Raw genomic sequence first — 72,089 nt, forward strand, 5'->3', positions numbered from 1 at the left:
TTTCATTCACTCTTCATCACGTTTCTGTGATGGAAAATCTAGGTAGCCCCATTTTTGCAGATGAGCAAACAGAGTCTCAAGGAATTACTTCTACTGCTCAAGATGGAGTAGAGGAAGAATCTAGCCTACAGCTCAAATTTTATGACTCTAAGCCACATATACTGAGCCAACTAGAGAGAAATGATGATTATAACTAGAAAAGCCATTTTTTCCAGCTCTAAAGCCTAATATTATCTACACATGATTTTCTGAAGTCTGCACTTACAGTTCAAAGAGACACTGATTTAGTTTTTACCAAAATATGCCATCTGTATCTTTGAAATCTCTTATAACCCTGTTGCCTATTGAGAAGCTAAGATCCGAATAAATGCTTTCATTTGGATTTCAAATGCCTTTATCTTCATGGTGCAGACACTTTATAGACAGCTGATAAATAAAATAGAAGGTGCCTCACACAAGCTAAAAATATACCCGCTTTTTCTTCTTTTATCTATTCTTAGTAATTCTGGAAGGACTTGGCTGGGAAGAATTTGTCAAGATGAGAGACATACAATTCCCAAATGCCATTAAACCTTTTTACAGGAATAAAGTGCAGCTTCAAAGGGATAAGATTAGACCCCAATAGCTGCCCAGCTCCCGAAGTGAAGCAGAAATGATATTAACATGAAATGGTATTAGGATGAAAAGTCACAAGAGCTATCTGCCATAAAATAACCAAAAAGAATTCATTTCTTTTCACTATTTTTTAATAGTTAGCAAGCTGGGCATGTGCCGGGATAAAGAACTCATATGAGAGGTTTCTGACTTACCTGCACAGAAAAGGAGCAAAATCGCAGAACCAAGAAATTCCATGGATATTGTCTCCTGAGTACATAGTTACAAGCCACAAAGAATTTAAACCTCCTTAAACCTGGGCCTATCCTAGGAACTTGGGAGGAAAGAGGTATCTGGAAGTTCTCATGTCCAGACTTTTCCAGAAGTTAAAATACCAGACCTTTTTGCTTTTCCAACACTCTTCAAAGAAGAGAATTCCCTAACGATTCCACACAATTACCCTAGCCAACTGGTAAGGACACGTCTTTAGTGGAAGCATGCCAGACTAGAGGAATGTCCCCCACTTTTGTTAGGTGGGATCTGATGGGTATGAAGAAAGTCTCCCCGGGGAGAATGGTATCTATGCTCTAATTCTTTAAAAATACATTCGTGTTAGCTTGGGGAGATAGAGGGAAGAGAGTAAAAGGAACTGCCTCACTGAGGCCTTAGCACATGAGACAGCACGGTGTGTTCGGAGTTCTGCGAGACATCATGGAAGGCTGGCTGGTTTAAAGACTTTTCCGTGTCAGGCCAAGGATCTAGGATGCTGTTCTCTAGAATAACAGCAATCAGAATCTTGGAGTGAAAACAAACTTCTGAGATTAAGAGCAATTTTTGAGGCCACTTATATAAGAGTAGTGGTAATATTATTATCAGTTAATTTAAAATACTTGAAATGACAAGCTAATAGAAAGTCAGGAATCTTTTTAAGTCAAATCTGTGTTCTGCTTTTAAAACTTGAGCATTTGAATTAATACATGGAAACGCAAGGTGTTAATCAATGGATAGTGACGGGAGCACATAGTCTTGACAAACTCTACTCCTGGGTCTGGAGCCTTGGGGAGGCTGAAGAGCATGAAAAGCCATTGAAAGGTTTTGAACAGAGGAATTAACATGATCAGATAAATCAGAAGAGGAGTGACCTGATCAGATAAGCCACATTCTCCCTTGTCGTTAAAGCTGTTAGAGATTTTCTGTGTTAGTCCGCCTAAGAGAATTTGCATTTAGGGAGGACACTTAAATGAGGGACAACGCTTAACAAAATGGGATAAATTACAAATGGTAGTCGAGAAATTTAGCGTGACAGCTTTGCCGGTTCTTCCAATCCCAGTGAAGAATGAAACCATGCACATTAGTTGCTAGAATACTATATAGGATAGAAGACCGTTCTGGTCCATAGATCTTTGCTTATTACCTGGTACATCAGGGAATGGGGCCATGTAGACGATAGAGGGATGACCAGATTTCAGAAAATAAGATTATCAAAGACAGACCTCTCTTCCTCAACCAAAACTGTCTTCCCCTCAACCAAAACACCCTTTCCCTCCAGCTGACTTCGGGAAGATTTTGAGAAATAAGGGATGTGTATCATCGTATTGGATTTATTCACATTACCATCAAGTAACTGATAACTTTCTAACAGGATATTTTACTTTTTTTTTAAGATTTTTATTTATTTATTTGACAGAGATAGAGACAGCCAGCGAGACAGGGAACACAAGCAGGGGGAGTGGGAGAGGAAGAAGCAGGCTCATAGCGGAGGAGCCTGATGTGGGGCTCGATCCCAGAATGCCGGGATCACGCCCTGAGCCGAAGGCAGACGCCCAACCGCTGTGCCACCCAGGCGCCCCAGATTTTTTACTTTTAAAAGAGCATTTTGTCAATCCAAAAGGACATTCGATTGAGAAAATTCTTATAGGGCTAGAGGAGAGGCATACATTTTTGAGAAGCACAGCTTTTCTGGGCCAGCTCTACCGTACCATTTCTCTGGTATCTTAAGTTTCTTTGATACCAACTTTGAGAACACTCGTGATTATAGATCTGTGAGTGAGGCATACCATGAATTTTGTTCCATAGGAAAAATTCCCCAGGTTGGGAATCAGCTCATCTGTGAGAAGGATGCCATTTATCTACATCTGTGACTTTGGACAAATCGTTTCACCTCAATGGGTCTCAGTTTCCTCATCTTTAAAATGAAGATTGGGAAGAATAATTTCTTAGGATGGCAGGGGGATATTTTGTGTGTGACAGCTGGACTGATCACCCAGGGCAACCCGGCTCATCTCCCCGGCTGGACAAGAGGGTACTCTCTCTGGTCTCAAGGATTGTCCCCCAGCTGCTGGCATCTCAGCTGAAGAAAATCTTCTCAGAGAGAGCAAGACTACACTCTCATCCTGCATGTAAGATAGCATTTGTTGTGTCTGTTCCAGGGCTGACATTGTCTGAATCTGGATTCTTCCTTTATCACTTCTCTGCTCATTGTCAGTACAATTGTTGGAGAAACTCAAGGAGATATGAAAGTTATGGCTTTAGTTGCTAAATGAAAAAGCAGTCAAAATGTTTAAAAAATAAAAATATAAAGCAGTCAAAATAAATATTCAGTTAAAAGAAATAAAGGAACATCAATGTCCATTTACCCTTACTCACTAAAGCCTCTGGGCTCCAATTCCTCCTTAGGTCTTCTGCTTCCCAAGAACTCTGTTTAGAAGCACAGAGGCCTTGGGCATTTGGCAGGACAGTCTGAGGCAGCTGCCCGTGTCCCGTGTCCCATATCCCGGGCAGCTCCTTCCAGTGGCAGTCACAAGGCACCATTCAAGACATAACTAAGCCTTCCAAATTCACCTGTAGAAAGGCATGCCTACCCTGGTCTGCCTGCCTCAAGTTCAGCCTTGTCCCATGGTGAAAGTCCCTTGGAAACAGAACAAAGAGACCTGGCAGTCTGGCCATGAGCCCTTGGCTGCCCAAGATTGAGCAATGATTGCCTCCTCATAGGTGTTGCTTTATAATAAAATTTTCATCCACTTTAACAAGTGAAAACATCGAGAGGGTAGGATTTGACCAAAATGTAGAAAAGCATGGAAACTGGACCAGGAATTTTCCAGATGAGACTAATTCAAATGAAAAACACACTGAGGCATAGGGAAGCCATCTGAAGAGTTAAGGTATGTGGAAAGTGTTCTATGAGCAAAATGACTTTTCAAGATACTGCTGATTTAGAAAATGCGAAATTAGCAACAGGTGCTTTGGAGATCACATAGCTTGGAGAACTTGGCTTACATCACTGACGGATGATAGTGTGGACTCCCACTTGGGTAGTGTTGGTGTAGCTTGTTTTACTCAAGTTAGAAGGAGTAATCACAACGCTTTGAGGGATCACCTGTGGTTCCTTTGGTCTAGTGGAACAAACGGGAATCTGAGAGGCAGTCACTCTAACCTCTAAGTCTGCCACTAATTCATAGTGGTCTTTAGAACATTGCTTCTCCATGAGGAAGACAAAAGTACCAATGATCTTTGCTCTAGTAATACTTCTTGAATGGAAACTCTCAGAAACTCATCCAAGATAGTCCAAGATAGATGTAGATATAGATATAGATAGATATACAGGGGGTTTTTTGTTTTTGTTTTTGTTTTAGTAAGCTCCACACCCAGCATGGAGCCCAACGTGGAGCTCGACCACTCAACCCTGAGATCAAGACCTGAGCTGAGGTCAAGAATCGGAGGCTCAACTGACTGAGCCTCCCAGGCACCCCTCATCCAAGATAATTAAAGAGGAGAAGAGGTGGCATTGAAATGATTTGGGTCCATTGCATCTACATTAAACACAGTTAGGCTTCATAGGGACTTGGAATGAGATCTAAGAAACTGTCAGAGACCAGGATAGACATTCTCTTCAATTTCTCTCCCAATCCTTCTCTCCCCCCCCCATTTCTCATTATTGTCTCTCCCTGCAAATCTGCTCCCATGTATGCTTCTTTCTGTGCACAAATTTTCCCTATCCCCCAGTCCCAACCCCACTAGTTGGATAATTTCAGCCCATTACCTAAACTATCTGAACACCAAATCTAAGGTCATAGAATTGAGCCGCTTGCAAGGGCACCAGGATTTCAGCTCTTTCACCGCTGCAAGGAGAGAAAGGAGTGTCTATACTCACTGATTATTGGAGGATCCAAATGATGTAATGTGTTTAGTTTTAACAGTGAACAGCGAGGTCAATAAGTTGCCAACAAAAAGTAGTCAACAGAGTGTATGAGTCTGGGGTACTTTGTATCTCCCTTTCTGAGTTTTGCTGTCAGGCTATATTACAATTGATGCTTATTAGGATAAGGATTATCCCAATGGATCGAGGGCTCACCCGGTGTAAAGAGCATAGTGAGCAAAAAAGCGTATCTTAAGGCATAGTTTCATATCAAGCACGTTGGGAAGTCAAGAACGACTCACAGAGGTGGTTATACAGCTATATATTTAATAAAATATATATGATCATGGTTACAGATACATGTTTAGTGCTTTATTTATCACGAAGCTTGAGTCACATAGTACACAACATATTGACTACAACATCAGAAGACCAACACAATCGTTTCTAAATGAAAAACTTACGGGATAAATGCTGACGGATGGATTTTCATCCTTTCATTTCTACCACTGTCCCTGGGACGTGTCTCCTGAAGATGCGGGTTCCAGAATTTCAAAAAAAAATTTAGTTTTCCCAAGTCCTGATACTATATGACATACAAAGAACTTTTAGCAAACAATGATCCGGATTACTTCCCTCCATTGGAAAATTTCTCAGCATTTCCCACTGCTTTGCCTATGCCTTGGCTTATGCATTTTCTCAGACAGGAAGTTAACTGCGTTTAATGTATCTTATTACATAATTGTGATTAGATTCTGCTATTTTAAATGTTTCCTCTTGCAGGGGGAAGAGAGGAAGGGAGGTAGAGGGGTGGTTGGGGAGGGAAAATACCTCAGGTGAGAAAACAAGTAACTTGCAAGAGGCTTCTTAAACTGGATTTGAATAAACTTGATGTGTAGTTTCTCTACTGGAAAAATAAGATAAGAAGATTATTATTAAACTGTGAGGTGAGGATAATATTCCCAAGATTTTTTTTCCCTTCACTCTCTGCTCTGAGTTTCCATTCAAAGCTGCAAATGTCCTCAGCCAGAAGAGTTGATCTTTTCAGTTCCACGATGGTTCACTGATCCTGGGGAAAGCTTTTCCTTGGGTATCAGTTGCTCCAGTCTGCCACATGCCCTATTTGGACGAAAGTATGTTGAACCCAAGCAGCGGTTGCTAAATTATTACCTGAAGAGCCCCTTCCCAAGCAAGTGTTACGTACATACTTGTCTAATAGAATGGAGACCAGAAAACCAGAGAGGTCTAGTGACAAGCCAGTCGGGATACACTGAGATGCATGAAGACCTCAGGTCCAGAACCTGCATAGAGTTCCCTGGCTCTTGGGTTTAGACGTTTGGATGTTGGAAACGCAGTTCTCCACTCCCTGCTCCCCTGCACAGGCAGGCCAAGTGGGGAAAGCAGATCCTCTGTGTCCGTTCTTCCTTCTAATCAGGACTCTGTAGGATTTGAAAATGGAGTTCCTCGTCCAGCTGCCTTGTGAGCCAAGGAAATGCCTTGTTTGCAAATTGCAGTGATGACAGCCAGAAGTGGTTTGATTTTCAGTCAAGGGGAGCTGTTCTTAAATGTTTCCTAGTAAATGGATTGACTTCATAGGTTTGGGCACTCCCTTCTTCACTACTACCCTTCCCTCCTTTCACCCCTTTCCACACGCTTGATGTTATTGATATGAAAGCAAAGGGACTGAAAGGCCTCAGTTCTCCATCTCAGAAGGTCTGTCTGGGAGAAGAGCGTGTTCGTTTGTGTGTCGTTCACGTGAACAAGCACTGCTTTAGTAGGTAAACACAGCCTCTTAATTTCCTCTAGAACCAACAGTCTAACTCTTTACTCTGGTCCAATTTGGACCCTAAACGGGCGCCCACCCCAAACTGTATCAAACCCAGACAGAAAATCTTAGGTTGTGGGCCATTCCCTGGCCTCATCTTGGGTTTCTTTCAAGAGTGAGAAGTGTATACTCCTCTTCCCATTGGCCACAGTTTGGCTCCGCTACCTCTGTACTTCCCAGGTCACTTACACCTGTAGTTCCATTTCCACACGGGAGGAAAAGGAAAGCACCAAGCACCTCAGGACTCTTGCATTAAGTTTCTTGCTTTCCCAGCAATTTACTCAAGAGAAAGTGGGGAGGGAGGTGGGGAGGGAGAGGGAGTGATAAAGAGAGGTTACACATTTCTTTTTTTCCTGGAAAGACCATCCCAGTTTTTCTAATTTCCCAGAACTAAAAGAATGTTATTTTCTTTGTGTTACTGTGGAAACTTCCAGTAACACTGTTTTTTTTTTTTTTTTCTTTTTCCCAAGTTTAAAAACACTTCAAAAAGATTTGAAAGAACCTTTCTCAGGCAATTGTGATATGTGTGTTTTCTCGTTTTGGGTTGTGATACTTGTATTCCTTTTAGTTGTATCACTTCATGTGTTAGAAGAGTTTCTAATGTGTGTGTAAACTATAAATTTAAAATCATATATACAGATATATATATATTACATGCCATCGTTTGACTGGAAAGGATTCAATCTTTTTTTTCTTTCGCCGACTGCCCTCAGGGTGATGCTTTTCCTGCCTTTCACTTCCTGAGTTCAGCCTATGAGAAGGGGAAGACCCTCCTTACCCCCCACTCACAAGTCCTACCCACTGACATAGGGTGTGTAGTCCATTTGAGAATACCATTAATCTGGGTCTGTGTAACGTCAACCATCTGGGTGAGCTCCGTAATATCTAGTACATTCTTGGGCATTTTCAAACATTTGGCTCTTTGAAACCAAGTGAAAAAAAAAAGTTTTGAATTTTCAATTCAATTAACATTTTGCTTAAAAATGCTTTGGCATCCAAGAACAATAACTCACCTAGATCCTTGGGTTCTTAACATTTCTAGCTGCGTGAGAAAGTCAAGGGCTGGAGATTTGATACTGATTTGGGCAGTGTAGACGGATGCTGAGCAAGGTGGTGCCAGGAGGCTCTGCTCTGAGTTGTATCACTTCTCCACAAACGTATGTGGGGAGGGCTTCTCGATGCTCACTGGACTAGCTGTCGACTATGAAGTGAGCAATATTTCCAACGATGAATGGACTCTTACCACACTGACAACTGTTGGCGGTGGACCCACTCACTCCGACCCGCTCTCAGAATGTGAAATGGCAAGTATTCAGGAGGACATGCTGTCCTTCAAAAGAGCAAACACAGAGAAGAGGCAACCAACACCGCCAGCGTTCACCTGCAGACTGCAGTGACACGGCTGCTTCACTTTCAGAATTCTCAGGAAACAACAGAATACATGGGCCATAAACATGAAAAATTAGGAGTATGTGGAGGAGAAAGGAATGTGAAAGGAGGAAATGCAAGACTAAACAATATGATCTTCTCCTTCAACATTTCAGAATTTTATCCATCCCTTCACAGACACTTTCTTTCAAAATGAACTCAACGTCCTCATCTTGGCTAGCCTCGTACGTGGTTAGCTTGCTTCTCCTTATTACTAAATTATGTAAATCACTACTTAATCAAATCTACTAAAGAAAAAAAAAGAAATCTAGCAAGACTTTAATAATGAAAGACAATTAAAAGGTTAAACCTACTTAAAAAATCATGACTTGGCAGTCAGCTGCGTGCAAGGCACGTTGGGGCATAAATGTGCACTTTGAGGGTAAGTACGATCCACTAACACAGGGAGCAAAATAGGGAGGCAAGATGGGGTTGCTAAAAAAAAAAAAAAGTCACACTATTTTGCAAAATTCAGGGTCCTTTGCAACTCTGTCTTACTTAGAAAGCCTCTACATATAGTCAAATTAATTTTTCTAAAGATAATTTGGTATTTTGAAGATAATCGTCATTTCCTAAACAAACAGATGGCATCATAGGGTGATTAACCATTTTAGGCTTGACAGAATGTTTCCATTTTAGCGTATAGATCTCCTGATACTGAGGTAAGGGACATTGTGCTGGACAGCATCTGTTTTACTTGACATGATTGAAGTTGAAAATTTTGGAATTTTCTACTCACATGGATTTAAAATAATTTGAAAATTGAAACATTGGGCCTAAATACAAGAGGCATATATACATTTATTAAATACTCCGTTGCCAGGTCATTGATTTAATACAGAATATGGTAACTGGGTGGGGGGAATTATGAGAGAGGTATAAAGAAAGACTCAATATGGATTGTGTTCATATCCATTTTGTATAAACACAACACATTCATGTTTGTATCTCTTGTTAGTGATCTCCGGCCAACACAAAGACGCTCTAAAGGGAAAATTGGTATTTTAAATAATGTATTTGCTTAAAAAATCAAATAACGGCTGCCTCATAAAATCCGTTTCGCCTTTTACTAACCAAAGTCAGAAATACAGGGGTGATTGCCCCTGGGTCAGAATGAAAACAACAAATGAGATCAATTAATCTCACTTGAAATTGGTCTTTCTACCTCCACATTCTTTTCAGGCCAGTTTAGGCACAGATTCATTACCCAAACCAAATAGATCTACATTCAATGATATCATATTCTTGTCTTATATTTGCTTGCCTTCAGCAGAATTTTTCTCTGATTCTGTTTAGCTGTGACAAAAACACACGGAGTAGAACTTAATTAAGGTCGGGACAGGAAGAAGAACCCCGGGAAAGGAAGGCATTCAGACAACAGATAAACCACCAAACCAAAGTGCACAAAAAGAGTAAGCAACCCCCTTGGGATTTTCCCTGTTTGGGTGTCTTTGAACGAAGCTGCTACGGGAAGATACGCAGGTTGCTGGAAAATGCTAGGGTTATTAAGGAGGAAAGAGCTCACAGGGTGATTGCCATAGCCCAGCTGAATTACTACTTGACTAATTCCTGGTAAAACTCAGAGCGCACAAAGCGAGGCAGTGAATCCTTTTCCATCAGGGCATAGATTCTCTTCTGGGCCACATCAAAGCTGCTCAGGGAAGGTTCCACCAGGTTCTTCATGGTGATGTCCTTTGTGAAGTGATCGATATTCACCTGTGGGCCAGGAAGCAGGGTCAGGAGTCAGCACGGGTTGCGGGATTTGATGACGGGTGGGGAGGGAAGTGGAATTTGTCGCCCATAAAACACATGAGGGGCAGAGGGTCATAAAAAGTGAGACACATCATTTCTGTTTTATAGGTAATGGGGTAAGGCAAGGGACGCTCCAAGACACGCACGAGTCAGATTAAGATCCAAGCTGCGTTAGACACCTGCCAGGTGTCAGACCCTCCACCGACAGCTAGTACGTGCATACCGCATTGAACCATCACGAGATATATATATATAGATAGATAGATAGATATATCTACATCTATCTATCTATCTATCTATCTATCTATCTATCTATCTATCTCCAGTGGCTTTCTCAAGGTCACAGAGCTAAGATGTATAAATTGCATCCAAGACTCAGAATTTGAATCCAGGTGTCCTGATGCCCAATCCCTCAACCTTTCTTCCACAGCGTTTGGTTTCACGCCTGATGGAGACAGTGAAGAGGAGAGAGGAATCCTGCCCAGAACCCAGGACCTCGTGCATGCCTCTGGAGGAGCAAGGAAACTTGGTCTTTCCTGAAACAAACCAGGAAATGGTGCTTTTGACAGAATAGCAATAAGAATAGCAGCTACTGTTTATTGAGTGCTTCTTCTGTGCAGGCTCCTTGCTGGGAACGTTACTTTAACAGGCTCCATGCTGATGAACCCACTTAACCTCACACCTCTGAGGCAGAAACTGACATCTACGTCTTACAACTGAGGAGCAGAATGTTAAGTGATTTGCTCAAGGTCCGAAGTGGTAGAGAGGATTCAAAAGCTTAGCAATGTAGCTTTTAACCAGTAGACTGCAGTGTTGGAGGGCATCGTGGCTTGTAGGTCCTGAGTGCTGTGTCGACACATTGCACAATTTCTGGGGACACCATTCATTTTAGGGTCCATGTGAATGGTCCCCTAGAGTTCTGCAGTGTACAGCCTGCATGGACGTGCCTGAGTGTGATTTGAGGGAAATCACTGTTTATCATCTTGTGTGCTTTAAGGACCCTTATGCTATCTGGCTGTAAAACAGAAAGAAACCATCCAAATCGGCCTGTGGTTCTGCATTGGAACACTGGAGAACGTTACAGATCTCTCTTGGGCTGCTAGAGGTCCTCGGGGCTGAGAAAAACTAGCTGGGCTTAGAGGATGTTGGTGTGGCTGCAGGGAGCAGGAACAAAAGCCTGATGGGGGAGTGCCAGGCCAGAATAAGCTGGCAGGGGCACGAACTGTGCTCCAAGGTCCAGGATGGAGGAGTTGAGACTGGTGAGATTTCCACGGTGAGAGGGGCTGAAGCGCTTTCTGCAGGGGCGGGGAAGACGATACAGGGCAGCCTCAGAGCTGACGTCCAGGGCCTGCCTCTCATGTGAAGACTCCGAGCCCAATGAGGTCAAGTCACATGCCCACTAACGCTCAGGAGGGACAGGCCATGGTGTACACCTCTCTGTTCCCCGTCTGTTATTCTTTCGGCCACGCTGAAGCCATGCTTCTTCCTTCTCTTACGCTGAGTATATACTGAGCTAGGGAGGCAGTTCTACTCAGGATGGTTGAACACCAAAGAAGTATAAGGCTCTTTCCTGATCTTAATGTTTGAAAGAAGGGATGTCTTGGGCACCTCGGTGGCTTGGTTGGTTGGGCAACTGACTCTTGGTTTTGGCTCCGGTCATGATCTCAGGGTCGTGCAATCGAGCCCCATGTCAGGCTCCCCGCTCGGCGGGGAGTCTGCTTGAGGTCCACTCTCCATCTCCCTCTGCCTCTCCCCCTCCTCAAATAAATAAATGTCTTAAAAAAATTAAAAAGAAGAGATTAAATTAAAATTAATTAAATTAAAACTTAATTAATTAATTAATTAAAATGCTAACATGTTGTATCCAGCAACGAATAACTGCTATTTATCTATTACTTTGACGTGCATTGGCCTCCTCTAATGAATCATTCTGGTAAATATTCATCTGTTTGCTGAGCCAGGAAAATATTACTGCATTACTTTCAGATATGGTCAAACGACAATTTGCAGTGTATGACTTATCTGCATATTGAACTATGCGTGGCCATTTCTCTTTTCAAAATCTTAGTTCCAATTCTTACCACCGTGTTTCCCCACCAGCTGCTCCTGGGAAAAGTCTGAGGTGAATATTCAGAGAGACAAAATTGAGATTGTTACTTGCTGCGCAAGTGTGTCATGTGGGCCAATCGGCTACGCGTCAACAGGAACTGGTAAATTTTCCTTCAAAATACAAGACTTGGAGAATTTTTAAAGTCACAACAGCTGCAGTTTTAAACGTGTTCTCGGCACATCTGCATACATGTATGTGAGATGTTTCCAGCGAAGGGGGCCGAGGATGGGAGAACTTTAATCAGGGACCCGTCCGAAGTCACACGTGGAGGAAGGCCTGGGATCGGGATGTCTGTGTCCGTTCACCTGACTGCTTACGGTGCTCCAGGAGCACGGTTCCCATCCTCTCTGCTGCCCAGCTCAGAGAACGACGGCCACACTCACCCACCTACCCACAAGACCTACCTCTCTAGGAGCCTCTGTTTGGATGAATTCTTCATACATTTTCTTTGCCTTCTCAGCCATCTTGGCAGGGGACTTGATCTTCTTGTAGTCCTCACAGGCAAGCCAGAACTCAAGGTTTTCCTCACTGAATTCAGACTTCAGGAAACTTTTGAAGCTGGTAAGTCCATCTAGCGAGGGAAAGATTGGTTGGATGGATAAATACATACGTACTACATTTATACATACACGTATTATAAATTTATCTAACACGTATTACACATTTATTATACCTTTGCTTGCTTGTTAACGAACACTATGTCCTGTATAGCCTCGGGTCATTTATTACGTATTTCTGTCGCTTACGTAAAAACCTTACAAGTGTTAGCTCATTTACTCTCATTACAGACCCATGAGACAGGTGCTGTTAATGTCCTGTTCTACAAATGAAAGAAGAGAAGTCAAGTCACTTGCTCTTAGTTAACCAGCGGGTAAGGGGCAGCGCCGGGGTTCAAATCCACGCGGTCTGGATGTGGTGATGAAGGGTTACCCGTACACAGCATCAAGGAATCCTACGAGTGCGAATGCCATTCAGACACTTACCAATTACCAAAAAGAAAAAAATACATTTGAAACTTGGTTTGGCAGTGTAATACTGATGTTGATTATCACGTGCAAACGACTTACAGTCCTTTTTTTTTTTTCCTACGATGAGTTTTGAGTAGATATTATGCTCCAGGTACTCTGATAAGTCACTGTGGTAAGTAAAGTCATCATAGTTCCTGTCCTAATGGAGCTTATAGATTCTGGGAAAAGTTGAAAGAAAATGAAGAAACACAAACAACATTGACACAACAAAGGAAAAACCATATGAGAGATAGTCACAGAGTAACAGAAGGGTCTTAAGCTCATTTTAAGTTTAGGGAGGGCCCCATGAGAAAGGGACATTCAGTTTGAGATGCGAGGATGGGTGGGAAGGGACCCAATGAAGTTACCAAGCCCTGAGTAGTTTACTCTGCCCATCAATCATAGGTCAGCTTTTAAAACATACTGAATTTCATATAATTACAACTATTGTGATTGTGTTTTCAGTGTGCTGTAGACTTCATCTTACTTTAAAATATGTTTACATACATGTAATATATATATACATACATAAGCCCGTATAGAAATACGTCTACTAGGGGCTCTTGGGCCTGATCCCTGCGTTTCTTTTTCTTTCTTAACTTGCGCAGTGAGAGGTGAGTAGAAGGCAAGCTAAAGATTCAGGAAGGCACTAGAGAGGAATAAAGGAAAAATCACTCTGTATGTTCAATATTTTCCTCGTTTTTAAAACTAGGTATATATATTTTTTAAACCCAAAGTCCAACAAATGCATATCTATAGAGAGAACCCATGTTCACGTATTATCTAAGGAAAGTAGATTTCCAAAGGGAGGGGAGAAGAATTCCAGTTTTGCACAGACTGCCACAACCACTGGCCAGCTCTCCGTGCCACTTTGGCTCCCAGGGCAGAAGCAGGACGACTGTCACCAGTAAATACATCAGGGTCCAGTGTCATTGTAACTGGCTCCCATCAGGAGACACTCGTTCGCCATTCATTCTCCTTGGGGAACACATGCACAAACTGAACTCATTTCCTTTGACCTCATTTCCGTCTACTGGCCTTTCCCTCGACTATTTCTCTGTCCTGCTTCTTATAGACTCTCAGCTTCCACTCATTCATCCTCGCCGGACACACAGATTTCGTACAGCGTGTACATAGCGTGTGTGATGATTAAAACAGCATCTGTGGTTGTCTTTTTTTTTTTTTTCAATTTACCTTCAATACATTTTTATTGTCTCCATGCCCCTCACAGTCCCCCGCAACCACATTCCATTCCAAAGAAACAGAGTGGGTAAGTGATAATTAACTTAGATTACCGTCACCAGCAATTTCTGGCTCTACACAAAACACTTTGCATTTTAATCCCCACTTTTGGTAGTTCACCTAAAAAAATTTTTTTTTAATTGTTCAGCATCTAAAAATACATCTGGGGGCGATGAATGGTGGGCATGATAAACAATTTGCTCTAGAAACCTCGCTTACTATAAAACCGTTTGGTAACATGCGTCTGGATAAAATCAGGTGTCTTTTCCCTCTCTCCCTGCCCATATTTTTTTTACTAAGGATTTTACTATATTTTTGGCATCATTTGTTCTAATTTAGTGACACCGGAGTCAACATATATGCTAAAAGAAGGTCTAAATCTCTCTGTCATGGTTAAAGTTTTCATGGTTTCTAAAACAAAAGGTGTCAGATAGTCTTTGTTGAAATGGAAAGATTCCCAGGCACTTTTTGCTGCCTGGAAATGACAGCAGGAATGAAGTCTTAGGAGCGCCCACGCAAGACTGTGGAGGAAACTTTAACTTCGCAGAGTAAGTCTGTGGCTAATTTACTCTCATCCGGCCCATGTCCCCACAACCGATCAGGCACTCTGAATCACCCATTCCACATCTAAAGGTACAGATAAAATCCCAGTCCTCCCAAGTATTGTTATTTATGATCTGAGGACACATGCCAGGACTCCAGAACTATGTTAACGTTTACCAGGCCTCTGGGGGTGGGGGGTGCTTGGAAAATAACTTTCCAGTGAAGTAAGTCCATTTCCTGGGTACTGGCTTTATCACTCTCCTTGAATTCTACAATATTATTTCAAGGCTTTTTATCAATGCACTCACTTTGAACAGAGACTCATAAAATGGCTTTATACTCTATTGGTCTGGGAGATGCTTAAAGCTATTCTTTCTCTCCACTGGCTTTTGAGAATTCCCTGGATGGCCCCTTGGTAGGACCCTCAAGTCACTCTCCAGATACCTTCTCCTTCTTAGCCTCTGGGTTTCTACTGGTCTGTTCCCTAATACTCTCTGTTCAATTCCCATAACCCCTGAGGAAGTTCTCTTGGGTCAGAGCCAAATCGACTCCAGGAGGAATTGTCTATTCTGCAAAGTTCACACACATCTTCTCTGGCGCACACCCCTGCCAGACCACTCTGCACCCTAAGGGAGCCCCCAACACACATCCCCGTAAATCCCCGCATTCTTCCCCCCTGAGCCTGCACAGAGCCTCAGGATCCTTGTCAACACAGCTCTCCAGGTGTCCAGCAACTCAGGCAGCAGAGGAAGCCCACCTGACCTCTGGTCTTGTGGCAGTAGTCTGGGAGCTGACCCACATTACAGTCCCAGAGCCGGCCCCAATGAATGGTGTCTCTTTTGACATCCAAGCAAAATAGCGTAGCGGCCCTAGCAAAGAACAAAATAGCCGGCTATATTTTCCTTTGAAAATAGAAGGAGTGTTAGGCAGAGCCAAGGCAGTTTGGTATAATAAAAATATCGAAAACGAGATTAGAATAAATCTCTTTTCCTAGAGGAAAGACAGTGAAATTCAATGAACAGGCAGCTGGTAGGTGCCACTGCGTAGCTCGCTGGCTCAGAGCACGGGCTCTGGCGTCAAGGCTGCATGCGGGGGACCCTGCGCACCGCAGAACCACAGTAACTCGGGCAAGTTTGGCACGCTTTCCGAGCCTCTGCTGCCTCATCTATTGAGCGGATATACTCATGGAACCCACCTGATACGGTTGCTGTAAGGAGTCAGTAATTCGTGTAAAGCTCTTATATGGTGTCGAACAGGAGAGCCCGCTCAGTGAGTGCTGGCTTTCATCATTATTATTCACGCCCAATTTAAAATTAATCTCTAATCACCATCTAAAACCCAACTGAAATGTTGCCTCATATGGGAGATATACTACCCTGCACTTGCTCTCAAAGATTCTATCATGATGAGGGAAGAGCTCACTTTGTTCTTTGTTGAAACTGTCGCTTACCTGCTGCTCTTCTCCGAGAGTTTCATTTACTTTTGCCTCTCTTTCACATCCCTCCTTCTAGTCTAAATCTGTGCCTAACTTTTTTTTTTTACGAGAGAGAGAGAGAGAGAGAGAGCGAGCGTGAGTGGGTGGAGGGGGCCAATGGGAGGGGCAGAGGGGGAGAGAGAGACAGACTCTCAAGCAGGCTCCACACTCAGCACAGAGCCCAACACGAGGCTCGTGACCCTGAGATCATGACCTGAACTGAAATCAAGAGTTGGCCGCTTAACCAACTGAGTCACCCAGGCACCCCTATGCTTAACATTTAATAGATTTGTGTTGAACTAAATAAGACCCATTAAGGGAAGCATTTGCTTTCAAGTCACAGAACCAAAGAACAGAAACTTAGAAGAAAAATAAATTTTCTGCTACCACTCTAATGTTTTGTTTCCTAAGCAAGTTACCTAACCTCAGTTTGCTTTTCTGAAAAATAGAGATTGTTACTGTACCTAAGTCCTAGAATTATTACACTCATTAAATAAACCAAGATATGCAAAGTGCTTTGGACAGTGCCTGGTCCATGGTGAATAATACATGGAAGCTCTTGCTTATATCATTATCATTATTGCTTTAAAGAAATTTGTGGCTGCCAGGAAGACGAGGGCATAGATGAGCCAGGAAAGAGAAGGGAGAATAGTGGAATCCAAAGAGAGAGAAGCAGAAGGCGGAGGCAAAGATAGGAAAAAAGAGAGCAAGAGAGAGAGCAAGAGAGAGAAAGAGAGCAAGAGAAGGCTAGATCCAGGCTCTTCCATTCCCCATGGTAGGAGTCCAAATCTCAAGGGTATCTCAGGAAATATTCTGACCTTTTGGAGCTCCTGGGAAAAAAAGAATTCACATAAAATCTTTGCTACTATTAGATTGTGTTTCATTCCTCCTCTGCTTTTAAAGACAGTCACGTGGAGAAATTTAATGTCACTGTCTTACTTAAGCACCCAGGTGCAATCTGTTTTTGTGTTTAATGAACAACATATTGGTTATTTGTCCCATGGACCTAATGAAAACAGATGGCGTCACCTACAGAATTGAACACAAAACGTGTAAGAAATTGACGTACTTTCAAAACAGAGTCAAATACACTGGAGGATTAAAAATGATTTTTTAAAAGAGGAAAAGTAAGAGGAATCTTGTTAGCTGGAAAAGAAGATTGAGTAGCACGTTAATTATCTTATTTTTAAGAGGTTAGGTACCAACTGATTTCATTTCCACTCAAGAAAAATGTGGATTTAAGGAATACTTGGGAACTCTATCAATTGTGAGTCAATATCCTAGATTAGCGGAACAGAATGCCAAACGTTCTTTATAAATCAGCTTAGGTGCCACTTCTCAAGGTGAAATGGTTTCGCTTATCCAATCAAAAATGCAAGAAGAGATTGTGGCGTTTCAAATGAGTCAATTTCTCAAATGTATCTTTCTCTGTTACCTATTTGGCATCAATCACAGCTAAGGTTAGAGATTTCTGATTATAGATTATTAGTTTTAGTCAAATAAAAGCATCTCAGGAGAACCAAGTTGCTGAAGTTTGGCTGAAATTTATTCACGAGGCACAGTAGCTGGTGTTGGGAGAGTAGGTCAAACGTTGTTCTGAAGGTTGATGGGGCCAGTGTAGAATTATTTGGGCGTGACAATCTTTCCATTAGTCCTTCTCTAGGGATAGCTAGACAAAGAGAAGCAGAGAGCAAAGACAACATAGCAAGAGAGAGAGACAGAGCAAGAAGGGGAGTCATGGAGAAAAGCAGGGCAGAGGGGGAAATGGGAAAATAAACACAGAGATAGTAAGAGCAGAGAACTAGACTTGGAGAGAGAGAGGCTGTCTTATTTACTAATGGCCTTTCCTCCCTTAGGGCGTGGCTCTCCTTTGTTTCCGTGAGATCTCTCTACTCATACCAGAACCCCTCCTTTTCACTTGAGCTAGTTTGAATATAAAGATACCCTTTCAAAGGAAGAATTTTGACCTCAATGATTATCAAACGCATTTCCACTTATCACTTGGGGAAATCAATTGCCCGAGTTTTAAAAATGTTAATTACCCCTTCTGATTACCCCCCTTTCTTTATCCCTTTCTCTGCTTGACTTATTTCACTTAGCATTATCTCCTCCAGTGCCATCCATGTTGCAGCAAATGTTGAGAAATCGTTGTTTTTGATAGCTGAACAATATTCCATTGTATATATGGACCACAACTTCTTAATCCAGTCATCTGTTGAAGGGGATCTCGGCTCCTTCCACGATTTAGCTATTGTGGACAGAGCTGCTATGAACATTGGGGTGCATATAGCCCTTCTCTTCACTACGTCTGTATCATCAGAAGGCGGAATGAAGCATGAGAGACTATGGACTCTGAGAAACAAACTGCGGGCTTCAGAGGGGAGGGGGGTGGGGGAATGGGATAGGCTGGTGATGGGTAGTAAGGAGGGCACGTATTGCATGGTGCACTGGGTGTTATACGCAACTAACGAATCATGGAACTTTACATCAAAAACCAGGGATGTACTGTATGGTGACTAACATAATATAATAAAAAAATATTTAAAAAAACGTTAATTACTTAGGAGGATAATTATGTAGAATTTAAGATTATATGGGCACTCTCAATCTCTAAAACAAATAAATGAATCTTTTAAAAGATTATATGGACATACACACATATACACAGATACATACTATGTAACACATATATATGCATATGTAATTTTTAAATATATATAATTAAGTGAAATGTGAATATTATATATAGATATCTATGCAAACACACACCCGTGAATATATATTTTCCCCATTGACAAGTAGAAAATATTACTGTGAGAATCTCGGCCTCAAGGTCACACCATGGTAATTATCTATTTGCAACCTGAAAGACTTCAGTCTCTCCACAAATGCTAAGGTGTTAACACTGACTCTGGCTTAACTTTTACCCCTATCTTTCTTACACCAATAGCTCCCTGTCTCCTACAGTCCTGAAACATATAAACGTGTGGCCTGAAGGATTAGCATGACTGAAAAGGATTGTATATGGGCACACAAATATATACCCTTCTCCTTAATGGTTTTGCAAACATGAAAATAGTTCTGCTAATTCTCGGGGTTTCTTGATCATAGCAAGATATACCTGCACCCACGATACTGAGCATTCATAATGCATCAATATACCTTCCGTCGGATTGCAATTGGCCCCAAAACCATTGTGTGAGACAAGAAATAAGTCAATTGGGGGCGCCTGGGTGGCACAGCGGTTAAGCGTCTGCCTCTGGCTCAGGGTGTGATCGGGTGTTGTGGGATCGAGCCCCACATCAGGCTCTTCCGCTATGAGCCTGCTTCTTCCTCTCCCACTCCCCCTGCTTGTGTTCCCTCTCGCTGGCTGTCTCTATCTCTGTCGAATAAATAAATAAAATCTTAAAAAAAAAAAAGGAAAGAAGTCAATTGATAAACATATATATTTTTCTCTTGGTGGACCTCATGGGGTTTCTGGGTCCAGCATATTAATGAATGAATTCATTCATTCACCCACCCATTAAGTCAACAAGCATTTACTGAACACTTTATATGTGTCCGGGCAGGGTATTCTGTTTACCACAAGCAATACAAAGAGAATCAAAAGTGGATAAGATTAAGAAAGTTATGAAGTCGAGGTTTTGCTGTTCTGCCTCCAGATGTAAGATAATGATTCTATCTCAGGTAAACAGAAGCTTCCCTACCAAAAACAAGACATAAAAATAATTTCATTCACAATTCAACATATGTTCTTTGTTATCTACTCTGGGCCTATTGACCATGATGCTCCTGTGAGAAATATTTTTTTAAATCCTTATTTTTGCAAAGCGTCTAACAAAGTTTCATACGCCATTCTTGGGGTAAAGATGGAGAAATATGGGTTGGCTATCTTAAATTGAATCGTATTCTTTTTTTTTATTTTTATTTTTTTAAGATTTTTATTTATTTATGTGACAGAGAGACAGCCAGCGAGAGAGGGAACACAAGCAGGGGGAGTGGGAGAGGAAGAAGCAGGCTCCCAACGGAGAAGCCTGATGTGGGGTTCGATCCCAGAATGCTGGGGTCACGCCCTGAGCCAAAGGCAGACGCTTAACGACTGAGCCACCCAGGTGCCCCAAATTGAATCGTATTCTTAAAACAAACTATTCAACAAATTTATTCTCCCCATATTGTGTGCTTCTTATTGGGAGATTATTCAGATCAAAAGATTGAGACGTGGCTGTCACTGAGTTTATAATCTATCATAGGAGGGAGATGCCTATGAAAAAGTACACGGTAGCAAGTATTAAGCAGGAGAAAAGTCGTGCAGACAGATGCTCTGGCAGCTCAGAGGGAGATCATTCTGGATGGCCAAGAAAGACCAGGCCTTCAGTGTTTCGATTCCCTTTTATAGGAGAGGAAGAATTTCGACAGATAGAGATATGAATACAAAGTGTTCCAGCCAAAAGGATTGCATGCAGAAATTCCCGAGGGAGGAGAGAACACTTCAGTGTGACTGCAGACCAGCCATCGAGTTATCCTGGAGAATCTTGAACATTGGAAACTTGAACTTGAAACCGTAGGCCTTGGGAATCGGCAGGGATTTGCCTTAGGGGAAAGGCAAGTAGTGCTCAGGTGTATGGGGATTAGTCTGGAAACGGGCTCTTGCTGGCACTTCTGTCGTATCTTGAATGAAGATAGAAAGGCAAGCACCACAGGAGGAAACCAAGGCTGGGGGAGAGAACAATCCACGTCTGGCCACAAAAGCAGTGAAGAGCACTTGAACTGGGACATAGTCGCCAATGCGTGCTTCCTAATCCCGGGACCTGCACATCGCTCTGGCCAACCCTTGTCAAGCCGTTATGAGGCTAAGCTGGAAAAGGCAGAAAGGCAGTATCTCTCTTTTACTGTTGAAAACATTAAGCACACGGGTCAAGCCACATGAATAAGCAGGACAGACGGGAAAACAACGTGCAATCCCGAGTCCTCAGGACATTTTATTTTCACATTGTCTGTCTTCCAGTGCAAGTAGACCTTCCTCTTCTCATGGGCTGGATGACCACACTCCCTTGACATCCTTCCCTTGCTGAGACCACTTTGAAAAATGGAAGAAATGTCAGAATTGGAGAAGAAGGACACAGGCAATACAAAGGTGATTTTTTTTTTGGCCTCTGTCTCTGCCCTGACCTTTTATAAAAGACAATTCCAACTTACAGTTGTTCTGCAGAAGTTTATCCAGGGAGTCACGCCACTGCAGGGCCTCATCCAGCGAGGGTCTAAATCAAGCGTTCAGCGGGGAAGAAAAAGCAACAGTCATGAGAAGGGAATTAACCACATTCACTGACAATGTCTTGGAACCACTTTCCTTAGAAACAATACATCCAGTGACCCATTCTCAGGACAAGGGAGTTTGAGTTATTTTCTTTCTAACAATCAGGTTTGGTGGTCTGGGTTTCCTTTCCCATATCAATACGTATATTTTCTTTTTTTAAGATTTTATTTATTTATTTGAGAGAGCAAGAGAGCGAGAGCACAAGCAAGAGGAGCAGCAGAGGGAGAGGGAGAGGCAGGCTCCCCACTGAGCAGGGAGCCCGATGTGGGGCTCGATCCCAGGACCCTGGGATCATGACCTGAGCTGAAGTCAAATGTTTAACCAACTGAGCCACCCAAGTGCCCCGATATTGTGTATTTTCATGTCCTTTTGAACAATCTGTTTAGGTCTCTCTCTTTTTAGAAGTAAAGTCTATTTGCTGTGAAGCTGTGTCTTGACATTCTTATATACCCCATGACAGTATCTCCAATTGTGACCTTTTTTCCCCCAAATGTAACTGAATGAAATCCAGTCGCCCCGTTGTAGGGATAGAACTCACGTTCTCTGCCTCACCAGAGCTCCGCTCTACCCCTTTACCTGCCCAATTTAATCAGCAAAGGGCACTTGATTCCACATCCCCACCCCCCTGCCATCAGTAAGGCTGCTGGAGGATGGAATGTGGGAGGCTGCTCACGGTGGAAATGTGATCGTGGTGCGTCTCCATTTTTAAAAACCTGGGTGCCTTTTCCCTGCTCAGTGAGGATAGGATAATGATTTTTAAAAGATTTTCTCTTTCTGAGAAGAAAAGTGGCCATGCATCGTGAATGCGAATGTTGTACATCGATGTTCTAGATGCTGATTGAAAAGGAGACGGTAATAGCCAACACCTAACTCCCCTTAGGCTGTTTTTATTTCCACATTTATCTATGCAGAAACCCTGCAGTTCTGTCGTTCTAACCACCAATGCTTCTCTCACAGCGGGAGAGCGTCAGGGCAGCCGCTGTTGACTGGGGAAAATGGCTGACTGTGCTCTCCTGGGGCTCCCCTGCTCTAACCCTTGCTTTGTGATGTGGGTTCTTCCTCGTCAAATCACAAGAGACTAACAGGGCATGTATTGGAATAGTTAGGCCAATGAAGGTGTTATTCCTAAATTGGAGCTTCCTTAGCTCTTCGCCTCTTTTTTTAAATCTACTCTTCAGACAGTCCAGGGACGTTCCTGCTTCCGTGTGTGTGTGTGTGTGTGTGTGTGTGTGTGTGTGTGTGTGTGTGTGTTTTAATAATACCTCAGGTTTTAAGCATTCAGATTAGCAGCTGAGGTTGGTAAGACAATCGCCAATTCCACTTTTCACTGGGCTGTCCAGGCTTAGATAAGCGTCACTTTATTTATGTAAGGAGTCCAAGATGGCAGTAGCTTTTTATGGCTGAAGTGCTGTGACTACTGCCTTCACTTCCGTGTTCTTCACTGCAGAATATGTACAGATTTGGCGTCTTAATTGTTTGACTTTCCATAAAGCTTTACGTTTTTACTATTTGAAGATTAAACATGGTGGAAAAAACCTCACGTGGTTCCTGTTTTCCTGGCTAGAAACAGAGGGGTCAACGATCAAGAGCTCCACACCAATTCCTCGGAAATTTATTTTTAATCAGTGAACGACCTTCCCTCCCCTATTTTCTTCTGGTTCGTGTAAAGGAGCACAGGAAAGAGACATGACATGAAGTAGGGAATGCAAGTATTTTTCTGCCTCCTCTTATTTCTAAGCAGAAAAGGGCTCGTTTTCTAGAGGTCGTAACTCCTTTTGGCTCTTCATTATAACTCTCTTTCTATGTGTATATTATTTCCTACCTTCATTTCTAGCATCAGGGCTTACACATCTTAATTTCTTCACTACAGTGGGTTCAATGTTCTGCATGTAATAGACACACACCAAGGCTCTATTGATTGTTGACAGAAACAGCAGGACGTTAAATAATTGGACAAAAGAAACAGAGCAAGGGGAAGGCCTGCCTACTCACCGAATCTCTTTCTGATTTTAAAAATATTCTCATGAAATGAAATCACCTTCCGTCCCTCTCCTTTCCTCTGGTTAGTATAGAGGAGCACAGGAAGAAGAAATGACATAAGCAGGTGCACCAAACTCAAGCACGCTACCCGACCCAATTTGTCCCAAATGGTCTTGTTAGAACCAGACTAATGATCAGTAGCAACGGTACATCACAGCCAAGATTAAATTCCTGAAAAGGACATGTGCAGAGCCCGCCTGGGGGGTAAATTAGTCCCAACTGATTGAAGGACACAGCTGAGCAGGACGCATACCCCACAGCATAAAGCCCCATGTTCTGATTACCAGACCAGGAGGTAACAGAGGTTCATCCTGTCCTGATTCTCAGAATTTGCCAGCCCTCATTAAGTCCGACTTCTTTGGAAACAAGATAGATGCAGATCTAAATGGCCAATAAGTGCCCTGGTTTGCAAGGTCATCACTGACCACAGAGAGTGGGCACGGAGTCTCTGTGTGCGGGTGTGGGGGAGGGGCAGGAAGCCAGTTCACATGAAAGGCAAAATCAACATTTATAGAGATGATGAGCTGTGTGTTTTATAATGCCCGGTGTAAATGCCAACTGGTCCAGGAAGTGACCGTCTCGACTGGGAGTGTTCTCTCTTTCCTATACTCTTCCCTATGTACTTGTGGAATCTCTTACATGGTAACAATGCACTCACGGCCTGAAGGGAGAGTTTGTCGGTCATGGAGAATCTCTCCTGGTCCACCTCTCCGAGGGCACACCCCCCACAGCACTAAGCAGGGCTGCAATAAGCATGCGTCAAATGCAAACATTCATGATGGTTCCGTGGGCCCATAGTCAGTCTGGTTGAAGAAAGCCATAAATGACCCGAAACTTTGATTTCGAAAATGTTAGCCCCATGAACCATTGCTCCTGTTGGCAGCTCTGACGCTTCCCAAGCTGTAACCATGGGAAAGTGTTTTAACCTCTCTAAACACCAGTGGTTTCCTTTCCTTGTTTTTTTAAATCTACACAGTCCCTGGCACACGTTTAAACACTTCTGGTAATGTTCTCACACGCTCTTCTTCTTGACAAGGGAAATGAAATTCCAGTTATTTATTGGCACTTAGTGCCTGGTCTGCGCTCCCTTCCTTCTCCGCAGGGCAATATGGTCATGACTCCTCTCAAGTCCATTCATGGACATTTGTTAACCCCTTACCCCACGGCCGACAGCGACCTGGGTGCCGAGGGTGGGGATGCAGATAAAAAACACCTGCCACTTTTCGTTGTCTCTCTGTGGGCCAAACATCGTACATAGAGCTGCAATCCTGGCTGTGATGCCCTCTTTGCAGTTCACCTGGTGACAGTATGGGTATGGGAACGCTTGGTAACTGTGCTCCCCTGTGCATGGCTGGGTCCTGCTTCTGTGTGGAGGTCATTCTAGAGGTATAAAGTGGTGAAATGCCACCAACAAAATGTAGTTAAAAATTAATATCAGGGCGCCTGGGTAGCTCAGTCAGTTAGGCATCTGCCTTCTGCTCAGGCCATGATCCCGGGGTCCTGGGATCAAGACCCGCATCTGGTTCCCAGCTCAGTGGGGAGTCTGCTTCTCTCTCTGCCTCCTCCCCCTGCCTTGTGCTTCTCCCTCTCTCTCTCTCTCTCTCAAATAAATAAAATCTTTGGGGCGCCTGGGTGGCACAGCGGTTAAGCGTCTGTCTTTGGCTCAGGGCGTGATCCCGGCATTATGGGATCGAGCCCCACATCAGGCTCCTCCGCTATGAGCCTGCTTCTTCCTCTCCCACTCCCCCTGCTTGTGTTCCCTCTCTCACTGGCTGTCTCTATCTCTGTCGAATAAATAAATAAATCTTAAAAAAAAATAAAATAAAATAAGTCAAATCTTTAACAAAAATTAGTGGCATAAGCAGGGGGAAAAGGAACATCTAGGATATAAAATAAACCATAGGAATATCTGTATCAGCTCCTGAGCATTTCACAATTGATTCTATGACAAGCCATGGTAATAGTCACTGCAAATGAAATTTATGCGGTGTACTGATTGTTTACTACTCATTATGAGGACCTAGAGCACAGCCTTGGGGAATGCTCATGTATGGAGAAGGTGGGCAAAAGTGGCAGTCCTTAGAGAGACAGAAGAAGGCAGGGTTAGAAGTGAAGCAAGACTGTTTTCGGGAGGCCAACCATTGAGCAGAACCAAATGCTGGCAACGGGTCAAAGGTGAGGATTTAGAGAGGGTTCCAGTGGGTAGTAATGTTTAAACCAGATAAGCAAGAGCGAAGAGAAAATCCTGGAAGCAGCGGCTTTTCTGAAAGGAGATTCAAAACCAAGCCAGCATCGCTGAGAGTCACTCAGAATAGAGTCGAGCAGACATTGAGGAAGTGGGGCCCATCTCCAGACTGAGTCTTGTCAGGCGCACGGGACCACTTCCTGGAGCACAGCCTTCTGCTTCAGACTGAGATGGAGATAGTGTGACACCTGTTAGCTGAGCAGCCAATCATGCATTAGATAGAAGTCTGCCAGCATTAATCACAGCTCTTCCAAAACAAGTTACGTAGCCTTGTGGGTTTTGCCTTTATAAGCCTGCACTTTACGCTGGCTACTGGGAGCACATTTTCAATTTTGGTTGACTCGGTGTCTCCTAGATTGCCATCCCTAAGACCCTGATAGGTGCTTTGGTTGTTTGACAGTCTCTTCTTGATTGACACATTCTGTTTCTAGAACTAGCCGATGAAAGCAAGAGAAAGGGAGAGGAGTAGGAGGGAGGGCCGAGAGAGTTTTTTCAGAGTGGAACATGGGCCCAGAGGGAGAAGGGTAATTAAGAATACTAAAATGGTAACAGACGCTGGCTATGGCTGGGAGGGATATAGGAAACTCTTTTCTATTTTTTTCGGCTTTTGTTTTTCTAATGAGAAAAATAAAAACACTTAAAAAATAGAAAATGCTTTTTTTGAGACAGGGTTGGGGGGGCAGAGGGAGAAGGAGGGAGAGAATCTTAAGCAGGCTCCATGCCCAGCACAGAGCCTGACATAGAGCCTGACACGGGGCTCGATCTCACGACCCTGAGATCGTGACCTGAGCTGAAAATAAGAGTCGGAAGTTTAACCGACCAAGCCACCCAGGCGCCCCAGATAATGCTTTTTACAAAAGGGATTGCTTTTTTTAAGAGGAGAGGGTTAAAAATACCTTCAGTCTGGAGAAGGTTTATTTTCTTCTCTGAGAGGAGAACACGGGTACAAAAATACAGAGAAGTTTTAAGTGGGGAGAAGAGAGACTGACTGGGCTCATGCGGAACACAGTCTTTTCCTGTCAGTTAAAAGGCATGGACATTTGCCAAACCCGAAGAGGTGGAATGGGTTTAGGGCTGGGAAGAGGGTGGGAAAGGCTTGTAGGGGTCACTGTGACAAATGCAGTGGGGACACACAAACAGTCTCTAGGGATATGAAGGATTTTTCTCCCCAAAACAATTCCAACTAACTCCTGGAAAAGGAAAGGAGGTTGAAGACAAGAGAAGAAAATCATCCGATAAATATCAACCCAGCTTTCCTTCCAAACTGCTTCTGTCTGAATCCCTGTTAAGCCAAATAGCTAAGTGTCTGTGGGGAACATTAAAGCAGAGAATCAAAGCAGGAAATGTAGTACCATATTTTTAAAAGTGAATTCCTCCCGATCTATAATCACCACATTGTTTACTTCAAAATAGTTTTTTTTTTTTTTTTTTTTTTTTTTTTTTTTTTGATCTGTTGCTGCTATGAAATGTGGTTCTTATTCCCCACAAGTGCCTGGTGCCTGCCACTCCCCACTGAATTAGCTTCTGCTTTCTAAATGCAACGAACTCGATTAGGCCTCACTTCCTGTTGGGGATCACTTCAGGTAATACGAGGAGAATGGAACTATCCACTTAGGTTGAGGGAAAAAGATTTAAGCAGAAGAATCCATCTTTTTATCTCCCAACCAATCCAGCTGTATTAAATTGAAGGTCCTTTGGTCCAAGAGAAGATTGGCCAGTTTATACAGATGTCAAATTTAAAAAGAAATGGAGGTTAAAAGGGATTCCTGTGTTTTTACTGCCCTTCTGAGATCTCCTCGAAGATTTCAGATAGCAGAGTGAAGGAATTCGAGTACATTTGGCCTTTCCTTCTTCCCACTCTCCTTTCTTGATTTTCACACCCATGACAATGTTTGAAGGGGAAGATGGAGGGTGTCCGGGGTGGGGGGGGAGGATTGTAACAGTGGGAAGTCGTGTGTGTGTTGTGGATAGTGTTACCAAGTCACAGCAGACTCCCTGCAAACGGGGAGCTGCCCTCACTGCCGTAACAGCTTGACTCTGTAGGATTATAGTTTCGCTCCATGCCTACATTGATGGAAGCGCGTGTGGGAAAGTGGGGGATACGGGGGAGAGAGCTACAGAAGTCCAGTCAGGAATACTAATTTATGGATTGGGGTTAAAAACGCTTCATGTACATTAAATAGAGTTGGCCGGGCAAGAATTCATTCCTCTGTCAAGGAACAGACTTCTGCTCCTTTGTTGGACCCTAAAGGAATCATATTTTGGAGAAGACCCTATTAGGCTTAAATTGTCTGCCCCGGTCTTAGCATCTTCCTGAGGGAAATGTTTCCATTTCTATCCTCCTGCTGACGAAGCAGCCTTGGCTCCTTCCTTAGCAGGGGAGCGTCCAGTGATCTGAAGTAACTAGGTCGGGGGGCGCCTGGGTGGCACAGCGGTTAAGCGTCTGCCTTCGGCTCAGGGCGTGATCCCGGCGATCTGGGATCGAGCCCCACATCAGGCTCCTCCGCTATGAGCCTGCTTCTTCCTCTCCCACTGCCCCTGCTTGTGTTCCCTCTCTCGCTGGCTGTCTCTCTGTCAAATAAATAAAATCTTTAAAAAAAAAAAAAAATGAAGTAACTAGGTCGGGAGGGGTTACCTGACCCCCAGGCAGCAGGCGAATAGGTATTTTTTGTCACACTTCTGTGTGGTAAATGATTGAGGAGGAGGCTGGTGCCATTTTGTAAGGTATGGTCTGTCTCTCAGATGAGGTCCCAAGGCAGGGCCTTCTCTTTATTGTTTAAGTAACCTGACGGTATCCGATATTATGCTCCAGACATAGTAGAGTAAAAAAATGCTTATTTACAAACCAACTCTCTGAGGGGTCTTATGATCTTCAATGAGTAATTGAGAGTGGAGAGCTCTCCAGATGAGGGATGCTACACACTGGAGAAATAACCACCCTCTGGAGGAAAAGGAGTGGAATCCATGCTCATGACTCACTTCCGGGTCTTGGCTGGTTTCTCGGGCTTCTCATTGTATGGAATGACAAGGTCAACAGCCGAGTCTGGCTTCTGGAGGAGAATTCCCAACTTGGTCTTAATCTCCTTGGCCCTGAAAGAAAAGATAGAAGGAGGGATGGGAACACCATATGAGCATACAGATCTGAAACAGATTTCTTTCTGTGTCAGAGAAACAAAAATGAACAAATCCCCATTTTTACTGCTGGGGCAGGAAGAATACTAATGTAGAAATGAGAACACATGCGTTCTAACAATTAACATTTATCAAGCTCTTCTTATGTCCCTGGCTAATATGCATTATCTCATTTCATTCTTAATTACTGTTTTGCATGTATTCTTTCACTGTATATATGACAGATACTATAGTATTATTCCCATTTTACAGATGAAGACACTGAAACTCAGAGTATTTAAATAACTTCCTTAAGATGACCCAGCCTGTCTGTGGTGGAGATGGGACCGGAGCCCACACCGTCTGACTCCAGAGTTCAAGGTGAGCTACTCACTGCGTTGCCTACCTGACTTCTGAGGGCTCTGGTCCCAGATCTGCCATTAATTAGATGTAGACTATTTGAAAAAAATCATCGAGTCCTAAATACCTGGACCTCCCGGGACAGCACAATGCATGGCGACGCCGTCAACACTCAGAAACATTCACCAGCGTCAACTAAAAATACCTTGGATTTGTTCCTCACAAATCTGCTAACATTTATCTCCTAGTCCGTGCTAATCTTAACCAAAATCTTCAAGAGTGGTGATGGGATTCATCTTGTGGCCAGATAGGGTTTTGCTGCTATAAATAGACTTTGCCCATCCATTCACATGGAGACAGTGATGAGACAATTTAAGTAAACACAACGTGTGAGATTAACAATCATGGATACCAGAGAGAAAAAATGAAGGAAATGGACTGCATGTCTTACCAAAAAACCCTATAAATATTGAATCTTATCATAGTTTCCTTTAGTATCATAAATATAATTTTCAAACTACGATCTAGGTTTAGTCACTTCTACCATGTCTTTTCCTTTCCATTTCTTTCTGCGTCCGTTCTTTCCCTAGAACCTTCTCTCTGGCTGAAGCCGAGTCGGACCCCACACCCCAAGAGATCGAGCTCACCCAAGCACGGCACTGTGCTTGAAACCGGGCAAGTTCCGCGGGGGAGCTTATATAACACACGAGAATAAGAATAAGTGTCATTTTGATTCCAAGCTCCGCAGGCTGCTTAAATTAACTAATGTTTTGGATTTTTTTTTGCCTAGAAAACGGGACCGATAAAATAGTACATCCTCTTTTTCGTGATGATTAAATATGCGAATGCATGTGAATCACTTAGCAGACCATTTGGCATATAATATTGCTTCTTCAAAGTTAGTTCTAACTGCATAATCATTTTTCCAACTGAGCTCAACCCTGTTCCCTAGCTTCAAGTACCAAATTAAAACATCCAAAAAGATTCCCACAAGTTACTAAGAATTACTACACCCACCAGCTGCCATATTCTAGCTCTGGAGACAAGAATCACCAATTTAATGTTTATCTGAAAGAGAGAGAAAACATTACAAGGGTAAGGAAAAGGGGTTGGGGGGAATGTATATAATATTTGTGGCTACCCTCTGCTGGCTAGTGTCCAGTAGGGAGGCCAGAAACATCAGGTCCATTTTTGCGGCCAGGTCATAATGTCACAGCCAGCTCTTGCAGACCTTCATCTGTTAACACTCTCCTCCTGGCCCCAGATGCCCTTCACTCCGTGCGCCCAAGGGTAGGGCTCATGCAACAACTGTTTTTACCCTCGACCTTCCTCAGTAGTTCACTCACCCATGTTTAGATAAGGATTATCTATCGAACGTGTCTCAGATGCTTGGTTTTTTGGTTGGTTGGTTTCTTAAGTTTTGGGTGGTTTCTTTCTTTTTTTTTTTCTTTCAACTTCTGTTTCTTTTTTTCTCCTTATGTCTTTTGCTCCATTGGAGCTATTTGCTTTTGTAAAAGGCAGAGAGCTATTTGTATCTGATTGCCTGGTGAAAGAATAGGATGGACATAAAGGGGTAATTAGAACAAAGGAGCGGAGTGTTTTAAAATTTCATTTATCCGTTACTTCTTTTATTTTTTTTTAAAGATTTTATTTATTTATTTGACAGAGAGATAGACAGCCAGCGAGAGAGGGAACACAGGCAGGGGGAGTGGGAGAGGAAGAAGCAGGCTCCCAGCAGAGGAGCCCGACGTGGGACTCGATCCCGGAGCGCCGGGATCACGCCCTGAGCCAGAGGCAGACGCTTAACGACTGCCCTACCCAGGCCCCCTATCTGTTACTTCCTGATCGCACTTCCTGTGTCAGCAGCAGGCAGTAAACACATAAACACAGCATGTGGTCCTTGCCTTCAAGGTACGGATAGCCCACTGGAGCCTCAAACTTGTAAGTGATCACAAGCAGCTATTCAAGGAGAGGATGTCCAGAGAGCAGCAGAGCTCTGGCCTGCAAGGGCAAGTCAGGGGGACTTCTAGGAGGAGGCAGAGCGGGAACAGCAGTTTGCCAGGTGGACAAGAAAAGGGCAGACCTTCCAGGCAAAAAGGGGGGAATGTGCCTATTGTCGGAAAGGATGCAGAAGTAGTTCTGTATGGCTTGAGAGTAAAGGGTGATTAGGGAAAGCAGAAAGCCGAGTTCGACGACGCTGGCTCACTCTGCCTACCCTTCCTGGTGAATGGAAGATGACAGAGGAGACCGTAGAGCACTCAGCAGAGGGCAGCTCTGGGAGGAAAACCAAAAAAGGGGGTAAAACGACTGAAAGGTGGCTTCAAAGCCAGTCTCTGTGTAAACGGGTGGCATCCTCTCTTACAAACTCAATCTGTTTCAAGTTTTTCTCTTGGTAACTCTTTCAAGATGTATTTTCCCATAAAAACACTGTCTATCAACGGTGGTTAAATTGTTAAGTCATCCCACAAAAGCCTTTTAAAACCAGAATGAATCAGAACCCCAGTACGGTTTCATCGGTATCACTGCTTAAATAAGATTTTTGTGGGATGATCTAGAAATCCATGGCCATGTGCAACATTGCCTATAGAAAATTATAGTGCATTTCCTCAGGGTAGACAGACATACCAGTTCATCAGATTATGCTTTTCTTTGTACTTGCCCTAGGGATATAAAGGAGAAAGGAAATTCAGGGCTCTGTTAAAATTTTTTTTTGATGGCTTTGACTCCTGGCTTCTTATATGTTCAAGTATCAGACATTAAAGAGAGTCTATAAGGCAGGAAGTCCATTTGGTTTAATTGGGAGTTTGTGGGAATACAGAGAATGAATATTATGATTGCATCTCTTTTTCTAAAACACTCAAAGTTTACAGGATGGAGAGTTGTCAGATGCTGGAGTTGAAACCACTTGAAACCTTTTATTCTTTGTGCAAGGATAAACACTGTTACTACATTTGTTTTTCTCCTCGGGAGTTCCTGGAACAAGGGGGAAACATCCCCCCTTGCTTTTTCCTCCCCACCCCTCCTTACTCACACATATGGGAACAAAATAAACCGAGTGGAAAATCAAACAAAACGAAAGCTCAAACCTATCATTTTATTTTCCCCCTTAAGAATCAACTTGGATGTATCTGACATGAATTTAATGTCAGAAACAACCCCATCCAGAGAAGAAAACTTTCTGACACGTTGATGATGTCAACCCCGTCTCGGGCTCTGTTTGCCCCTACACTAGGCATTTTTCCTGGCTACATTCCATTAATGCTGGTGAACAAGAAACAATTTTTATCTCCTTCCATCTCATCCCCATCTTTTTTTTTAATTTTATTTTTATTTTTTAATAATAATATTTTTTTATTGTATTATGTTAGTCACCATACAGTACATCCCTGGTTTTTGATGTAAAGTTCGATGATTCATTAGTTGCGTATAACACTCAGTGCAGCATGCAATACGTGCCCTCCTTACTACCCATCACCAGCCTATCCCATTCCCCCACTCCCTTCCCCTCTGAAGCCCTCATCTCATCCCCATCTTGGTATCCTTTGGTTTTACAAGAAAAACCTTGTTTTGAAATAAAATCAATTGAAATGCCTGGGTGAAATTTTAATTAAAAGCTCAGAGGAAGATAATTCCTTCTCTAGATGACTCACATTCGTGATTTCAAACTGGAAAGGGTTGGAGTAATTGTGGGGTTCGCGGTTTTAAAGCTGTGCCTCCTGTGGGTATACTGGCCAGGCAATCAAATTTCAAAAGCCCCTGGGCCACCTGGGTCCTTCCTTCTAATGGGCGAATTGAGTCAAAGTTATTTGAGTCCAAGTTACTACCTTAAGGTCCCCGAGTATGAAAAAACAGTACAAGCAATCAGTCGAAACAGAAATATAGCTGAATTTTTAAAAAAGCAATTCCATTCAAGTAGAATATAGGAGAGTCGACTATATGGAAAGTCCTGTGCTAGGTTGCAGAGATGGTTCCTTGCCTCGGAGACATTTGGAACAGTGGAATGTAGGACACGTACACGCAAACGACGTGCTAGGTATTTTTCTAGTCATTGACCGCAGTGGATGGGCTATTCCAATGAGAGGCTACGGGCCCTCACCTCAAGGAGTGCGAGTGGTGTGCCGATGTGACAATATGCAAGCAGTGCAACGGCAGACAGCTCCAAAGGCCGCCCCTATTACACTCCCAGAGCCTTCTGTGTTTTTCCTTCATGGTCCTTATCAACTTGCACAGATATCTCTGTGTATGTATTTGGGTCTTGTCTCTCTCTCCCGTTAGAGTGGCGGGTCTCCAACAGTATCTGTTTTGTTCACAGTTCCAGTCTCAGCACATAGCTCAGGGCCTGGCATTCACGAGGTGCCCCCCCCCTCAATCTGGTATGTAATTTGGCGAATCAAACACTGAATGAGTGAATTGAATTTCTAGCTAAGAGTAAAACTACATTTTGGGTTAAGTGAAATCCTGGGGTGTGGCACAGAAGAAGTCATGGCGCACTGGGCTGTTCTTAATTTGGTGCTCTGGGTAGGAGAGGTAAAAAGCCACTGAAGGACGGCAAGGACTTTGAAGTGACTGAATTCAAGGGCGATCCATTCAAGAGGTGGAAAGGCAAGTAAGGCTCAAACTGAGCATGCTCATTCAGTTCCTCACGCCAGAGCCCGGGTGATACACTGATGAGAAGGGGCGGGGAGGGCAATGACAACCACCAGCAGTCTGATCAGAATCTACTGTGAGACCATAATTTATCAGGACTTAAAAGAAACAAAAGCAGCCTGGAGGCGTAGACCCATCCTGTGGCTGAAAGACTGTTGGTCATCACAGGCAGGTTTCATTCTAGAGCCCAGACATCTCTTGGGAACAGTCAAGAGGAAAGACAAGATGGAGGACATTTGGGACATATAGAGCCCGGCTTTCACATTTCCAGAGGAGGTGTCCCAACCCGTGGCGTCTCAAGGACAATCCAGTTTAAAGTCAATTCAGCTTAAATCTGTGTCGCCGATGCCCCCTGCTGGTCATGGGGAAGTGTGTGTGTCGGCGGAGAACGAACGTAGAGAGCAGACCTGTGTGTTCCAGGCTGCTGCCTTCTGAAGAAACGCCACAGGACTAAAAAGGACATGCCCTTTCTTGGCTCCTAAAAGCGTAATAAATACCCAGAAAAATAAACAACAGTTTATACAATACTTGTTAGCAACGGTCTCCGTGGCTGGAGAGAACCGCATCTACCAGAGTTAGCCGATCTGAGACACAAAGGAAAAAATTAGCTCCTCTTGAGTTCCCGAGGTCGAGGTGTGACCCTTGTAGACAGAAGCCAAGCTCAGGCTGATGGAGAAAAGGAAGCCCAGAGGGTGTGTGTTCACCGGACAGGACCCATCTGGAAAGATTCATTTGGTGGAAGACTGGAAAACCCTTCTTGTGGGAGGCTCTTAGAGCTGGAGATGAATGGAGTTTGTTAGTCATCGACGGCTCTTTGAGAGGCAGGGGTTAGTAAGTGACCTTGAAAACTCTTAGCAGAATATAAAGAAATATCAGTGGACAATCAGGTCCGTTCAGGAACTAAAATTCTCAACTTGGCCTCTTAAAATCAAGATCAATTCTCACGTGTAGGGAGAAAGCTGTGCCGGGTCATTATGGTAGAGAGAGAATGTATCAGTTTGGCATCTGCCATTTTCCTGAATAAACGTATTTCAAGATGAACTATAGACAATTCACTCACTGCTTATGTTCAAGCTCCTACCTTGACTACCCCAGATTAACTTGTTATCTTCAGGTCCCTCAAGGCAACCCACAGGGAAGACTAGGGAGTCGACCAGGGCACTTATTTAAATAGACTGACTTTACTTCATAAGATCATCATTAAATAAACTGACTTTACTTCATAAGCTGGAAAAGGCTGGCCTCCGTAGTGTTCTCCTTTTGCTCACTTATTTATTCAACAAATTATTAAATGCTTGTCATGTGCCCTACACTATTATAGATTTTGAAATCCGCAGTGGAACCAAAAAACAAGGTCCTCTCATGGAGTTTACATTTTAGTTGAATGAGACAAACACACACACACACAAAACAAGGAACCAAAACAATGAAATGAAAACTGTCCGCTGGTCATAATCGCTCCAGTGTGACCTTGTGTATGTAGGAATTAGCTTCAGCCACATGCCCTAATAAGGAATTCACATCGCGCTGGTGGTCAGCAAGGTTTTAGAAAGACAATGCTCCAGACGTGATTGCTATGGGTGTCTCGGCAGCCCTTATTTTTTTTTTTTTTAAAGATTTTATTTATTTATGTGACAGAGAGTCAGCCAGCGAGAGAGAGAACACAGCAGGGGGAGTGGGAGAGGAAGAAGCAGGCTCATAGCAGAGGAGCCTGATGTGGGGCTTGATCCCATAACGCCGGGATCATGCCCTGAGCAGAAGGCAGCCGCCTAACGACTGCGCTACCCAAGTGCCCCATCGGCCATCCTTATTGATTGGGATCAACATCAGATGCTTTGCCAGTTAGCAGAATATGTTAGAAATGAGTTTTTGCGTGTAGGTTTGTTCATTAGATAATGGATTCTCCCCAGTCACGATAATGGCATTCAAGTCATGTGGACCGGTGGCTTGTTGTGGAAACCCCCACCGTTTCATTGAAAGGTTATACAAATGTAATTATCTCTTCATCCTTAGAGATAGTACCTGTAGCATGATCCCTAAAATAGTCCTACATTCAAGCCTTGATTCTGAGAGTCCTTGTTGCCTGATACCACCTACAAGGGTATCAGAATCCTACCTCAGAATATTACTGTCTGACTGAATCTTTCCTACAGTTTGTGGTCAGAGCACAAAGAATGAGGACTTTACTGAGATGAGAGGACAAGTTGTGTAAACATTTTGCACCAGCTTGTTGATACTTACTTGCCTAAATAAGTACGGCCCAACTGGGCTTCACTGTATGTATGGTGGTCTTGCTTTCGTAAGCCGGTAGCAAAGTTGTGGAGCGAGAAGCAACCGTCATCTATACCTAGCCATTAATAGCTACATTTATCTACCAAAAAGAACTGGATAGTTGGATATGAATAGTTGACTTAGGTTAGTTTTCAACAGCCACTTACTATCTGTGTGACCTTATACAAGTTATATCATGTCCCTTGGCCTTGGTTCCATCATTTGTTAAAAAAGGATAACAGTAGTGCCTTCGGCAAAAAAAATTCTGTGAGGAGTGTGTGAGATAAAGTATGTAAAAATTAGCACAGTGCCTGGAACATAAATGGCATACAATATATGGTGGTGGTCATCAACATCATCACCATCGTTACCGCCATCACCACTATCACCATCGTTATCATCACCAACATCATCATCATCATCACCACCATCACTATAATCATCATCATCACCATCACCATCACCACTATCACCATCATTATCATCACCATCATCGCCATCACCAACGTCATCATCACCACCATCACCATAATCATCATCACCATCGCCATCATCACTATCACCAACATCATCATCACCACCATCACCATAATCATCATCATCACCATCACCATCACCACTATCACCATCATTATCATCACCATCATCGCCATCACCAACGTCATCATCACCACCATCACCATAATCATCATCATCACCATCGCCATCATCACTATCACCATCATCATCATCATCATCACCACCATCACCATAATCATCATCAACACCATCGCCATCATCACTATCACCATCATTATCATCACCATCATCGCCATCACCAACGTCATCATCACCACCATCACCATAATCATCATCATCACCATCGCCATCATCACTATCACCAACATCATCATCGTCATCATCGCCATCACCAACGTCATCATCAACACCATTGCCATCATCACTATCATCACCATGGTCTTCATTATCTACTTATGAAACTTCATCTTATAACACCTAGCATTATGGTTTGTAGCAATTTCCTTTAACCTTGGGGATATTAGTATTTGATCACATTAAGATCATTTTCTTTTGGTTGGATGAATGAACTCCATGCTGTAAAAGGTGAAATGAAAAGGAGTTACTCGTGTCCATGGATTTTAAAATGGAACCAGGAGTCCATTAAAGAATTGGGACTTATATACATTCTCATAGGATGAAATCATGAACCTTCAACTGGGCCAAACTGCAAATATGCCAAGGACTCAGACTAAACACCCGTGACTCGCTATAGTAAGAGCTTTTGCTTAGTGATAACCTTAGCCACCAATTATGTTCAGCCAAGAGTTACTTCCTGCCACCAACACCAATAGAAATTCTTTGTAAACACCATATATAAGCATTCCCTTTTGTCTTTAAAAACCCCTGACTTTTTTCTCTGGTAGGGAGGGGATGCAATGGAAACAATGCAATTTGAGTTGCTGCCTGAACCTGTATTTTCCGAGACCCCAAATAAAAGCTTTTGTTGTAATTTAGCTCTGCCTCTTTTCTCAGTTGACAATGCCTTCAACATTACTTTCTTGGTGATATGACAAAGATACCAAAGTGAGAGAACGAGGAAAAGTCAGAAGCAATTCCTGGTGATCCTATTCTGGGGAAGACAGGAGGAAAGCTAGGTGTAAAAAGCCAGAAGGGTCTTAGCAGTGACCAAAAACAAAAGTGAGGGTCTGGCTTGCCTATAGGTGGTGTGGAAAGGTCTATCTTTGTGGCACCCTGTTTGCTCCCTATTGGTCAAAAGCAGGTTGATAGAGCCCAGTCCTGTTTGATGATGCATCCCCTTCGTCAGTCATCTGGGGGAGGAACACTCTGTCTCCCCAGGTCCCTGGTGTATCCAAGCGTGGAAGATGACGTGAGGTCTCTGGACTTTCATTCCAATCGCACAGTCCCTGCGTCTAGGTGCAAGCTCTCCACCTGGCCAAGAGGCCATGATGTGGGAAACAAAGGCAAAAGAAAAATTATTAAATTTCCTTACTACCTACAGCCCCCTGACAAATCCTTGAAATAGGCAGAGTGACATTTCTCTAGGACCTCAGCTGCCTTGATCGTAATACTTTGCTAAGGGCAAATGGCAATCTGAGGCTTGGCCCCCAGGATCCTGTGGGTCTACTTTAACATAAGAAAATTCCTTTGGAAACTTCCTTTATCTCTACCCCCCAAGATACGTGTTGGCAATCATCCCCCAAGCATATGACCCACCGATATACATCTGAGAGTCTCATGACCGAGTCTTTACTAAACAGTAATAAATGACCTTTTCCTAACAATAGTTAGCCCCCCTCAGGACCCTGGAAACCTTGCTTCCAAAATACCTGGGAGGCTTCTGCTTTCCCCAATCCCCTCCTAACTTGAAAGTATGTAATGGGCCCTTCCTCATGACCCCAGTGAAGCCCTTTCTGCCCATCATTTCTGTCTCCGTGCTCCAATACAATCATCTTTCTGCACCGAAGACATCTCAAGAATTCTTTCTTGGCTGTCGGCTTCAAATCCTAATGTCTGTCCTACATCAGTCACTCCTCATAGCAAATAGGCAGAAAGCCTGATCTGTGGCAACTCTTAAACATAACGATATGTTTATGTAAACAATAGTTTGCATACCATGTGGATTTACTGAGGCATTGATTCATGTTTTCCTCTCCATAGAGTTTTTCCACTTTCTTGCAAGAATCTCTACTCCCTGAAATGCAATTCTGAGACAATGCATGAGGCCTTTGTCCTTTCTCACCTCTGAGGGAGCTGTGTGGTGAGGCTGAAAGTAGATGTTGATAGAAGGTAGTATTCCATGTCTGGCTTCTGTTTTCCAAGACCCTAAACTCACTAGGGAGATATACTGGCTTATTCCCCAAAAAAGAGGACTGCTTTTCATGAGTGGTAAGGGAAGAAGCAGAAAAACAGAGAGGGACAAGAGAGCATTCCTGAGACGGCTCAGGGTTCTACAACTCATCAAACCTCCACCCTCATCCACCACACGCCTTGGCAGGACTCCAGGCAGGTGGGAGGACCACAGAGGGGGAAAGAGAGAAGATGCCCACGAGACCTGACCTTTTGCACCGGAGCTCCTGGCTTTACCCCAAATGATCTCCAGACCCAAGCAAAGGGCTGAGCAGTGGCTTCAAGGCATGGTGAAGCTTCAAACAAGAAACATAAATAATGATGCTTTCATTTTAAATTATTCAAAACCAGTCACCTGTACGTGTGAAAAAGCAGCCCCCACACAAATACAAGATTGCTTAAATTAAAACAGTAAGTGTTTAAGACTCAGTCAGCATATGGTGATGAAACCATGGGAATAGTGAACTATATGCGGCAAAGTTTCCATTGCTGAAAAAAAGCCATCAAGAAAAGACAAGCAACCAGCTGTTTTGGATAAATTAAGTCACGTATAACCACCTGGATCTGTCCAGATGATCTCATACGACACTTTCCAGATCTCAGTTCCATTATTACAGTGACAAATGACACGTTGAGTTGTGTTCAATCTCTTCCCTGCTCTTGGCAAAGAAAATGTCCACCTCCCAACTGTGGCAAAATCCTGTCCCAGGTTACATAAGTGGAAGAGTTTATAAAACAACTAGGCTGTTCCAAGAGGGACAACAAAGTGGAGTATTGGGCTCTTACCCATAAAATTGAATTAATACCAAAGCTAAAAGGCACGAGACAGAATAGCATAGTGGTTAAGGGCATGGATGTTGGAGCCAAACCATCTAGATTTGTCTTACTACATACGTGACATTTGGCAAGTTTTTAAACCTTACCTTAAAAGGTTTTTGGTAAGGTTTAAAAACTTAAACCTCTCCTCAGTTTTCTAATCTGTAAAATGGAGACAATGATGGCACCTACCTCATAAGGTTCTTATGATGATAAAAGGAGTTACTACGTATGAAGCTCTTGTATTAATACCTGGCCTATTTACCACGCCCTCCATACATAGCAGGGATGATGGTGATGGTGATGATGGTGATGATGGTGATGATGGTGATGACGATTTACTAAAAATCCTGTGCCAATGAAGGAAAATGTCTCTCTTATTCCTGCTGGTCTCCCCATTACCTCCCAAGCAACAGTCTCCCTCTCCCACCATCTGTGTGGCAATTGAAAGCTGTTCTAGTATCTGGGCCCCGAACAAATCTTGCTCTTTTCCTGAAACCTGTGTAACTACTCCAGCTGAGACCGCTTTCTGTCTTCTCTAGTATAAAATCACAAAACAGAGTCACACTCAAGAGATCTTAGAGGGCTTTTAATTTGCTCTTCCCTACTTTAAAAGAGGAAAAACTGAGGTTCATAGAACTTAAAAGGTTTTTTAGAAGATCTCACAAGATCTTATCCCAAGATGTCTAAGAAGTTACAGAGCAAGGGATAGAACACATTTTTTCCACAAAGTCGTGGACAGCACATTTTCACGCAGTTACTCTCGTCCCTCATGAGTGTATATCGAAGAGCTCCAGAGGTACGTACTTCCGGTGAGATAGCTATCTTCCTGGGGGGGAGCACCGCGTCTTACTTCCTTGATCTGCCAGAGCATCTTGAAATTAACTCAGTACATTAAAGTTGCTTTAACTCCTCAAAGCACAGGCCCACACTGCTTGGGCTTATATTTCAACTCTTTTTTTTTTTTAAGATTTTACTTATTTATTCATGAGAGACAGAGAGGGAGACAGGCAGAGGCAGAAGGAGAGGTAGGCTCCCTGTGGAGTGGGGAGCCTGATGCAGGACTCGATCCCAGGACCCTGGGATCATGACCTGAGCTGAAGGCAGATGCTTAACTGACTGAGCCACCCAGGTGCCCCCAACTCTTACTTACCACGTGGGTGACTTTGGGTGAATCACTTAAATTCTGAGCCTCCATTTTTCTTTTTTTTTTTTTTTAAGATTTTATTTATTTATTTGAGACAGAGAGAGAGAGAGAGTACAAGCACAAGGAAGGGCAGAGGGAGAAGCAGACTCCCTGCCTTGCAAGGAGCCCAATGCAGGGCTCGATCCCAGGACCCTGGGATCATGACCTGAGCTGAAGGCAGATGCTTAGCCTCCTGAGTCACCCGGGCTCCCCGAGCCTCCATTTTTCTATGTAAAATGGGGATAATATATTTTCTACCTCATACATATGTCCTGAGGCTAAATAAATTAATGCATTGAAATGTTTAGAATAGCACTTGGATCATAGTAAATATTCTATAAGCGTTACCTACTCTTATTATCATTTAATCATATTTGCCTTACTATCTCTAGCACGGTATCTTGCACATAGGTGTTGGTTACTAAATGTTCATTGGATGAATAGAATAGAATAGAATGGAATAAAAATGAAATAGAATGGAATGAACAGGAACAGAACAGAATATAATATGTTCAACAAGGATCTGTTGGACTAACATGCAAGATCAGCTGCTTTCAGAAGGCCTCCACGTTGGAATAATGCAACTAATTCTGAGGGCATAGAGAAGGAACATTGCTGGAGAATACTCCAATGGAGAGGCATAGAAAGCCAATCTGGAGACATCTGTTGCTGCCTGGCGCGGCTCAGAGCTACACTGTAATATCACCGCCTTTGTGTTGCTATTTAAAAATTGAAAAAAAAAAAAAAGGGTGTTGTTTTTCCCAGGCATTGGCTACTCCCTACCCAAGGGTTCCCGTGGAAATGGAGATGTTTCCCATGCTTTCGTGGCCTGTCTCTGACACATTCATCACTCGGAGTAGGTTATTGGGGGTGATGAAAGAGGCCATGGGGGGACAAGACAGGATAGAAGCAGATTATTTCCCTTTGACCTTCAATTCCCAGTTTTATTCAAAATATTGTTGGCAAGATTTCTGGACTTTTGGTAATTCAGTTTGGAAGCCAGATAATGAATAGTGGGAACATTGTCCTCAAGTTGAGGAAGACAGAAATTTATGGTTTATTTTGAGTTCCCAAAGTGGAGGGGTCAGAGGCATTCCCACGAGAGCTTCTCTGAACAGTGGTGTGACCCATAGCCCTTGAACATCTCCATGTCATTATGCTTTAAATTATTAAGAGGGACTTCACAGACCGAAAGTTTCTAGCTGTACACGGCCCCTACCTTATTTAACTTTTTAAATATATTACAGAGGAAGGACATAAAGTGGGCAGTAAAGAGTATTGAGGAAGGAAGAAAAGACAGAGGGGCAAAGTAAAATTTACTGGGACCTTTCTCAGTGGTAAGTAACACGTGTTACATCGCCTAATAAAACTATGGTTCCCAGAATGCAATGTGTCCTCTCACTGTGAATTTATGTAACAGATCCAGACTCATTGCCTCAAATAATCAGAAACAGTTGGTTCACGTGCCTCTTTGCCAAATGATTAAAAGGGTTTGTTGAGCAAAATAATGACATCGGCGGGCATAAGCACACAGGGGCACGTGTCCGTGTTCAAGTGACACACGTGTTTTTAGATTTGGGGGTTTCAGAGACAGAGTCTAAGATTCCGGAAGCTGGTCATTCAGAAAGCACCCGCACCAGGGTGCTTAGACCATGGGCTCTCCTGAGAAAGTCTGGAGTGTGACCTGCGCTGCTGACCTCGTCCCCAAGTGCCCAGGTCATTCGGTCGCACGGTCTTGAACTCAGGTGCCTCTTGCAAACTATCACTTCAAATACACTGCCGAACACAGCACACTACTTTGTCAGTGAGACATCTTCATTCTTTCTAAACTTCCCCAATCCCCACAGACAAGTGCCTCGTCCAGAAACAGATGTTCTGCACAAGAAAATGTCAAAAAGTAGTAGCTTGACCAAAACAGTGCCACTCGCTTCACTCCCGAGAACGAGCCCTTGCAGAGCAGAGAGCTTTACGTTTTCCGAGTATTTTACTGCATGTCGCATCTCCTCCTCTCTATCCTCTTTAAGAGGATAGTTCCAACATCTTTCTGGACCGTAGAGTTGTGAGGATCTGAGATTCTGTCCACATGGGCTGGGTGTTGCCTGAGAAGTGTCTGGGGAAGCAGTCAGAGAGGAGAAGGAAGAAGGTGTAGCCTATAGACGCGTGGCCTTAGCCTCGTTTGCTGCTCCTGGAGCCCGTGTGAAGATCGGAGACCTACTGCCCAAAGCATTCAAAGACTGCCTGGGCGAACCCTTTCCACCCTGCACCGAGTCCTCTTTGAAGGAGAAACAGTGTCAGGCCAAGTTATTGTATCTGGACATGGCAACGGGATAGAGTGCTTTGCAAAGAAATGCCCTGTCTGAACTTTGCAGGAGCGCTCTGGTCAGAGTGGATAGACCCAGTCACAGGTGCATGAGCTGTGTTGATGACACACGCATCCTATGATTAGCTGGCTGCCCTTCAGATTTTCCAGGAAAGACCCGGTTTCTTTCTCTCTCTCTTTCTTTCTATCTTTCTTTCTTTCTTTCTTTCTTTCTTTCTTTCTTTCTTTCTTTCTTTCTTCCTTCCTTCCTTCCTTCCTTCCTTCCTTCCTTCCTTCTTCCTTCCTTCCTTTCTTTCCTTCCTTCTTTCTTTTTAAAGATTTTATTTATTTATTTGACAGAGAGAGACAGCCAGCAAGAAAGGGAACACAAGCAGGGAGAGTGGGAGAGGAAGAAGCAGGCTCATAGCGGAGGAGCCTTACGTGGGGCTCGATCCCAGAACGCCGGGATCACGCCCTGAGCTGAAGGGAGATGCTTAACGACTGAGCCACCCAGGTGCCCCAGGAAAGACCCAGTTTCTAATGCCTGGGGTAGAGGCAAGCTCCATGCCCTAGCATAGTTAGAAATTGCAGTCGCTGTGGGCTATACGCCTGGCATGGATTCATGCAGTCCCCAAAGCAGTCCTCACCTCGCTTCGAGAATTGCTGGGACTCCAGGATCTGCTCAGCTGGTAGATGAAGATTGTTTAAATATATAAAGGCCAAGAAATCCAGATTCACCCTTCTCATTCCAGCCTCAAGGATGAAAACTCTTTCACTGTTATGGCAAAGGATGAGTCTCGTTCTGGGCAGCATTGGGAAGGGCATGGGTGGGCCACTCTTTCCATTGACTGGAGAAAAACGTGACCTAGTGTGAAAGCAGTCAGTGGAAGCCCACCCCCAAGGCCAGGCATGACTCTGTCCTCACATCACATTTCCTGCCTGCCCTCCAGGAGCTCACACTCTTGAGATTAACTATAAACAAAGTACAAGAATCACAGGCTGTTAGAATCCATGATCTTTGAACCAAACTACCCTCAAATTTTACAAGAAGCTGAAACCATCTTTTCCTTTGATGGAATTCACCAAAATAAAAGAGTCACATTCCACTGCCCATAAATATATATTTTTCACAAACTGAAAGTTTATTCTGAATGTGTCACAAGTATTTTTTAAGAAATATGGGTTCTTAATTTAGTCCTTTGAGATCCAAAGTGGCTGGAAGAAAATTGCACATTTTTAAGTGATTGCTGCTTTCAAGCTACATCCAGAAGTTAGTTCCCTGGCCTTCCTGCGGGATTGGGATGAGATGCAAAATTAGACTAAAAGTACAATCTTTCCTCAAAATATATGGTGTTCAAATTAAAAACAATAAAGTAGTGGAGCTGGAAGGAGGAAAGAGGATCATAGAACTGACTCATCACCATTACAAGTATGGTGATGAGGCCAGGAGAGGCACCTGACTCGGGACTCACCCTGTGCTGCTTAGCAGAGGCCAAGGTTACAGCTCAGGACACCAGTACTCCCCACCCAGGACCCTTTCCACGTGTTATAGCCAATGCTTTACAGGGGCGCCTGGGTGGCTCAGTTAGTTCAGCGTCCTACTCTTGATTTCAGCTCAGGTTATGATCTCAGCGTCATGAGATCAAGCCCTGCATTGGGTTCCTAAGATCCTCTCTCTCTCTCTCTCTCTCTCTCTGCCCCTTCCCCCACTCCACCCGCGCATGTGTGTGCGCTCTCTCTCTAAAAAATAAAAATCCTGTGTTCTGCAAAAAATTGCAAGAAAAAGAGAAATTGACTAAGGAGAGATGTAAGGGTCTCTCAACCAATCCCAACGCATGAGCCTGGGGTTTCTGTATTATCTGCTCCTGGGTGGAGATTTGGGAATATCCTACAGCCCCTGGGGGGGGGGGGGGATGGGGAGCAGGTGAATGGGAGCTAGTTCAGCACTATGTCACGGAGGAGGGCTCAGTTCCCTCACCGTGAGAAGCAAAAGAGCAGAAGAAGGCTCTGCAGCCCAGCAGGCCCCCAGCTCCTGGCACGGGGTGCTGCCTACAGTGGGAGTGGAGTCAACAAGACCCGGATGTAGAGAAGCCTTGCAGGCTCTGTGCGAGGCTCTCTGCGATCACCAAAGGGACAGGGAGAGTGGGAGAAACAGCCCTGGAGACAAACCCCCCAGCTCAGCGTTGTTTATGAGCAGTACACCCCTACTCACCACACCTGCTCTGTCAATCGCTCCATAATAAGATTGCTAATGTCTCCCCACCAGATAAAAGCAGTCTCTAGGCGTCCTTCAGTCCATGTGTAAGAAGGGCTTTTACACACCGGAGCCCAGTTAATTGTAGAAAGAGCACTCGATCAGTGGGTAGCGCTTATCTATTTAATAATAATAAAATGCAGTAGTAACAATAAAAAAGTGGGACCTTGGTTTGATCCTGATTCAAACTATCCAACTGCAAAAAGACATTGAGGATATTTGGATCCTTGCCCGATATTTCCTAATATTAAAGAATTATTCATTTTTAAGTATGATCATGGTTTTTTTTTTAAAGATTTTTTTTATTTATTTGACAGAGAGAGACAGCCAGCGAGAGAGGGAACACAAGCAGGGGGAGTGGGAGAGGAAGAAGCAGGCTCCCAGGAGAGGAGCCTGACGTGGGGCTCGATCCCAGAACGCTGGGATCACGCCCTGAGCCGAAGGCAGACGCTTAACGACTGCGCCACCCAGGCGCCCCTGATCATGGTTTTTAATGTCTTTTAATGGTTTGGAAAAAGTTGATATATTTTTAAAGGATGTATTTTAAAGGATATATTTTAATGGATGAAACGGTAAAAATACTGTGCTACCTGACACATCCATCTTTATTATTTAAAAAGATAAGTCTATGATGAGGAAGGATGAAAATAAGTTTTAACAAAGGCCTTGGCACACAACTGAGATTTAAATGATTTCTAACTACCCACGAAGAGGTAAAGAAGCATGGAAGGAAATTAATTCTTTAATAGGGGTTATAGCGTCTCTCTCCAACAAGAAAAATATCCTCATTTACAGATGAGGTAATGAGGCTCAGAGAGGTTTAGTGGCTTTCTCCAGGTCACACAGCTAGAAGTAATGGAGGTAGAGTTACAAGCGCCATGTTCTTTTGGCTCCACCTCCTCGCTGATGTTAAGGCAGGGGATAGACTGTGACCTTGCCCCCTTCCTTATCAGGGTTTTCTTTAGTATTCCTAAAATGTGTAGTTTAGGAGTTACTTCCTCAGGCAGTCAAAAAACAGGCTTTCACTGTCTTTCTCCTCTGGGTGACTCAGCCTTTAAAATATAGTGCAGGCTCAATGTTATCTGGGAACTGATTGAGGCTTTAAAGGAAGAAGGAGATAGGAACCTGCTATCTTCTGGCCTCCAGCCATAGTCTGGTTCCTGTTACCAAGGACTGATCCTGACTGAACTAATTAAAGTTTAGTTCCTTTGCTTTCTGGCCCGAAGGACAGACAAAAGCCATGACCATGAGCCACAGAAACATTAACCCCGTCCCTAGATACCAGCTATCCCTTAGTAGTGGCTAGTCTTTGCTAAAGAAGGAAAAATTAGATAAGCTTTCAAGGATCTTCCCAAACTTAAGATTCTGGGATCCAGAAGTATTTTGAATTGCGATCTGGCGTTTCAACATGGCCCAGACTGAATGACAGACGAGGAAGAGGAGCGTCTTTAGAACAGGGGATGAAGTCCATCAGAAAAGCTGGGGCAGTAACCGCAGGAGACGGAGCTGAAGGGGTGACAGTTTCAGGAGCTTCACCCACAGCTCCAGGCCTACCCTCACTCGAAACAAAAAGACTCACCTCTTCAACAAGATTTTCCTAAGGAAGTTGCAGAAATGCCGGAGGCTGCCCTCCACCTTCCTCCCTCTCCAAGGGGACTCCCACTCCCCCTCTTTGTTTTGCCGCAGACATTCTCTCCTCACTGCAGCCCCTAATACACTGCTGATGTTCCTCCTGTCCCTTCGCAAGGCAATGAAGCACCAGGCCGACCTGGGAGCAACGCTGTCTTCTCCCCTCGTTGTAAATTTATTCGTGCATTCTCCTGACAAAATATTTATTAAGTGCCTGCTATGTGCCAAGTACAGATTGTCTATTTAGTAAATAAATTCTTTAGGCGGGGGGGGGGGGGGGGGCTAGAATATCTATCCCCTGAGGAAATCTCTCTGATCTCCACAGACAGGAGTGGACGGGAATTCGACAAGTCCCCGGGAAACAATCTACAGGATGTGTGCACAGGAGGTGAACTGATTAGAAATCCAAAGTGCCTTCCTTGCTTGCCTCAGAGAGATGATGCCGATAGGGCAAAGATGTCCTAACAGCCGCCAAGCTCGCTGGGCCCTCTCCCTTCCTTGACTCTTACTTGGCAGGGTGGGGAGTTGGCCTTGGAAGGCCTTTTTTCTCGCAGCTCTTCTCCGCTAGACCTGGCTTACTCTCCTTGCTGAGGCTTCAGTCATGAGCCTGGGTTAAGTATCACTTCTTGTAACTTCTCGCAAAGTGTCCCTGACCACCCAAAGCTCTCTGAGCCCCCCCACCCCCAACTTGCTCCCACTCTTGTGCTTCCTGTACTCCATGCATTTATTCCTTCACAGTGGATCTCAACACCAGGGACTCATTTCTTGTTAGCTCTCTCCCCAACATGGCTGCCTACAATTTCCTTGAGAGCAGGGTCCGGGTCTTTCATCCTTATGCCTAAGGCAACTATGGAGGTTTGAAAGGCAATCCAGAGAAATGATCAATATTGTGTCATCAATAAGAATGAAAGCAAAGTCTTTCTGAGGGACTCGCCAACCCTCAATTTTGTTGAATAGTTCGTTTACTTTCTTAACATTATTACCAAGTTTCACTGAAGTATTGGTGATTATCTCGGAAGACTGTGAGCTACAGTAAGCTTCATAGTCTTACTTATTCCCAGAGAGCAAGATCCTAGAGTCAGCTAGAGGCACTCCCACCCTGTCTGTAGGCTTCCTTGATGCTTTTTTACCTAATCTGACTGATCTATGACTTGTGCAAGTCCGTTGCCACATTTTTCTCCACAGTTGGTCCAAGGATGTGTTCACGCCTTTGAAAAGGCAGTATTTACTTAATCCTGCAGCCCCAGGAGCCTTGGCCCACCCAGCAAGGTGCTTGCATGGGGCTTAACGACCTTAAACAATTAGTTGATTGTGGCCCTGCTTGTTAGGTGACTTTCAACTCTACTTTATCCACACTTACACCCATATATAAATCAGAAGAGGAGAAAAAAATGGGATGTCCAGTAAAAACAATAATAAATCAAAAGAACCAAAATGTCACCTTCCTCGTTAACGTTCTACAGCTCTTAAAATTCCCAGCATTGCCACAAACTTGAGATGACCAGAATCACCCAGGTGAACTGTGGCTTGGAAACAGTTCGCCACCAGCAGCCTTCACAATCCTAAACAGAAATCAGAGCTACAACAGACCCAGACAGAGGTACAGGGTTTGGGCTGCTTTACTACTCTCCCAGGGGAAACTCTCTGTCAGAAGCGAAGTTTTCACTACTGGCTTACTCTCCTTTTTAGGTTAGTAGAGACTGTGAACTTGTCAGGACTAGTCAGCACTGAAGGAGAACAATTATAATAATCACACTGACTGCCTTATCTTATGCGAACAACGTTTTTGAGAATCAGCATCATAACACTTTTATTTTAGAATATTTTGTCTTTTTCTGAAGAGCGATGTTTACTTTAAAACTTAAGCTCGTTCAGAGACATTCAAGAGACTCTAGAAATAAAATGCATCTTCAAAAGAATTCAAAAAGAATTTGAATTAAAATTCGAAGTTGAAAACTGTGGGTGAAAAGTAAGAACTTGAACTGACTCAACTTCTTCATTTTCCACTGACTGTAATATTACCACCCACAGAGCACTGGTTTCAATAAGCCACAAGGCAGAAATTTGGGGTGGTAGCCATTTGTTGCTCATATGTTTGGATTACTGGTCGCCCTGAAAACATAAAAACATGTGAGGTCAACTTTGGGTTTTAATAAGCAAGAGTCTTAAAGATCTAGAGAAAGAAAGAACAGTTTCTAGGATTATGTCAAAGCGGGCTCTGGCTTAATGCTTCCCTACACATTGAACAAGGAATATTTTCTAGGGTTAAATCTCCTGGCACGTGGAATAAATTTAGCTTTCTTGTAAATCAGAATTAGAATTCCTGAGTAGGTTGCTTCTGCCCCCGCCATGATCTCAGCACAGGGTAGGGCTCTGGATGAGTTTTCATTAATTGACTCTTTTCTGCTCCCAAACTTGTAGAGAGAAATTCATTAGGATAAAATTCCCTTTAATTACATCTCTTGCGAGCTACTGAGTTAAACTGTGTTTTAAACATATTTAAACTATGGCAGCATGGAAAAGAAGGTGAGAGGACAGTCAACCCAACTCTCATTGATTAAATGAGAACATAGAATCCTGGGGAAGTGAAAGAACTTGCTCACGGATGCAAATTTAGGTAATGACAAATTTGAATCTGTTTCTTGCTCCTTTGCCAGTCCTCTTTCCACTATGATCAATCACAACATGTTAATCCGGTTTTTATAAACCGAATTTTATTTCCAATGCAACTGAAAGGTGCAATGTAACTCTTCAGTAGAGCTTTCCAGTATAAACAGGTCAGTTTTGTAAGCGTCTATGTTGTCCTAATTTAGTCTGTATGAGTCTTCAAACATCTTTATCTAAGCATTGAGGCCCATCCACGTTCCTCTTGTAGTGTGGACAGAAGTGAGGAAGGGGGTCTTTGGGGATGAGGGAAAGGAGAGACGGAGAGGAGAGCAGGGATGGTGGGTTTAGATGCATTCATTCAAGCATCATGCTTCCCTCAGGATAGATAGTCTCAGATTTTTCCATAAATATGTGCTAACAGTTCCACAATCCCATTTCTCCAAAACACTCCTCTCAGACAGCATTGTAATCGGAAATAGGATTCTATTTGCAATGGAAACAGAACACAAGAAAAAATTAATAGGAAGCAAAAATTGCAAGAATCTACCACCTGCCAGTATATGAAAAGGTTCAGGCATTCTAGGCAAAAATGCTTGCTCCTTGGCCACCCTAAAGGACTCCACATGAACATTAGTTATCTTGTGGAGCATAAGATTTCACTGTTGCACTGAAAGATTCAAAAAGTGATTCAGTATCAAGGTTGATTGTGAATCAGGTGTAGAACAGTAATAGGAGTCAGACCTGAGCTTGGAAGAGACAGGAGAAATCCTAAATAGCCCGTTGAGCACAACCTTCTTAGGCAAACACTGCCAGTGCCTTTAGGGATGGAGTTGGGTTGCACAACGTTCACCTTTATTTCCTTTAAATAAGGAAAACTCAAACCAAATGTAATCAAATTCATTCTTAAGAAGTAAGAGGAGGCTAAACATCCCCACTGTTCTGCATCAGGTAGGATCGTTGGGCTCTTAGCCTCGATGCTTAAGATTCCCTCCAGAATATCGTCCAGCTTAAGGATAACCTGAGAACCTCAAAGGTGTTTTCCCATGTATCTAAAAAGAGAATAACAGCCAATAAATAACCTCCCTGTCCCAGTGGCTTTCTTCTCTCCAGCAAGCCAGCTACTTTTATCTAATGGGATCAAGATACAAAGAACAATAAGAAATCCCCTCTTACTCATGGCAAACCTGCCTCCCTCTCTCGGTCCACATGCATCAAGTAGTGAAGGCTAACATTTACACAGTTCCAGTGTGTGCCAGACAGGGCGCTGGGTGTTTAATATCCAGTCATTCATTCAGTCCTAATAACCAGCCCCTGAGACAGATGCTCTTGGCATCTCCGTTTCACAGAGAAGGAAACAAAAATACAGAGAGAGTAAATAAATTGTAAGTAGCAGAACCAGGATTCAAAGGCAGGTGGTCTGAGGTTGGAATCCATTCCCCTAACCTGGTACTTTTGACTCTGACCAAGCACCCATGGCCTAGGCATCTCCTCAGAGGAAATGAAGTTCCAGATACGAAACGGTGCATGAGATAGCCCTTGTGGGGTCTGTCTCCTAGGGCTCAGGTCCTACGAGCGTCAGTGCTGTTGGCAGAGAGGAGACCAGCCCCAGTCTACACTCACACGCCTGTCTCAGCACAAACAACAGGCGGCTCTCTATCGCCCCTGGATATCCTCCCCCTGAGCAAAGATTCTGCGTATCTCCATCTCTTAAGCCAAAATAACTTGGTTCTCACCTTTCCAGGCATGAATGGGGCAAAGCCGCAAGTCCTTTGCACATTTTGGCAAGTGGCTTAGCTCCTCAGTTTTGAGCCCAAATTCGGAACAGCAGAGAGAGACTTTGAAAACTTCACAATTGTCTGGGACTGCCTCTCCCTCCGAGGAATATATAGAGGCTCTTTGCCAGCCCTCTGCTGCTCCCTCGACCAATCCAGACCTTAGGGGAAATCACTGGCTGGGACCCAGCGGCGGCTGTGGGAGCTGGAGGCTGGGCTCCTGTCTCTGCAGCACTGGGCTTCTGGCTGCTCCAGGGAGGATGCTCATTCTGCCGGGGCAGGGCAGGGCCCTCCATCCTGCACGGGTCATTCATGTTTTAATGTGTAAACGTGAGCCAGCCACAGAGCAGAGTGCCTCGGGCTGCCCCAGATCTGTCAAAATCATAGCCCGTTAGGACGGCAAGAGCCCCGGAGATCAGTTAGCCCAACTCAGTGTCACAGTGGAGGAGGTGAGGCTTAGAAAAAGGCAAGGGCATGTGCACTGAGTATCTGTACAGCCGAGTGCCAGGCTGCCAGGCACTCGGCGGATGCTAGGAACTCAAAGGAAGTTACCGCCTGCTCTCAAGACCCCAAAACATCCTATAGTAAAGTGTAAGTGAGAGATGGAGGCAGGCTCAAGATGTGTGAGCTTTCAAGGGCCACCAGAGAAGATTTGGGGGAAGAAATAAGCCCTGAGCTTAGTGATATAAGAGACAAAACACCCTACAGCATTCTATCCTCTAGATATTGCCCCCAAGTTCCCCTAATTCTATAATCGGTCTTGTGATTATTCTCTACTTTGATAATGACATCAACTAATTCCTTGGACCCTGCCTCCGTCACCCATCCTTGGCCAGGCTTATCTTGCCTGGCTTTTCAACCCTTTCTTGTCTCCGATCACTCCAGGATTATTCCCACCAAAGGTGACCTTATTTGCCGTTCATCCCATCAGGACCCAAGGGGTTAATAAATTAATATGTAAATACAGATGCCTGAGAGGTTGGCATGAGTCCAAGCTAAAAATAAACAGCAACCACATCATCTGTAAGAAAAGCTCTAAATTTAGAATTAAAGATGATTTCATAAAGTTCCCCATTGTCTGAAATTATTTGTTTTAAATTGTTGATCAGGGCCCGTTACTGGCTTGTAAAGTCAATATACTGTATTATGATCTGATTTTTTAAATTAAATTAACAGATGATAATAGACACACATGCAAGTGCATTGCATGAAGAAAGTTAAATATTGTTTTCTGAAATTTTTGCTTTCATGGCTAATATGGGTGTGTGAACAAAGTCATTAGATAAACTGTATTTCTTTTTTTTTTTTTTAAAGATTTTATTTATTTATTCGACAGAGAGAGACAGCCAGCGAGAGAGGGAACACAAGCAGGGGGAGTGGGAGAGGAAGAAGCAGGCTCATAGCGGAAGAGCCTGACGTGGGACTCGATCCCGTAAGGCCGGGATCACGCCCTGAGCCGAAAGCACACGATTAATCGCTGTGCCACCCAGGCGCCCCGATAAACTGTATTTCTTACTATAATTTGTAATCAAAAAGGTTTGAAGACCGCAGCTCTCCACCATATATTTTATTCACGAGGAACCCCGTCCTAGTCACCTTTGCAACCCCAGCACTCAGCACAAAGTCAGCACGTCGACATTTACAAACAGTGCTTGAGCTCAATGCAACTGTCCAAGTTCTGCCGTTTGCTGGCTTCATAAACACCAGCCAAGGAGCCCATCTGAGTGATGGTCACTCGATGTTCAGAGATACGAACACTGTTGTTGGCCGCTGAGTCTCAGATTGGGAATATAAAACTAGTCGAGGAGACTCCGTGGGGCAAGAGCCTAAATTACATTTTGATATTTAAGGATCCTTGAGGAGAGAATAAAGTGGAAAAAAATTAATGTAGCACAATGGAGGGTGATGTCTTGGCCAGGGCTGAAGGTCAAAGCATCAAAGCAGGTTTCTTTCTTTCTTTTTTTTTTTTTTAAGATTTTATTTATTTATTTGACAGAGATAGAGACCGCCAGCCAGAGAGGGAACACAAGCAGGGGGAGTGGGAGAGGAAGAAGCAGGCTCACAGCGGAGGAGCCCGATGCGGGGCTCGATCCCAGAACGCCGGGATCAGGCCCTGAGCAGAAGGCAGATGCTTAACGACTGCGCCACCCAGGCGCCCCTCAAAGCAGGTTTCTGATCGATCCAGAAGAGTCTGTGTGACGCACGGGTGGACTATTCAAGAATCAAAACGATCTCAATCATACTAGAAGGTGGGCTGGAACCCAACATGCCAAAGATGCAAAAGGCAATAGAAATAAATATGAATCCGGCATCTATTTGTTTTTAGAACCTTCATAAGGATGGAAGAGCCTGAGAGCCTGTAAAAGAGCCTGCTCATTGTAGGAGGCAGGGCTCTGCAGAGAAACATCGGATATGCTGATATCTACACATATATAAAGAGAGATTTATTATAAAGAATTGGCATTTGTGATCGTGGAGGCTGAGCAGGCCTGCGATCTGTGGTCTGCAAGCTGGGGGCCCAGGAGAGCCAATGGCGTGTGGTCCTAGTCCAAAGGCCTGAGAAACAGAACCTCTGGTACGAATTCAAGTCTGAGTCCAAGGCTGAGGCCAGAGAAGAGCCATGACCCAGTGAAGATAGAGAGAATGAATTCTCCCTTCTCAGTCTTTTTGTCCTGGTCAGGCATTTAATGGAATGGATGAGATCCACCCACACTGGGGAGAGCAAGGGGTTGACTCGTCTACTGGTTCAAATGTTAATTTCATCCAAAACCACTCTCAGGCACACCCAGAATCATGTTTAGCCAAATACCCGGGCACAAAATTAACCATTACCCTCATGTAAAATAAATTTGAAGTTCTCGTTAAAATATATTGGACTATTTTTTTTGTCTCCTTGCCCTCCCGAACATCCCTCAAAACGATAGTAAATGTATGAAAAGTGTAGAAAGCTATAACAATATAGAGAAAGGGAAACAGGCCGTCAGATTTGGGGTGGTTTTAATCTCTTTATAAAAGGTGGAGAGGGGGTGGTTAGGAGTGGTCCCTAAAGAACCAGCGAATAGAATTCAGAGAACAACCCAAAGAGGTTTCCATGTGTTTGCCGCGGGGGAGCAGACTCCAAAGCGCTTGATACTACAGAAGGAGGAATTAGCTATGGAGCTCGTAGTAGTGGGGATAATTGAGGTTTTGTCCAATAGAAAGGTCTCCTGCCTACCCCACAGAATTGCTGTGATTCATTTCTAATTCATTTTCTTAACTAAATCATGCATCAGTCTATTTAACTATTGTTAACAACACATTTATTGAGATGCCTTTTATATAACCAATGATAGCACATTGTGGGGACAACCTCCCATCTGGGGACATCTGGTACCCTGTGGTCGATGGTGAACAGGCATCCACCCACTGTTTAATGTCTCTTAATGCTTCCCAGTTCCACCCTAAGACCCGCGAAGAGCACACGCAATAAATAAGGTGAGTGTTCACCGTACATGGTGCCTCATTTCTTTCTTTCTGATATTTTTTTAAAATTACGTACTAGTTCAATTTATAATTCTGCCACCCAGAAGTATACACCGTCAACAAGTTGTTACATCTGCTTCTACGTTTCTTTTACTTTAAACAAAGAGGCAGTAGAAGAACTAAAATCCTTTTTAGTGCCCACTCCTGTTTCCATTCTTCTCCCATCTTCAGCACGCATAATCCCTATTCAGATTTTGGTATATGTGGTTTTCTTCCAGGTCTTTAAAAAATTTCTTCACCTACACTGGATTCATAAATACTAGAAGGTAATTATTTATATGTGTTTTACTTATACATATAGTGATATAATCGCCATCTTACTTTTTTATTCAGAATTATGAGTTTTTTGCTTTTAGATTACACCCACACTTATAGAACATTTTCTATGTCCCAGGGATTTTAAAAACATGTTCCATGCATTTCCAGATTTATTTCTCGCAACGAAACCATAAGATAAGTGCTCTAATAAATGTCATTTTTGTAAAAAAAAAAAAAAGATTTATTTATTTATTTACTTACTTACTTACTTACTTACTTAGAGAGTGTGAGAAGGCGTTGGGGCAGAGGGAGAGGGAGAGAGAGAATCTCAAGCAGATTCTGCCAGGAGCCGGACGTGGGGCTTGATCTCATGACTCTGAGATCATGACCTGTGTTGAAACAAGAGCTGGACACTTAACCAATTGAGCCACCCAGGCGCCCCTAACGTCATTTTTTAAAGGAGGGAACACTGATCTTTTAAATGAAGGTGAAGTTGTTGAGGGTCAAAAAGCGTCAATACGACCACAGCGAGCGTGGAGTCCGCACTCTCTACCACCAGTGTAAGCCTTTTGATCGATGGAGAGAATTTATCACGTGCATCTCTAATTGCATTTCTCTGTAAACCTAGTATTGAATACTTAGGTCATTTCCAATTTTTTGCTTCTGGCCAAAGGAATTCAATTAACATCCCTGCGTATGTCTCCTGGAGGACCAGCTCGGTGTACAAAGTGGAATTCGTGGCTCTAAGGCCACAAAATTCTAAGGCGGTTAGACCAATGTGGACGCCCGACAGAAATGTATGGAAGTATCATTTCTCTCTCATTTTCCCCAATATACAACATTTGCCAGGCTTTAATTTTTTGCCATTGCCGGCAAAAACAAACAAAAAAAACCACACACACAAAAAAACACATGCTATTTTAATTTGTACCTTTCTAATGACCAGTGGATTTGAGCTTCTGTTATATTTGTATTGGGCCATAATGGTTGTTTTTCTCCTTCAGCTGTGTATTCTCATTTTTTTTTTTTAAAGATTTTTATTTATTTATTTGACAGGGATAGAGACAGCCAGTGAGAGAGGGAACACAGCAGGGGGAGTGGGAGAGGAAGAAGCAGGCTCCCAGCGGAGGAGCCTGATGTGGGGCTCGATCCCACAACGCCGGGATCACGCCCTGAGCCGAAGGCAGGCGCTTAACTGCTGTGCCACCCAGGCGCCCCTGTGTATTCTCATTTTTAAAACAATTTACTCTTTTGCTGGTTGGCTTTTCAATATTGATATGCAAGAATTCTTTCTATAAATAATGGAACTGAAAATGGGAGAAGGGAGAAGAAAGAGAAAAGTAGAATTAGGTTACTGGTTGTTGGATAGGCAATGGGTGGGTGTTAAAGGATGTCCCATAAAATCTGGGAAACCAGATAGGAATAGGTTAAATACGGAAATGGAATGCAAGCAGCAAGAACAGTATATGTGCAAAGGTAACCATTAGGACAAAAATCCAAACCCTCCTAAATACCCAAATTAAAGAAAAATGATAGATGAAAGAGCAGAAAAGACACATTTCAAAGAGAATAAAAACTAGAAAATATAAAACGCACATCACTATACAATATTATGACAGAGGCAAGACTGAGCATGTAAGTTGTATCCATAAATGTGAGTGGGTGTAAATCTCCAATTAAAAGAAAAGTTTCTGTTAGACTTACAAAGTAACACCCAACTATATTCTGTAGACAAGGAGCACACCTAAAATAAAGTTATTTAGAAAAATTAAAAACAAGGAGACCGATCAGGGCAAAAGGGACCTACGAAAATAAGAAAGTCATTGACGTAATTCTGATCTAACATAAGGAATTCAAGCCAAAAAGTGCCAAACATGACAAGGGAAAATACTTTTTAAGGCTTAAAGGCCACAATTCACAATGGAAATACTAAGATTCTGAAATTTTTTTTTTTTTTAAAGATTTTATTTATTCGACAGAGATAGAGACAGCCAGCGAGAGAGGGAACACAAGCAGGGGGAGTGGGAGAGGAAGAAGCAGGCTCATAGTGGAGGAGCCTGATGTGGGGCTCGATCCCACAACGCCGGGATCATGCCCTGAGCCGAAGGCAGACGCTTAACCGCTGTGCCACCCAGGCGCCCCTGAAATGTTTTATACCAAATAACACAGCAGCCACCTTTCTGTTTGATAGAAACACGCAAATCATTAGGGACTCTGAGCACAAGAAAGGGGGTAAAAAAACAAACACAAGTTTCTACTTCTGCTTACAGTCCACTTCTGCTCTGTAAAAATGTACTTAATAAAACCTGAAAAACTATATTGTTAAACGCCTACAAGGTCATGATCACTATACCTTTTTATTTTAAAAAAATCTGTTTATAATATCTGTCATTGTCTCTTTCAATGAATTTTCCTCTAAAATCTATATTGTTTGATATTAACATTTCTACCTCACCTTTGTTCTGGTTAGTACTTGCCTATGTTCACCGTTTCTGGGTCTTTATTGCTCTTTTGAAAATTAAATAGCATATCTCTATATATTTCAAATCTGATAATCTATGTCCTTTAATAATTGGTAAGTATAGTTTTTTTTTCTCCATTTGCTGTGATCAATAATATATTTGGATGTGTTTTTACAATCCTATTTTATTTATTTATTTATTTATGTATTTATGTATTTATTTATTTATTTAAAAAATTTTATTTATTTATTTGACAGAGATAGAGACAGCCAGCGAGAGAGGAAACACAAGCAGGGGGAGTGGGAGAGGAAGAAGCCGGCTCATAGCGGAGGAGCCTGATGTGGGGCTCGATCCCATAACGCCGGGATCACGCCCTGAGCTGAAGGCAGACGCTTAACCGCTGAGCCACCCAGGCGCCCCTACAATCCTATTTTAATCCTATGTTAACACTCTCCTTTTTTCTAACCTTCTGTTTGAGATAGATTTTCTTTCTTTCTTTCTATTATGCTTTGCTCATTTGGTAGTTATATGTTCTATTATTTAATGGCCACCTATAGATTTTTAATATAAATAATAAACGAATTTGAACAGTCTAAACCTTAGACTCTCTCTCCTCCCTCCAAATAAAAACCTTAGCTTGAGTATAATACCTCCTTCTCTCCTGTGATTATATTATTTTCTAGATAAAGAAAAAAAACATGAAATAGCAAGTTATTGGGGTTTTTTTCCCCTAATTCCTTATAGTTACTGGAAGTTTCTCCTCATGTTACTCTGATTTTTTTTTTTTTTTTTTTGTCTCTGTTGCTTTTGGCTGTTTGTCTCCCACTCTTTGTCAGCTCATTTTCCCTCTTGTTGTAGTAGTTTTTTCAGCAAGGATCTGTGGGAGCATACTTTACAAATTTTTGTATTTCTTTTAAAAAGTAGTGGGCTGGTTGTAGAATGTAGATCTTTTGGGGAATTGCTTCCTGTGGGAGCTTTTAACCGAGTGTCCTGGGTTTCAGAGGCTGCAGGATGGACAGGTTTCCGCGTTGTCTGCCCAGCTACGCCGGGTGCACTGGTTTTAAACCAGGTCCTATCTTGTATTGGTGGAACATGGCGGATGGGACGAGGAATGAATAATTTAAATCTGGACCGTGCATATGGAAGACACACACTGGGGTTCCTGGCCTGAGCTGGGAGGAAGCAGGCTTTATTGCAGCCAGTCGATCGAGAGACTATCTTGAAGATTACCATTTCTGGAGAAGTTGTGTGTGCGCAGCTCCGTTTTAAGAAATTTGCTCATGAATGGGAGTTGAGGAAGTCAGAGCGAGGAGCAAAGCCTATTCTTTCAAGAGGTTTGGGGGTGATTGGAAGGAGAGAAATGATATGAAACTTGAGCTGCACTAAGGGTAAGAATTATCTTCAAGAGGACGAATGAAATATGAGCCTGTGTACAGGGTGAATAGGGTGTGAGGTTTGGAAAGGAGGTAGATCTATCTGAGATGGAGTGGAAGGAAGATGAAAGGATGATCGTTCTAGGAAAATGTATGGTGAAGGGAACAGAAGATGAGCAAGTGTCCTTGGTAGTCCCCATCTTCTTAATTAAGGAGGAAGTGAAGGTATAGATACTTCGGAAAGATTCTCATTCACTCTTTCCATTTGGTCCATGGAAGAATTGCAACTGGAAACCTCATGTTTTGTTAAATTATTAAATATTTTGATGGATGGAATTCTCTGTTAGGGATGGCCTCACTGTATCTGATCACCACTCAGCTGCAGAACAAGATGATTCCCATGGAAACTCCAGGGAGTCTCTCACTCCATTTGTTAAATTGGAAGGAAGATGAAATTGGGTCCAGACTCCATGCTTTTTTTTGCCTCTAGAAGATGTTGACAGCAAGGAGTCCTACTCTATCTCTTAAGGGCACAGAGAGCCAACATAAGCCTGTGAGAGCTGCTTTTCTGGTATAATTATCCTAATGTAGTATTTATCCTCAAGGTCAGTAGTGGCTGTTAAAACGGCTGTCCTTTCCCTGGAGAACAGCATCCTCCCCTGACAAATAATTTCTGTTGGAAGAACATTCTGTAAGTCCACGTTCTCACTACAAATATTATCCAACTTAGCACTGGAGGACATTTTAAAAACAAAGGGCTTTCTTGAACTTTCTGAGTCAAAATGTCTTGGACTTCATTCCCTTTCCATGAAATAAGCAGGAGCTTTTAGAAGAAGGATACGTCTTCTAATCTTTCGTTTCCATCTTCCCTGCAAGTGTTTTTTTGTTTTGTTTTGTTTTATTTTAGCTTTGGTTCCAACATCTGAAAAAGGGATTGATAGATGACCTCCAGGTTCTCTTCCATTCCTAACATGCGGGGGCTCTGAATCTGGGAGTTTGCAGACATTTGTGCCTTAGGTCCACAGCAGGGGGTCAGCACCTTGAGGCTAAATAGGGACCATGTGTTGTCTTTGGCTCCCCCAGAGCATGTAGGATAGACTTGCTTGTATTAGTAAATATCTGTGACTGAAAATATAAAAATGAGTTAATTAAATAGATGGCAATACCTCCAGATATAATAGCATTGCTTGGGGCTAACACCTTCGTGAGGATTAGAAAGGAGAGACCATTCCAGGTGGCAGAAACATCTAACTACATGGCTGCATTAGGGCGGCTCTGGCTGAGTTTCACCGCCAGCCTCCTTTGGTCATGTGCTCTTGTGCAGAGTGCAACCCCAACAACTGTACTGGGAGGGCTTGTGCTGCCGTATGTCACCTGACCTCCTGCGAAGCCTGAGTGACGGGTCCTCATAGCTCCCCCAAAGTCTGCGTGTAACCCGAGGGGGCGGCTGTCCTGGGACAGCTAAGCACCCGGAACCTAAGCACCTGGAACACAGCCACAAAACCCACACCTCCTCATCTTAGATCCTATTGGGGATCAACTTCATGTGTTTCACATCCTTCTTGACCTCAGGCACCTCCAGAAGTAACTATTAACCAACTGTTAACCAACTGCTCACCAACTATTAACCTGCCACGACTCGGACCCTTTCTCTCTCACGTTCATATTGCTGGCCTTTCTGCACACTTTTTAAATTAGCTTACTTTTTTATCTTTAGCTTCCTCTCTTATCATCCCCACCACTTCCGGGACTTAACTGAAATTGAACTGCTCCTCAGATTAGAGGATTTTTTTTTTTTTTTTTTTTTTTTGGCTATTTTTGTTCTGTTTTGTTCCTTCACATCCTGTGGATCTCAGGATTAGGAGGTAATTTTGTTTCCCCCCTTGCGATACATCAGCACTTCACAGACCTCCTGGCCCTCGCAAGATCCGCTTATCCCCTGAGATTGGGACCCCCTGAATAGGACACGCGGCAGACCCGTGAGCAGACCCGTGAGCTCGTTTGCAGTGGCAAGATGCACAGCGTTTTTAAAAAATTAAAATTAAAATTCCTTTGCAGTTAAGATTAGCCAAGTCACAGGATTTTATCTAATGGGGTGAAGCAGAAATCACTGGGTAGAATGTGCAGGAACTCACTGGAAAAGGAAGCCCACCGAGCCCTCTGGCTCTCTGCTTTAGCCTCCTTCCCCTTCTTCCCGACTGTAACAGCTTGCTGCTGCGTGTGACACTAAGTTGGTAGGACATCTCGGCAACCGCGAGGCAGCCAGCCTGAGGGCAAAGCCACAAGCTAAAGATGGTTTATCAGGGAGAAAGAAGAAGCCTCTCAGTATTAGCCTCGAGAGCCTACATCTAGGCTTCTTGTGATGCAAGAAAAATAGAATTCATTTACTTAACTCACGTTTTTTTTTTAAACATTTTATTTATTTATTTGACAGAGAGAGAGACAGCCAGCAAGAGAGGGAACACAAGCAGGGGGAGTGGGAGAGGAAGAAGCAGGCTCATAGCGGAGGAGCCTGATGTGGGGCTCGATCCCATAACGCCAGGATCACGCCCTGAGCCGAAGGCAGACGCTCCACAGCTGTGCCACCCAGGCGCCCTACTTAACCCGCGTTTGAAGCTAAATAAGACAATTAACTCCTCTCTCCTGGTTTCTCCTCCTTATTCTCCAAGGACTGTGACTGTGGGGTCACGTCCTTCTTGTAGCCCATTGTACCTTGATTCTTGCCATCCTTCACTGTGATATCGGTATCTGGGTGGGGGCCAATCAATATTTACACATAAAGATTTTTTTTCAACTCATTTCTAATTAGCTTTGTCTCACTCCACCAAGGACTCATGCAGGATTTTGTCGTAACCAGAAATTACTCCTCCCAAATCTCAAATCCAAACCTTCCATTTTCTGACACCACCTCCTGTTCTACAAGATTAATTAATGGGGCAACCCCATTAAAACAATCTTTTGACCTCTTCTGATCACGCATCATCGCTAGCCCTGAAATCCATCCTCTACTTCCCTCCCTGCCCAGGTAAAACCTCATGAAACTAACGTATGACCACTTTTGGCAAACACTGTCCATACCTTTGACACCTGCTCCCTCCAATTTATTCATATGGAAAAACCCAAGTCTGGTTTCAAGAAGCAATCAAACATTCTTGAGAATTATACAAGTTTTCACATGGGAGACGGGTTTCATGTTCATTTTGTGATCTGCAACTTCCAATGGTCTTCAGCTCTCCCCAGCAAGCCTAGGTTGTTCTGGTAAGTTCACTTCCCACTTGCCAAAATAAGTGTAGACTTGGCCGACACCACCTCCTCAAAGCCTTGTATCATATTTTATTGGAGAAAAAAGTAGAACTTGAAACCTTCAGAAATGAACTCCTTCCTATTTTCATCACCAATACTTACGACCTCCCTTGAAGCTACCAGGGGCCTTGCTCCCTTGGATGATTCCCCCCTTGTCTTCTCCATCATCTGTCTCTTCCTTTCTATGGCTCACTCTCCATTATCATTCTTACCCGCTCTAGCCTTGCTCTTCTTCAGAAACCTACCCTTGATCTCAACTCCCGGCCCAGAGCCACCTCTATGTCTCCTCCCCTTGTGATCAAAATTCTTTAAAGAATTTTTTCCACATTCAATCTCCATACCTTCACCTCCTATTTTCTATTCACATTGTATTCCTATAAATATTTTTATTGCTGCTGTTTGCTTTTTGAAATTGGGCTTTGACAAATGTTTTAGTGTGATGGATAACATAGCAAACACTCATCTACTCATGACCTAGAATCAAAAATTGCTAGCATTTTATCTAATGTTTTCAGATTCTTTAATGTTTTGTTGTTTTAAACAAACAAATCCTCACAGGTAAAGTTGAAATCCCCTTTGTTTTCTTCCTTAGACACATTTCCTTCCATTACCGAGAAAATCATGATGATAGGTTTAGTTTGTATCCAAATCATTTTTTTATATTTTGCTGCATATAAATATACATTTTCTCATTTTTATGTCATATACTTCACCATATATAAGTACATATCTATATCTATACATATATATCCATACATAATCTAAATCTGGTTTTGTATATTTATTTTAAAACATACATAAGATGGAATCATTCTGAAACTTTCTTTTTTCCTCGACTTTAGACTTTTGAGATCTCTCATGATGTTTCGTATTTATCTATGGCATTCATTGTAAATTCTGTGCTGTATCCCATTATGTGTATTGAAAATCATTTACTTAACACGCGGCATTGTAGGGGCTCTGGAATCAGGTTGCTTGGGTTTAATCCAAGCACCTGTCACTTACTAGCTTGTGACTTTAGGCAAGTTATTTAAGCACCTGTCACTTACTAGCTTGTGACTTTAGGCAAGTTATTTAAACTCTCTGACTTCATCTATGAGATGTAGTTAATAAATGTAGCTAGTTTTTGGATTAAGTGAGGATTAAACAAATTGACCTTGTGAAGTACCTCGGAGCTTCCTGGCCTATAGAAAGCACACAATACTAGTGTGTCAGTAGGAAAGCAGATGGCACATTCAAATTAGGATAATTGGAAGAGGGTTTATTTATAAAAGGACTAACTACAAGAGTGTAGGCAGAGTATACGTAAACCATATGGAATAGGACAGTTACCCGTGCAGCAGGGGATAGAGGAAGCTGTTACCAGGTCTAGGCTAGAACAAAAATAGATGTGTCATTAGGAAACAAATAAATCATTGCAAATACAATTGACCCTTGAACTATGTCGGGTTTGGGATGCTGACACCCCATGCAGTTGAAAACTCATGTATAACTTTTGATTCCCCCCAAACCTAAGTACTAATAGCCTACTGCAGACTGAAGGCCTCACCGATAACCTAACTAGTCGGTTAACACATATTTGTATGTTATATATATTATACACTGTATTCTTACAACAAAGTGAACTAGAGAAAAGAAAATGTTATTAAGAAAATCATAAGGGGGGGCACCTGGGTGGCTCAGTTGGTTAAGCAGCTGACTCTTGACTTCAGCTCAGGTCTGGATCTCAGGGTCATGAGATCGAACTCCGTGTTGGGTTCCATGCTGGGCATGGAGCCTGGTTAAGATTCTCTCTTTTCCTCTCCCTCAGCGCCTTCTCACTTCCCCCCACACATGCTCTTTCTCTCTCTCAAAAAAAAAAAAAAAAAAAAAGGAAAAGAAAAAGAAAGAAAGAAAATCAAAAGCAAGAGAAAATACACTTACAGCATCATACTGTATTTGTCGAAACAAATCTGTCTGTATGCGGAGCTGCCCAGTTCAAACCTGAGTTGTCCAGGGTTAGCTGTCCTTCAAAGTGCATGCTCAAAAATGCATCTCAACTCCTATATTCGTTTGAACTGTAAACTCTTCCTAGACAAATTTTTAAAAAGAAACAATTGATGGATTATAACATTTTTTTTAAAAAAATATTTTATTTATTTATTTGACAGAGAGACAGCCAGCGAGAGAGGGAACACAGGCAGGGGGAGTGGGAGAGGAAGAAGCAGGCTCATAGCGGAGGAGTCCGATGTGGGGCTCGATCCCAGGACTCTGGGATCACGCCCTGAGCCGAAGGCAGACGCCCAACCGCTGTGCCATCCAGGCGCCCCTGATGGATTATAACATTTGCATCATCTGACCAAAAGAAGTGTAAATAACCTTCAAAAAGGCATTAAACTAGGGTCCCTTCTCTCTGTATGTAGGCCCAGTTCTTCCTCCCTTTAGCTTATCCTTCAGTGGAGGAGAAAATTTTAATCTGACTGGCTAGGCTCTGAGGCTTGGATCAGTATAAGAGCCAGGGGTCAGGGGACCTCGTGTGTCCTGTCTTTCCGTGGTCAGCTGACTCAAGCAAGACATGGTTTTTAGTCTGTCGATCTTCATCTCTCTTCTCTCCCTGACCTCAGGCCTGTGCACAAGGTGCATGGAATCAGGGCCCCTTGTAGGACTGAGGCTCCTCTCACTTCTTTTCTCTTCTTTTTCTTCTCTTCTTTCTGGTCTTTCTCCCTCCTCTTCTCCTCTTGTTCCCTCTCATATCCCCCCTTCCTGGTGGGATTCAGGACACATTACCCCAAAACATAGCAGGTGGGCCTACTGAATACCTTATGCTGAAGGATTGGAGAAAATAGCAGAGGCAGGAAGGTCTCTCTGACCTTCCCCTTGCCCGTTCCCTGAAGCAGGTTATAAGATCCTCACATGATGGGGGCGCCTGGGTGGCACAGCGGTTGGGCGTCTGCCTTCAGCTCAGGGCGTGATCCTGGCGTTGTAGGATCGAGCCCCACATCAGGCTCCTCTGCTCTGAGCCTGCTTCTTCCTCTCCCACTCCCCCTGCTTGTGTTCCCTCTCTCGCTGGCTGTCTCTATCTCTGTCAAATAAATAAATAAAAAATCTTAAAAAAAAAAAAAAAAAAAGATCCTCACATGAAAGATGCCCTCCCTAAACCTGGAGTAAAGGAGTACTCTTTTCTTCAAGATGGAGGAACCCAAAAAGAATTGGAAGAGACAGGTTTTGCCAGGTTTTCCCATTTACCACACTTTGCTCATTGTTTGATCACATCTGTCCATGGTTTTCCATTATTCAGCAAACCCGGCATCAAAACACTCAGGCCTTGCTGTTTACTTAGGCCTTCATTTCTTTGAGAAGGCTCCCATCTCACATAAAATGTGTATGAAATAAACATGCATGCTTTTCTCCTGTTAATCTGTTTTTGTCAGTTAAATTCTCAGACCCAGCCAGGGGTCCTAAGAAGATGGAGGAAAATTTTTTTCTCCCCTACAGTCTTCCCTCTTACCCTCCTCTTCCTCTCTCCTTCTCCATATGACCTCATGATAGAGGACCCCTCAGGACTCCCTACTGGCTGCTTCTCTTCTGTTCTTTCCTCTCTGCTATGTATCTATGTGGATAAACATTTCAAAACTCTAATTCTTTCTCCTTAACTTACTTCCTCTATCTATACAGCCAGCAAAAGAATGGTGAGACCTCAATGTTAAAAAAATTCTTCACTAGGCCTTTAACAAAGTTTTCATTGAGGAACCAAGAGCTTGCAAAGTTATTAACAGCAACAAATACTCTTGGTTTCCTTTCTGCTAGTCATGCTGAAAAACCCGGACAGAGTAGGAACATTTGTCTGAGTCCTTTTGGGGCAATCCTGGGTCTTCTGACCATAATAGCTCTAAATTCCCATTTTAATACCGCACGATCCCCTTTCTTTCTTTCTTTCTTTCTTTCTTTCTTTCTTTCTTTCTTTCTCTTTTTTTTAAAGATTTTATTTATTTATTTGACAGAGAGAGAGAGCACACAAGCGGGGAGAGCAGGAGAGGGAGAAGCAAGCTCCCTTCTGAGCAGGGACCCCGATGTGGGGCTCGATCCCAGGACCCAGGGATCATGACCTGAGATGAAGACAGATGCTTTAACCAACTGAGCCACCCAGGCGCCCCATTCCCACACAATTTTCAACATGAATCAATACCAATCATTTATACCCTAATATGGGTACAAGTTTCCTCTTGCATGATATTTATATATTAAACCTAATTATTTTGTGAAAAATTTATTTTCCTGCTAAAAAAAATCACACATTAGGGAACATACAATGAAATTTCTGGTGATGATGTCATGAGATATAATAAGAAAGTGAGGTAGGGCCACGCATTTCATCATTGATGGGGTGTCAGGCGAGTTCTTCACTGTCACCACCTGGAGTAACCAGGAGGGAAACTATTTCTCTAAATGAAAATCACTGGAATTTACCCTGATCCCACCTGCAGCTCTTCAGCAATAATACTGTCTCCCACCCAATCCATTGGGTTCAGTGCATACAACTGTTTAGAGGAAACAACTTAGTTTTACTGTAGGAACATTACAAAGTCCAAACTATATGTGAGTGAGATAAACACAAACATAGTTTGCCTGGTTTAGTTCTCTTAAGTCATCCAGGAACATTGTATGCTTACAAGGATGTCCCTGAAATCATGCCAGGTGAATCTCTACCCAGAAGACAGATAATTCAGGCCATAAAGAAAGCTTCATTCTCAGAAAGGCAGGAAGGTTGAATCTGATGTAGTGCAGTTTCTGAAATTACTATGTTTGTCACCACAGGCCAGATATCACAGTGGTTAAGGAGTGCAGACTCTCCTGCCAGCCCCAAGACTATAAAATTAGGATAATAATAGTTCCCACTTCACAGGGTTCTTATGAGGCTTAAATGCAGGAATGCATGTTAAGTACAACATAATACAAAGGATTGTAAGAGAATACTGTAAAAAATTATATGCCCACACACTGAACAACCTAGAAGAAATGGATAAATTCCTAGAAACATACAATCTTAATGGAACCAGGAAGAAATAGAAAACCTGAATAGTCCAATTAAAAGTAATGAAATTGAATTTCTAATTTAAAAAAACGACTGCAAAATAAAAGTTCAGAATCAGATGGATTTACAAGTGATTTCTATCAGACATTTAAAGAAGAGTTAATACCTATTTTGCTCAAACTATTCCCAAAAATAGAAGAGGAGGGAAAACATCCACATTCATCCTATGAGGCCACCATTACCCTGATACTAAAGCCAGACAAAGACCTCACAAAAACAAAACAAAACAAAACGACATCTACAGGTCAATATCCCTGATGAACATAGATGCAAAAATCCTTAACAAAATACTAGCAAACTGCATACAACAATACATTAAAAAGATCATTCACCATGAACAGGTGGGATATATTCCTGGGATGCAAAGATGGTTCAGTATTTGCAAATCAAGAAGCATGACACACCACATATACACAATGAAGGGTAAAAATCATAATCATCTCAATAGAAGCAGAAAAAAGCATTTCACAAGATTCAACATCTATTCATGATAAAAACTCTCAACAAAATGGGGTTAGAGGGCACATACCTCAACATACTAAAGGCCATATATGAAAAAGCCACAGCTAACATCATCCTCAATGGTGAAAAACTGAGAGCTTTCCCTCTCACGTCAAGAATGAGAAAAGGATGTTCACTCTTGCCACTCTTATCCAGTATAGTACTGGAAGTCCTAACCACAGCAATCAGACAAGAAAAAGAAATAATTGGCATTTATATTGGTAAAGAAGTTAAACTGTCTCTATTTACAGATGACATACTATACATAGAAAATTGTAAAGATTCCACCAAAAATTTACAAGAAGTGATAAATGAATTCAGTAAAATGGCAGGATACAAAATAAATACCCAGCAATCAGTAGCATTTCTATACACTAACAATGAAGTCACAGAAAGAGAAATTAAAATAACAACACCATTTATAATTGCACTGAAAAGAATAAAATACTCAGGAATAAACTTAACCAAGGAGGTAAAATACCTTACTCTGAAAACTATAAAACACTGATGAAAGAAACCGAAGACAAACAAATGGGAAGATATTTCATGCTCTTGGATTGGAAGAATTAATATTGTCAAAGCGTTCATATTATCCGAAGCAATCTATAGATTCAATACAATCCCTACCAAAATAGCAACAACATTTTTCACAAGACTTGAACAGATAATACTAAAATTTGTGTGGAACCACAGAAGGCCCCCAATAGTCAAAGCAATTCTAAGAAAGAAGGACAAAGTTGGAGGTATCACAATTCCAGATTTCAAGACATACTACAAAGCTATAATAATCAAAATAGTATGGCACTGGCACAAAAATAAATACAGATCAATAGAACAAGACAGAGACTCCAGAAATAAACCCACATTTATATGGACGATTAATCTATGACAAAGAAGCCAAGAATATAGAACGAGGGAAAAGACAGTCTTCTCAATGAATGGTGCTGGGAAAACTGGACAGCTCCATGTAACAGAATGAAACCGGACTATTTCTTTTTTTTTTTTTTTTTAAAGATTTTATTTATTTATTTGACAGAGATAGAGACAGCCAGCGAGAGAGGGAACACAAACAGGGAGAGTGGGAGAGGAAGAAGCAGGCTCATAGCAGAGGAGCCTGATGTGGGGCTCGATCCCATAACGCCGGGATCACGCCCTGAGCCGAAGGCAGACGCTTAACCGCTGTGCCACCCAGGCGCCCCGAAACCGGACTATTTCTAACACCAAACACAAAAATAAACTCAAATTGGATTAAGGACTCAAACGTGAGACCTGAAACCATAAAAATCCTAGAAGAGAACGCAGACAATAATTTCTCTGATATCAGCCATAGCAGCATTTTTCTAGATATGTCTCCTAAGGCACGGGAAACAAATGCAGCAAACAAACAAATAAAACCCAAAACGCCAAAAAAACCCACACAAAACAAAAAAACAAAAAACTATTGGGACTACATAAAATAAAAATATAAATCTTTTACACAGCAAAGGAAACCATCAACAAAACAAAAGACGACCTGTTGAACGGGAGAAGATATTTGCAAATGATGTATCTGAAAAAGGGTTAATATCTAAAATATATAAAGAACTCATATAACTGAACACCAAAAAGACGAACGATTCAATTTAAAAATGGGCAGAAGACCTCAACAGACATCTTCCCAAAGAAGACATGCAGATGGCCAACAGACACATGAAAAGATACTCAACATCACTCATCATCAGGGAAATGCAAATCCAAACCACAATGAGATAGTACCTCACTCCTGTTAGAATGGCTAAGATCAAGGCAAGAAACAGCAAGTGTTGGTGAGGACGTGGAGAAAAAAGAACCTTGTGCACTGTTGGTGGGAATGTAAATTGGTACAGTCGCTGTGGAAAACAATATGGAGGTTCCTCAAATAATTAAAAATGGAAATACTATATGATACAATAATTCCATTATTGAGTAGTTACCCAGGGAAAATGAAAACGCTAACTCAAAAAGATACTTGTACCCCTATGTTTATTGCAGATTTATTTATAGTAGCCAAGACGTGGAAGCAACCTAAGTGTCCATCAACAGATGAATGGATAAGGAAGATGTGGTTTATATACATACTGGAACGTTACACAGCCATAAAAAAGGTTGAGATTGTGCCACGTGTGACAACATGGATGGGCCTAGAGGATATTATGCTAAGCGAAATAAGTCAGACTAAGAAAGACAAATACCATATGATTCCACTCATAAGAGGAATTCTTAAAAAAATAAGCAAAAAGCAGAATCAGAACTAAAAATACAGAGAACAAGCTGATGTTTGTCAGAAAGAGGGTGGAGGGTTGGGCAAAATGGGTAAAGGGGAGAGGGAGATACAGGTCTCCAGTTATGGAATGATTAAGACATGGGAATAAAAAGCAGAGCATAAGGAATATAGTCAATGATATTATCATCATGATGTAATGGGACGGATGGGAGCTGTACTTGTGGTGAAATTGTATCATGTATAAACTTGTCATTTTCAGTAAGTTACATATCTGAAACAAATGTAACGTTGTGTGCCAACTATACTCAAATAAAAAATAACCCTGAACCTGAATCTTAGCATTAAAAACTTCTAATATGTGCTTAATTAAATCTTATTGTTTAAAAGCATTAGAATCAGGGCTTATGTTATTTGTAATGCAAACCAACAGGTATGGAAACTGGTACCCAGAGTAGGCTACTGTGAGTTACATACAGAATCAAATGCAGAATGGGGTGTAGGAGGTTGGACGTGGGTCAATGAGGAACCCGCCATTTATGATGCTGTGTTGATCATTTCCTGTGGCCTTATACAAGATGGAGGCAGGCATACTCTAAAAGTGGCCATTCTAAAAAGAGAGGTGGGAAGCAGGTTTATCTGTAGTCTGCAGACCCAGTGGATCATTTTGAGCCCTGCAAGTTCAGAAAAGCTGAATCTGAGCCACGAGTTCTTAATCTGGTTTCCATTTATCTTGGGCACCTTATGGCTCAATTAACAAAATTCAGAGTATGGGGGTAAGAACTTGGATAGGAAAACAAAACTACCTCTTTCTTTTCACTAGTCCCTAAATGAAATTCGGCATTTCCTTTCATTATAAATGTTGACCAAACCAACCAACCAACCCACAGCTGGATCCGTGTGATTCTGTTCGTCAACAACAGAATACACAGGTATTTCTGTATCACGTGATAGTTATTACAGATGTCTCAAAATATCATTTTAAATTCATAACTACTTTGAAATTTCAGTAGACCCCACAGCTAGATATTGAATTAATTTTGAATATCTTCAACATCGGTTTTCAAAAATTAATAAACACTTATAATATCAGAAATGTGATTTTAGTGATTTTCACAACTGTATTTCAATCTAATTTTCCTGTAATCTGTGCATTTTATTTTATTTACTTAAAAACGTTATTCTGTGTCTCTAAGCCTCACCAAAATTCCAAATGGGTTTGTGGCATAACGAAGGTTAAGAGCATTTATTTACCTGCAATAAAATTAGCGAAGAGGAGATGGGGAGAACAGGACTGTGGTAATAAACACAAACATTGCCTTAGGCTACTCCCTAAATTCTCCGCCCTACAAAAGGGACAAAGGTATTTACTGTGAAGAAGCATCTGGAAAACAGCTGGGGACCAAGAAGTGGATTATGGTGGTGCTTCCACACCCCAAACTATTGTTTATAATTGCCTCATACTGAGATGTTAATGTGAAGGCCAGAGGGATGGGCTGAAGTCAAAAGCTTGTTGCTGGGGGCCTGAAATTCCAAGACTCAAAGACTCAGTGGGGACAGGATTTATGGCGGGGAGTGGAGGTAAATAGATGAGCAGTTTTATCAAGTTTTCACAATGTTATTGTTCATTTGTTTTACTTTTATCAAAGTATAATATGTACACAGAAAAGTATTACCAAGGCGCAGATCTGAAAGTCTTCACAAACTGAGTTCACCTGTATACTCAGCACCCGAAGTAACAAAAGGAGCATTAAGAGCCCCTGGAAACCCCCAGGCTCTCTTCTGGTCATGTGCCTCTATTCTGACTTCAAATAGGGGAGTTTGGCTTTAC

General features: G+C 42.8%; 1 protein-coding gene across 1 annotated transcript; it reads right to left on the reverse strand.

The window, feature by feature from the left end:
• Positions 1-9,321: 9,321 nt before the first annotated feature.
• On the reverse strand, positions 9,322-51,647 carry RGS5 (regulator of G protein signaling 5). The gene is made up of 5 exons (XM_045809687.2): positions 51,491-51,647; positions 28,689-28,799; positions 21,307-21,368; positions 12,249-12,415; positions 9,322-9,698 (listed from the first exon to the last, which is right to left on the reverse strand). The coding sequence occupies exons 1-5, from the start codon at positions 51,532-51,534 to the stop codon at positions 9,537-9,539; spliced, it is 546 nt and encodes a 181-aa protein (XP_045665643.1). The 5' UTR covers positions 51,535-51,647; the 3' UTR covers positions 9,322-9,536.
• Between the last annotated feature and the right edge of the window lie 20,442 nt (positions 51,648-72,089).

The sequence above is a fragment of the Ursus americanus genome, chromosome 2, assembly GCF_024610735.1.
Source record: "Ursus americanus isolate L20-20 chromosome 2, mUrsAme1.1.p, whole genome shotgun sequence".
Classification (NCBI taxonomy): domain Eukaryota; kingdom Metazoa; phylum Chordata; class Mammalia; order Carnivora; family Ursidae; genus Ursus; species Ursus americanus.

Excerpts from the sequence above, each read along its gene's own strand:
- RGS5 (XM_045809687.2), bottom strand. The coding sequence starts at position 51,534 with ATGTGCAAAGGACTTGCGGCTTTGCCCCATTCATGCCTGGAAAG. Across the intron at positions 28,800-51,490 it reads CCCCATTCATGCCTGGAAAG|GGCCAAGGAGATTAAGACCA; the intron begins GTGAGAACCAAG and ends CTTTTCTTTCAG. Across the intron at positions 21,369-28,688 it reads AAACCAGCCAAGACCCGGAA|ACCCTCGCTGGATGAGGCCC; the intron begins GTGAGTCATGAG and ends CGCTTGATTTAG.